Source organism: Sorghum bicolor, chromosome 1 (assembly GCF_000003195.3).
Source record: "Sorghum bicolor cultivar BTx623 chromosome 1, Sorghum_bicolor_NCBIv3, whole genome shotgun sequence".
Classification (NCBI taxonomy): domain Eukaryota; kingdom Viridiplantae; phylum Streptophyta; class Magnoliopsida; order Poales; family Poaceae; genus Sorghum; species Sorghum bicolor.
In genome coordinates, this window is record NC_012870.2 from 19428531 (window position 1) to 19500619 (window position 72089).

Sequence of the window (72089 nt, forward strand, 5' to 3'; positions counted from 1 at the left end):
GCAAAATAAATATAAGTGGCATAGTGCTGAATGAAATCTCTCTAGTCGACAACTCAACATCATCTAGGCATGTCTCTCATCTCCATTCTAAATGCAGCGGTAGCTTTATTTGATGCACCTTCTTGTGTCCCCAAAGCCACCTTGAAAGGTCCTAATATGGCTAGAGGGGGAGTGAATAGCCTATTTAAAAATTCTACAAACTCACTAGAGCAAGAGGTTAGTAAATAACAAAGCGAAGCTTTTTGCTCTAGCTCTAATGGGGTGTTTGCAAGCCACCTATCCAACAATTCTAGTTGATATAATCACTAGGCACACAAGAGCTATGTCACTACTTACACTAGAAAGCTACCTAAAGTTTCTATACAAGTAAGTAAGCTATTTTAGTTTGCGGGAATGTAGAAGAGATGGTTTGAACTTTATACCGCCGCGTGGAGGGGATGAACCAATCAATAAAATGAAGTCCAATCACCGGGAGAAATCCAATGAACAATCACAATGGAAACACACAATTTTTCTCCCGAGGTTCACGTGCTTGCCAGCACGCTACGTCCCCGTTGTGTCAACCAACACTTGGTGGTTCGGTGGCTAAGAGGTGTAGTACGAACCTCGTCCTCACTAGGACACCACAAGAACCTACCTACAAGTGAGGTAGCTCAATGACACGAGCAATCCACTAATGTTACCTTTGGCACTCCGCCGAGGTAGGCACAAACCTCTCACAATCACCGGGAGATGGCCACGAACAATCACCAACTCGTGCCAATCCTCCTCCGCTGCTCCAAGCCGTCTAGGTGGCGGCAACCCCAAGTGCCACTAGATGTAATCACTCAAGCAAATACACTTGGAATCACTCCCAATCTCACAAAGATGTATAATCTGTAAAGGAGATGAGTGGGAGGTGTTTGCTTAGGCACACAAGGATGTCTAGTAGACAAGAATGCCAAGAGAGTGAGCCCCAAACCGGCCAAACACGTATTTATAGCCCCTCAAACAAATAGAGCCGTTGGCTCTTTCACTGGACAAAACTCGGGGTCACCGGACGCTCTTAAAGGGGCACCAGACGCTCAACACCCGCGTCCGGTGCTCCAACGTCAGCCGCGTGTCAGAAACTAACGGTAACCTGCAGAGCACCGGACGCTGAGCAAGTTGGCACCGGACGCGTCCGGTGCACACCGGACTCATGCGCAGAGAGTTCCGCAAACCTGCGGGTCACCGGACGCTAAGCACCGGTAGCGTCCGGTGCTCACCGGACCCATGCGCAGAGAGGGTCGCAAAACGCCCGCACACTGGACGCGCACCACCGGACGCTCAAGCCAGCGTCCGGTGCCTATCGTCCGGTGCCTTACCGTAGCTGGGCCAGGCACTGTCTGCACCGGACGCTCAGACTCAGCGTCCGGTGCTCCAGAAGCTAGCGTCCGGTGCCTTCTCCAAATTTCCCACCGGCGCAATAGAAAATATGCACTTCATTTTCTCGAAAAGCGCCGAATCGAGAGAGGAACCCATCCTCTCTCTACCCTTCAAACTCCACCTCCTTCTCAAAGTGTGCCAACACCACAACGTGTAAACCAACATGTGCACGTGAGTTAGCATTTTCACAAACATTTTCTTCGAAGGAGTTAAGTTAGCTCACTAGGTTCTAAATGCATGCACATGAACAATGACACCTAGTGGCACTTGATAACCGCTTAGCCAAAGAATTCCCCTCTTTATAGTACGGCTATCTATCCTAAATGTGATCACACCCTCTATGGTGTCTTGATCACCAAAACCAAAACCCTAAGCAATACCTTTGCCTTGATCTCCATAGGGTTTTGTTTTTCTCTTTCCTCTTTTCCAAGTTGAGCACTTGATCATCTTGTGGTCATCACCATCATCACCATGATCATCACTTGCTCCATCACTTGGCATGTACCAACCTCATTAAGTCTACACACACTTAGTATAGAGGTTAGTGCTTAGGGTTTCATCAATTATCCAAAACCAAACTAGGGCTTTCACACCTGCCAGATGTTTCTTCACCCTTTTTATCCCTCCATAAAATGAGGTACCACATAGGGTGCATTCTACCACATCTTTATTTTGAAGGTTTGGCTAGTAGGCATACTTTCATCTTGAATCCTTAAGATTTCCCTTCCAAGCTAGATCAGTCTTCGCACCATAATCACCGGTAATGCAAGATGAACTTGCCATTGTGCTATCTACTGCAAAACAGAGCAAGCAACAACAAGCAGAGTAGAGGCTCAGAGTAGGACAAAGCAAAGGCGCATCTAAGCATATGAAGTAGAGGATAGTAGAACGGAGCAAGCAGAGGAGAGTAGAACAAAGCAAAGGTGCAGGAGAGTAGGAAGGGACATTGAAATAGGAAGAGGACAGGGAGGCACAAATCAGGGATAGCTCCTCATATACTTATGTAATGTGAGCTTGCAGACCAGCGAATGAGGAGGCACGAATCAGGGAGGACTCATTGAAGAAGCGGCAAGATTCGCACATCAGTGGAGTAGAAGGGGAGGGAACGACTGGAAGGGGGAGATGCTCTGCCGGTGGGGACTCTAGGTTCGCGAGGCCTCTCTCTTTTCCCTCCCGCGCCCTTCTTTCCTTCCCACCCGCGGCTCTTTACTTCTCCCTGCGCGAACAGATATACTCTGCTTCGCATGCCACTTTCTCCCGCGCTCATTTCCCCACCACCTGAGCGCTTGTTTACCTCCCATGCGTGCATCATCTCCTCATTTTGCCACCCCCGCATGTGTGCAGCTGCTCTCGTGCGGTGTCTGCTTGCACTCCTAATCGTGCCTATGCGAGGCCATCTGACGCAAGGAGGCAACATACAACCTTCGATTGTGGTGAGCCTATCGCCTAGCTTCAAAAATCACTTGGACACCTAGACTATGCCTTAATAACCATGGTACACTCCATCTCACCTTCTCAATTCATGAAATATCACATCTGAGGCCAGAATAGACATTATAGTGCATCCTTGTGAGGTTTAGACCTTGAACTTGAGAGCTTTGAGAGATTGGGATATTGTTCCCTTTATATTGGTGATCGAGCTAGAGCACTTGGGGTATTCATAACCTTCCAGTGAAGGTGTGGTGGCCTCTAGATGGCAACCCTCTGTTCTCTGTTTAGAGCAACCTCGTATCAATGTGTGGGGGACGAGAAGACATCCTTCATGTAGAAGCCCTTGACATCAAGATGACCAAAAGAACTATATGATGGTGTTGAGGCTTCATGATTCATAGTACTAGCCTTTGGTTAGTAGATGCCTTGTGTTGCAAATCCAACAATATGATCAAGAGCATGCCTCAATGGAGCCCAACATAGATTATGGGTCACGGTTTGGCAATCAATACAACAAGATACATCGTCGCGTCTCAATGCAAAGAGTTGACCTCTATAACTTCAATTATTTGTTATGTTTATTGTTTTCGCTTGTGCTTTGCTTTTGTGGCATTTACCTCTCTAGATCAGATATAGACTTAGTTGATAGGATTGCATCTAGGTTGCTCAAACTTTTTTAGGATGACGATAAGTTAGAGCGCATAAGAAAAAAGTTAAATGATGAGCATGTTATTGGGCTAGGGGTAGTTTATGGTTTTCTAGTCGCTTGTTTAATTTGGGTCCTAGAATTTAAGTTTAAATTAGACATATAACTTAATCATTCATGGAGGCTCACGGGACTTTATTACAACTACTAACACGACAAAAGCAGGGAAAAAGATAAATGGTCGCGATGGCACAATGGCCCTGTTTTGATACTCTAGCTTGGCTGGAGGTTAGAGGTAGTTTCTAGCTCGGGACTAGCTCTGAATTAGCTCTAGCCGAAGACACGTTTAGATGCAAGGGTTAGAATGACAATAAATACGGCGGATCGGTGAGCGGATCGATCGCTAGGGAAGAGGATAAGCTTGATCACGTGCAGCCTGAGTTGGAGAAAAAAAAAGAATTATTATAGGCTCTACTAGAACTAGCCCAAATAATCACCCCTTTGGAGGAATAATTTTTTTAGGTGGGCTAGTTGCAAAAAACTAGCTCTAGCCCTCATGTTTGGTTACTTTGGGGTTAGTTGGGCATAAACTAGCACAAACTAGCTCTAGCCCCTGGATCCAAACAGAGCCAATATATATTAGAGTTTGCCATATTTGTCAATGAAAGCAGTACAGTAATGGACTTATAGTCAAGCTAGTCGGCATTTTACTAATATGGAGGAGAAAAGAGAGGTGAGAGAAGAGAGCTTGACTCTTATTCTAGCATCAAACTGGGTACAAAAGTATAGACATCTATGGACCCAAATAATAGTGTATATATGAGAAGAAATAGGAAAGGAGAAAGTAAGATACACTACTACAGAATTCATTTCTAGGGGCGGCTAGGAACCCTCTGTAAGGGCGGCTGACCCAGCCGCCTCTCCGGCCTCGCACTTACAAATAAAACATTTGTAAGGGCGGGTGTCCCAGCCGCCCTTACAAATAGTATTTCTAAGGGCGGCTGAAACAACATCCGCCCCTAAAGTGATAATTTGTAGGGGCGGTTCAATCTACAGCCGCCCCTACAACCTATTTTTCAGCAAAAAAAAATTTTAAATCTGAATTAAAATATGACTAGAGCACGTAATATATAATTCAAATCTGACCACCACATATATATAATATATATATATATATTCATCCACAACCACACAAGAACAATATAAACCACAAATTACATGTATAATTCATCGCAAAGTCTATTACATAACCATAATTCACAAGTTCAAATATTCCTACAAGTCCATATGCATCTTAGTCTAGATTGTTATCAACGTCCAAGACAGAGCTTGTGTGTCTCACGCAGGTGTTGGTGAAGTGGATTGGAGCCTAAGTCGGACCTTACATCATGGTAAGCGCCTTTAGAATCAACAATCTCGTCAATGATGAAGTTGCAAAGATCGCCGACGAGCCCTAGGAGTTCATCCTCCTTGATTAGGTTCCTTCGCTTGTCTTTATATTCTTTCCACTATAGGAGAACAAGTTTAATATTTCATAACATGAGGGAACTAAATTTCATACTATGAGGGAACAAAGTGTGAAACTAACCAGATTGGGGTGTCTCGTGTAAGCACTAGTGTTACTCATCATACAACATATGTAATATCCACAATGGTTACTTCCAGGCCTCTGCTTGAGACTCTGTGTGTTTTGCATATGAAAATAGTAAGTAATGCTATTTCCTAACGTAATCGAGTATAACGATGTAAGTTACACGTACCGCACAGAGCGTCTTGATCGCCAATTCGCTCTTCAATTTTGGGCAATGCCTTCCTTTATGATATTCGACATAGTGCTTGAATGCCCTATTCAAATGGTTTTATCAATGATAACTTGTTAGTATCAAAAAGCAAAGTTTACATGTATGTATAGCAACATATAAAAGCAAATGAGGATTTGTATTACGTCTTGAGAATCGATATGAAGTCCTTGTATGTCGTTGGAGCATAATCTGCCGAATCATAGACATGTGCCATGCTCAACCCAACATCGACCCCTACAACAATCCAGTGATTCCTGCATGAATTTAATCATTAAAGAAACAAATAAGGTTTTTTGCAACAAACTAAATATATCCAACAATGCTTTATTCAAGTATAGAGTCGAACTTACCCAAAGTGGTATGGTATCCATATCATATCATTATGCTGGAGATTCAGAAGAGCTTTAGAAATCCGTGCCGCAACCATATAGGCCTTTTTGCGAATAGCTTCTTTCCGGATCGCCTCTTTCTCCTCAACGGTTTTTCCAGCAGCTAGTTCTTCACCATCAAGTTTCCAGTGCTTGGGTTCATTAAAAATTGATGAAGAGATCCAAAAAGGATCTATATACCCAGCTCCAAAAATTGATGTGCTCATTTCAGGTAAAATGTCCTCAAAGTGTTCAAAATTGGCATATGATCATCATAGGCAGTGGCAATATGCTCAGTTAACAAATAAAGAAGCATCACAGGCTCAGTTAACAAATAAAGATACATAGATACAGTAGAGAGAAGAGAGTACAGTAGTAGTAGAGATTTTAGTACTAGAAGAGGAGAGGAGAGTTGGACAGTAGTAGGAGAGGAAAGCAGTGGAGAGTATTGGAGAGTTGCTCTATTTCATCATCGGCAAAACAAAGTAAAGGACATGAGAGGGAAGAGTGGGCAAAACAAAGTAGAGGACAGGAGAGTGATGAACTACATAAATAGTGGCCTCAGAAACATGTCTAGATCATCAGCTCATATTCTAAATTAATGTATGCAGTTGGATAATTTCATCATCGGCAAAACAAAGGAGAAAGTAGAGGGGAGACTTGGCAGATATGGTCCAAATAGTGGCCTCAGAAATATGTCAATCATCATTTGATCATAAACTTGGAGCGCCACGACATCATAACAAATAAGAGTCAAGGTAAAGTAGGGGCGGCTGTTGTGATGATGCCAAGTCCCTCACAAGTTATTGATCATCAGCTCATATCCCATATTATCTATGGATTTAGACAAATCCATCATTGGCAAAACAAAGAAGAGGAGAGGATAGGAGAGGAAAGGGAAGAGAAGAGCATGGTAGCAGCTAGTAGTATTAGTAGAGTATGAAATGTAGCAGTGGTAAAAGACATCCTTGCTGTCCTGCAGGCTCAACACAGCAAGGGGCATTGATTCATCCATGCTGCCAAAGAGAAGATAGAATAGGATAACCTACCGGCAACCACAAACAAAAATCATAAACCAAATCGCAGCCAGTTAAGAAACATGTCTCAAGAAAGCTTAAGTTTCAACACCAATAATAATCCTTTTCAACCAGAGTTAGGATGTGGATATTTGCTTCTTAATTAGACCTCCGGGCTCCGGCCTATCTCATATTCATAAAAACCGAGATGCAATTGAGAAATTAACTACAATGGACCACTATCCAGTACTGTATCTGAACTTATTTTGGATTGCAGCAAGTTGCAACGTGCTAGTTATTTTTTTATTGAACAAAACTTTTCTTTTCCTTTTTGCATTTTTGCAGCAACAAGATTCTATGACAGCTAAGAATTAGTGGATGCAAAAACTAATGCATTGATCAGTTTCACAAAAATTAGTGGATGCAAAAACTAATGCACTGATCAGTTTCACAGAAATTAATTCAGTTACTGAAGACTGAAAATAGCACTGCAATTCCCAGCAGTTAAATAAGCAATACAAATTGAAGGAGGGTTAACAATTCCCACAGAAGATTCTCTTTTTTTCATATCTCGGTACGTTATTGAGACTCTTCCTACACCAACAGTAAACCTGGGCAATATCTCAGTATCGTATTAAAAATATAAAAAAGCCGCAAGAACACATCACTTGAAATTGAACCATATGTAAATAGGTATACATTGCATAATATATTGTGTGATGATTATGATTGTGATGAATCATTGCGTGACCTTTAGGAGTCAAGAAAGAATATATGCAGCAGAGACATACCCAGAATCACGTAGACAGCGTGGACGACAATGAAGCCCAAGCAGCACAAATAGACAGCGTCTCAGAACCTCCAGACGACCAAATCTGGAACAAACCTGGGCACGAAGGCACCAATATCAAATCACAGCAAATCAGAACAAAAGAATCCCTCACGGAGGCAGGGGAAATATCTACAGCAGCAACATACCAAGAAGGTGAATAATCCGAAGAAAGACGCGCACAGTGAAGAAGGAGGAGCAGGGGCCCCAGCTGCGGCGGACTTCCAGCGGACGTCGGCCTCCGAGGACGCGACCCTCGGCTCCGGTCCATAGGTGGGCGGAGTGAGCGGCCGGCGTGATGCCTGGTCTGGGCGGGGCGGGACGGCGAGGAGGGGGTGGTGGCGCGACTGCGCTGCGCGGCCGAGGAAGTGCGACCGCCGCCGCAAACAGACGAGGCGCTGCTTCGATTCCTTCGGCGGGAGGGTTTGGGAGGTGCAGGCGTGGCGGATCTCGAAACCCTAGACGCCGTGGGGCGCCGGCACGCGCGAGCACGGGCGCCAGCAGCGGGGAGGAGGGTGGAGGGCCGCCAGTGAGGACGGAGGAGGGAGGAGGGAGGAGGGCCGCCGGGCTGGAGGGAGAGGAGCGCACGGGGTGGCCGGCGGCGGAGTCGGGCAGCCTGCCGGCGTCAACAGAGAGTAATGCGTCCAAGACTTAGCCAAATTTTTTTAGCGAATGTATATATACCCGATTCATTTGTAAGGGCGGCTGGTGAGTGAGCCGCCCTTACAAATACATTTCTAGGGCGGTTCCTGATCAAGACGCCCTTAGGCCAGTCTGAGTGCATGGTGTCATTGCAAAGTTTCCCAAACAAATTTGCTAACAAAGCCTCCATGAAACAAACATTGAAACACCCTCCACAATGCAACAGTTTTATTGTGATGTTTCCCAGACCGATAATTCAGGTCACAACAATGTATAATTGATAAAAAATTGAAACATACATCTAGTAACTTAAAACTTTGCATCTAGTAACTGAAAACTTTGCATCTAGTAATAGAAAACTTTGCATATAGTAACTGAAAACTTTGCATCTAGTAACTGAAAACTTTGCATCTAGTAATAGAAAACTTTGCATCTAGTAACTGAAAACTTTGCATCTAGTAACTGAAAACTTTGCATCTTGTAACTGAAAACTTTGCATCTTGTAACTGAAAACTTTGCATCTTTCACAGTAGAAACTGAAAACTTTGCATGTTTCACAGTAGAAACTGATATAGTGCAGCATTCAAACGAATATACTACGATTCAAACATACTGCACCTTTGAATCAGAACTAACATATGAGACGTATTAGATAGTTAATATCTATAATAATATATAGCTTGGAGACATATTTATTTATAATAAAAATAGAAATTAGTCAAACCTAATCTTACCAAATTTGTACTAATATGTATAATAATATATAGTAGAGCACGGCCAAAATATGAGACGTATATACTAAAAAGCATAGCTTGGAGTAGATAACTTTTCCAGATAGTAAAATGGCCTATGTATGAAATGTATATCTTGATGAGTTATAACAACTTTGTATTCAAAGGTTTTCAGGCTGAGGTCATTAAGTGCCTCGTTTAACCACGTTTGACCAAGTCAAGTCTTTGGTTTTTAGAACATGTGAACATAGTTTACCGAAGCTTTCTCAGATGATGAAATGGTCCATGTATGAAATGTAGGTTTTGATGAGTTCTAACACTCTTATACTCAAAAGTTTTTCATAAGGGGTCATTTAGTGCCTCGTTCGACCACGTTTGACCAAGTCAACTATTGGATTTTAACAAAAAGGCTCTTTGACCGAACCTTAGACGGTCTCAACTTGAAAAATCATAAATACAAAGTTTGTCAATCACATCAAGATCTACATTTCTTGTAGTGGTCAACTTTTCATTTGACTGAGTTTGTATCGCTCGAATCTTGAATTTTGAAATTTTGATAGCAACGTGCGAGTTTCGACACCCTAGATGGCCCCAACATGAAAAGTCATGAATACCAAGTTTGTTCCACTCATCAATATCTACATTTGATATATAGACCATTTTTCCATTGGAGAAAGTTTTATGAATGTGTAGTTCGAAATCCACAAGTCTCGCGTATTGTTTCATGAAGTCTATGTGAGATTCAAGATTTTGTGCATATAGTCTACCAAAACTTTTCCGGATGGTAGAATGAGTATATCTTGATGAGTTATAACAACTTTGTATTCAAAGGTTTTCCGGCTGAGGTCATTAAGTGCCTCGTTTGACCACGTTTGACCAAGTCAAGTCTTGGGTTTTGAGAACATGTTAACATAGTTTACCGAAGCTTTTTCAAATGATGAAATGGTCCATGTATGAAATATAGGTTTTGATGAGTTCTAACACTCTTGTATTCAAAAGTTTTTCATATGGGGTCATTTAGTGCCTCGTTCAACCACGTTTGACCAAGTCAACTATAGGATTTTAACAGAAAGGCTCGTTGACCGAACCCTAGACGGTCTCAACTAGAAAAATCATAAATACAAAGTTTGTCAATTACATCAAGATCTACATTTCTTGTAATGGTCAACTTTTCATTTGACTAAGTTTGGACCGCTCGAATCTTGAATTTCAAAATTTTGATAGCAACGTGCGAGTTTCGACACCCTAGACGGCCCCAACATGAAAAGTCTTGAATACCAAGTTTGTTCCACTCATCAATATCTACATTTGATATATAGACCATTTTTCCATTGGAGAAAGTTTTATGAATGTGTAGTTCGAAATCCACAAGTCTCGCGTATTGTTTCATGAAGTCTATGTGAGATTCAAGATTTTGTGGATATAGTCTACCAAAACTTTTCCGGATGGTAAAATGGCCTATGTATGAAACGTATATCTTGATGAGTTATAACAACTTTGTATTCGAAGTTTTTTCGGCTGAGGTCATTAAGTGCCTCGTTTGACCATGTTTGACCAAGTCAAGTCTTGGATTTTGAGAACATGTGAACATAGTTTACCGAAGCACCCTAGACGGCCCCAACATGAAAAGTAGTCTCACAAACATACATAAATATATAGTCCGACTCACAAGCATACACAACAGGTAGTTTTACAGATACAGACACACACACACACTTATTCGAACTAGCTAGGACCCACTGTAACAAATTTTGCCTTGCCACCTTTTCTTTCCCATGGCATTACGTTTTTTGGTAGGTTTCTTTCCACAACACTGATTTTCCTACTAAAGTCAGAAAACAAATGCATCTCTTCATAGTTATTGTGAGCTTCAACATCATCCACTCCATCAACTCCGATAAGGTGTTGTTTCCCAGGGACAACCACATGCATTATCTTCTTCCTCGGGGGGCGGATACTTAGCGGGTCTGGCAAATAGAAAACTTGTGCGACACTTGAAGCGAGCACCCAAGGGTCATCTTGGTATCCTATGTTCTGTAGGTCTAGGACTGTCAACCCAATCTCATTTACATTATGTTGCTTGATCCAGCGACATCGAAATAGGGCCATCTTTAGATCCCTTCCATACTCAAGCTCCCATATATCTTCAATTATGCCAAAGTAAGGGACCTTTCTCCCGTGCCCGTCGACCGCCTCACATCGAACACCACTGTTCTGGTTCACACTTTTACTATCCTTTGTGTGGGTGTAGTATGTGTACCCATTGATTTCATAAGCATTCCAAGACATCACTTGTCTCGATGGCCCCCTTGCCAACTTACTAATGACAATCGAATTTGCACTTTCTCCAGGTGGTATGTTCTGGTCCTTCAGCCATGAAGTTAGGCGTTGCTTGTGCTGTTTCATGACCCAATCATCTGAACGGCCATTCCTCTCCTCCATAATGATAGCCAAGTGTTCGTCAACGTATGGTTGCATCAGTTTTGTGCTCTGCAAGACACAGTAATGCGCTCGACTGACCTCTGTAAAATCATTGTCGATGAATGTTTTTCCACCACATGTGCCCTTCCCAGCCACCCTACCCTTGTGACGAGAATTAGGATTGCCAATCCCTATCTGTACTTTTAGAAACTCTTGACAACACTCGATGACCTCTTCAGTACTATAACCCTCTATCATGGAGCCCTCTGGGTGTGCTCGATTATGCACGTAACGGCTTAGGACCGACATGAACCGCTCATAGGACCACATTTCATGCAAGTAACAAGGTCCCAATGCCTCTATCTGATGAACCATGTGAATCATAAGATGTACCATTATATCAAAAAAAGCAGGAGGTAAACACATCTCTAGTTGGTTCTGGGTCTCCACAACGAAATCATGTAGGTCTCTCAGCTCTTCCCTGTGAATCGTCTTCTGTGAGATCTTTGACCAGAAGTAGCACATGCGGGTGATGGCCATTTTCAAAAACTCTGGCTTTATAGCCCTAATTGCAATTGGTAGGTACACTGTTAGCATCATATGACAATCGTGAGCTTTGCAGTAGTGAAATGATAGGTCCTTCATCGACACTAGCTTCTTTGGGTTTGCTGAAAACCCAGTCGGCACTTTGATCTGCCTCATAAAGTTGCATAAATCTCTCCTCTCTTCTAGGTCTAGGTTATAGGCAGCTGCGGGCAGAGTGTATTTCCCATTATCCTGGCGTACTGGTTGAAGCTCTAGCATCACCTTTAGTTGCTCCATGTCCCTTCGTGCTTTCAGTCCATCCTTTGACTTGGGTGTGTCCATCAATGTAGCAATGAGACTCTCGAAGACATTCTTTTGAACGTGCATAGAATCAATGGCATGGGGGACCTCCAATTGCGGCCAATATGGCAGATACTGAAAGAAGATCGATTGTTTCTTAAAAGGTACCCCTTCGATAGGAGGTGTGCTTCTATCTCTAGTCGTTCCATCCATTTTCTTCTTTCCATAGATGACGCGTATGGTTTTCACCATTTCATACACATATTTTCCATCATGACGTCTCTCTGGAGGTCGTTCTTCGTACTCTGGGATGTTGCCAAAGTACTTTAAGTATAGTTTACTGCGGTACCTGTGACCTTCCTTTAAGAAACGGCGATTCCCGATGTAAACACTCTTCTTGGATCCATCTAGGAACACCCACCTAGTATCATCCAGACAGACCAAGCATCCCATCTTGCCTTTGAACTGTCCAGACAAGGCAAACAACGCTGGGTGATCGTTGATAGTCACAATTATTATTGCCCTTAATGTGAAGGTCTCGTGTCGTAATGCATCATACATCAGCTCCCCAGTCCTCCACAGTTTCTCGAATTCTTGCATCACAGGCTCGAGGAACACGTCCATATCGAAGCCTGGTTGTCGAGGGCCAGAAACTAGAACAGTGAGGAAAAGGTACTTTCTCTTCTGACACAACCATGTTGGGATGTTGTACATGCTCAAGATCACTGGCCAAGTGCTGTGGTCACTGTTCCTCTCATTGAAGGGATTCATTCCATCGGTGCTCAAGGCGAATCGTACATTCCTTGGGTCCGAGCTGAACAACGGGTTGTTCATATCGAAGTCCTGCCACTGACTAGCATCGGCCGGGTGTGCAATGACATCGTCATCGATGTTGCGCTCAATGTCCCACCATGTCATGAGCGCTGCTTCCTTAGGGTTCATGAAGATACGCCTCAAGCGGTCGGTCACTGGCAGGTACCATATTACCAAGGCGGGAATTTTTCTCTTCTTTGCATCGTTGCCTAATGTAGTGTCCTCTAGTGGTTGAGATTCTTGTACCACCTTTTTTGCCCCCTTCTTGTTCCTCTTGTTCCCGGTGGAGGATTCTCCACCACTGTAAAGGTCATTGTTCTTGTACCGGCTGGCCCCACACCGCGGACATTTGTCTAGATCTTTGAACGTATCACCACGAAAAAGGATACAGTGGTTGGGGCATGCATCTATTTTCTCAACACCCATTGATAATGGACTTATAACCTTCTTCGCATGATATGTGTTGGTGGGAACTAAGTTTGGCTGTGGCAACACCCATGATAAGAGACCCAACAGATCATTGAAACTGCAGTCAGACCAGCCGTACTTTGCCTTCAAGATGAGTAGCTCAAGCACAAAACGGAGCAGTGTCCAATGGGTCGGACAACCCTTCTCAACACTGTACACAGTCTCCATCGATGCTTTTTTCACCCTCTCTACATTTTCTACACCTTTATTCCGCAGTAATATTTCTAGTCCAATCGCCCGAATCATGTCCTCTAAATTGTCAAAGTCATCTTCATCCCCCTCGCGTGCTCCTCCATCAGTGCTGACATCACCAGCATCATTAGCACCATCTTGATTGCCAAAGTACTGACCACCTTGTCCATTGCCATAGTCATAGCCCATTTCTTCTTCAAGCTCAGTTGTGTATTGGTGCATATACCTCTCGGCTTCGGCGGCATCTCCTAGATCAAAGTTGCCATCATCAATAACCGTTGTTTCGCCATGATGAGTCCACACTGTGTAGTTCGGAACAAATCCTCGCATAATCAGATGTGATCTAATGGTATTCAGATCTGCAAATGCCATAAGGTTCTTGCAATCTTTGCAGGGACAAATAATTGTATCCTTATAATGTGTCAACGTTAATGCATGCTTCTCTGCGGCTTCAATAAATTTATCCACCTCATCGCGAAAACCTTCATCAATCCTTGACCAACCATACATCCAAGAGTTCCTGTACTCCGTCTTTTAAAACAAAACAAAAATATAAAATACATAAAAAAATAAATTAATGAAGAAAAAATACAAACTAGACATTAATTGTGTATATACTCATAGTAGAGGATAATTATTTAGTTGGTTATTAATAAAACTAAATATTTAGAAAAGAAATAAGCAACAAATATTATTTTACCAATTAGCAACAATTAGCAACAAAATGAAAATACAAAATACATAAAACAAGCATTATTTTATAAAATATTAACTTATATATTAATTAGTTGGCTATTAATGAAACTAAATATTTGGAAAAGAAATTAGAAACAAGTTTTATTTTACCAATTAGCCACAATTAGCAACAAAACGGAAATACAAAATACATAAAACAAGTATTATTTTAGAAAATATTAACTTATATATTAATTAGTTGGGTATTAATGAAACTATATTTAGAAAAGAAATTAGAAACAAGTATTATTTTACCAATCAACAATAATTAGCAACAATTATTAAATTATAATTATATAAATAAACTTATATATAGTTCCATTGTCAACAATTAGAAACAATTATTATTTTACCAACAATTTTTCATATCCAAACCATTCTAATTTCATGAACCATAAATAAAAAAATTAAAAAGCAAATCCTAGATCTAGAACTAGATGAACATACATGATAGAGTGAAATATATCACCACTAAAATCAAGCAAGAACGACCAATAAAGAGGGCAAGCTCATATCTCTAACTAATTCCAACTAATAGCTTAAGAACAAGGGTCTAATTTGCTCCATACAAAGCTCAAGCACCATGGAAGAGAGAGAAAAGCAAAACTCAAATTACTCACTAACCAACCACTAAAACTTTAATTAAAGTGTTGGAATAGCATTTTCTTACCTTTTCTAAGCTCCCCATGATAGTTTTTGAGACCAAAACCTCCTCCCCTCACTAGAGCAATTTTTAGGAGGTGCCCAAGGCCTCCCAACCTTATCTCCTCGGGTTGGAGTGAGTGACCCGAGGAGGAAGAAGGCTGCAGCCATATATATAGTCGTGATTTGTAAGGGCGGCTGAATCACCAACCGCCCTTAGAAATAAGTTTGTAAGGGCGGCTGGATCACGAACCGCCCTTACAAATCCCACAGTAAGGGCGGCTGGATCAACAACAGCCCTTACAAATGCAATCATTTGTAAGGGCGGCTCGTGTTACCAGCCGCTCTTACTGTGCTATTTGTAAGGGCGGCTCGTGATTAACTAGCCTAGTGCTGATGGAAAATGCACTATCAGGGCGGTTGCATCACCAGCCGCCCTTACAGTGAAAACCCCTTGGCTGTAGTGATATGCTACGGTACTATATAATAATAAAAAACTTTTTTATAGATAAATAGGAGATAATTATTGTATAACTTAGCTAATTTATAGCCAAATACTTGGCTTTTATTATTGACGTTGCTCTTAGTCCAGTTTATACGGACAGATCGAGCTAAGCTAGGTTATCCCGTGTCAAGTGTCAACGATGACAACCTTTAAATGGTACGCTCGAGGTAAGAAAATACGTTAGTGTGGACTCGCTCAATTTATATATGGTGGTGAATGTGAATAATGTACTTTTATTCAGTACATATATGAAGTACTATTTGAGTACTCCCTAGTACTGTATATCTCATGTGAAGTTGATGTGTTTGTCTCTAGTGTCGACCAACTGATCGAGTCGACAAGTGGGCCGGAGCTCAACACGGCCCGCCTCTTCTTGATTATCGGCCGGTTTCACTGGTTGTCGACTACTCAATGGTTGGCATCGTAAACAGATCCAGATTCTCATGTGAGCACAACAATGCGTCAGGAACACACGCCACTCACAAAACAAACCGACGTTTCCAATCGTCTGGGACTACAGACAGCAACAGCGTAATGAAGTTGCAATGCAAGTACCGCTTGCAATATACTCCCTCAGTCCCAAATTATAAGTTATTCCATGAATCTTGGAGAGTCAAAGTTTTTCAAGTTTGACCAAATTTATATAGCAAAATAATAACATTTTTGGTATCAACCAAGTATCATTAGATTCTTTGTTAGTTATATTTTCATAATGTACCTATTTTATGATATAAATCTTTATATTTTTCACTATATTTTTTGTCAAACTTGAAAATGCTTTGACTCTCCAAGATTCTTGAAATGACTTATAATTTGAAATAGAGGGAGTATATAGTTTTATTCTGCCACGACGAAGTCTGCCTCGAGAGTGGCTACGGACACACATCAACGACAACACACCGTTCCGTCCCCATCAATCGGCCGGGAACACAACAGTCGACCACAAGACTTTACTTAAGTCGTCATCCGCACAGCAAGGAGCCCAGGTTGCGTGACACACTCAACACAGACACGGACACATCAGCAAATTCCCGGGGCACGCACGCGTGGCACACATCTATATCCTTGCCCGGCTTTTGCCGGCCGACGACGATGGCCATGCATGCGCATTCGATTAGGCGTCGGACCAGGTGACGGGAACCTCGCCGATGTTGGAGTCGAGCCCGAGCGCGTCCCAGACGGCCTGGGACGTGTCGACGATGTTGTTCTTGCAGCCGTGGTGGGAGTCGCACTCGTCCACGACCGTTGCCTCCACGGTGCGCCCGGTCTGCGTGCTCGTGATGCGGATCGGCTTGAAGCACCTCTTCCCTCCCGCGTACCACCTCGTGGACAGCGCCGTGATCAGGTCCTCGTCGCTGTGGTAGTGCCCGTCGCACTCCGACGGGCCTCCGCCGTCGCCGCCCCTCTCGAAGCTGTTCACCGTCATCACCGCGGGCGTACCACCCTGGGCCGACACCTGCGGGTACCACGACGGCGCCTGCAGAAGCAGGACGGCGACGGCGGCCACGAACGCAAGCTTTGTGATCGCCATATTTGCTGCTGTGTGCCCCGGCTTTTGGTTGGCTTATTATTACTAGGTTTAGCTAGCCGTGCACTTGTTGCTTCAGCTATGAGCATTGAGTGGTTTAAATAGGTGCGCGTGCGTGCGGCAGGGACGATCGATATAGTATGCACAAGTGTCAAATCGCACCCCTTGTTTGAGGACTACTGCGATACGAATCCTTTTTCTTACTTAGAGAAGTACGATACTCTTCCGGTACTATCGATAGCCGATATATACCAGGACCAGTGCGCTGTAAAAACGATGCTTTTGGATTTGATGGTGTCGCTAATGTGTTACACCGGTAATACCTAAGGAGTAGAAAGTGTGAGAAGGTCGAGGCGTCGACCGTGAGTCCGTGACACCTAATCTGAGCGAAAGGGCTCCCATGGAAATGACGCACATGTGTGTTCGTTCATCATCGTCGAGAGAAATATAATACGGGGTATCCTGCTTCATCATTCTAGAACCCAGTTATGACATGGAGCACGTTCACTTCGCTAAAAAGTTAGTACAGGTTTGCTGCTACTTATAAGTTCTAAAGTTTCCTTACTTTTCCAGCATGCCCTCTACTGAATTTAGCACGGATGATAGTGAATTGTGTACGTTCAAAATTTTGATTTAACTTGAGGAAATTACGATATATGCGCCTCACGAGCCAGATTTTGTAGTAAGATCTTGTTTAGTTTCCAAAAAAAATTACAAAACATATTCCTCGTCACATTAAATCTTGCGGCACATGCATAAAGCATTAAATATAGATACAAATAAAAATAATAACTAATTGCATGGTTTGTTTATAATGTGCGAGACGAATATTTTGAGCCTAATTAGTCCATGATGAGACAATATTTGTCAAATACAAACGAAAGTGCTATAATATCCATTTTGTAAAAAAAATTGGAACTAAACAAGACCTAATTAAGACAACAAACTCATAACTGGACCGTTCGCTCATTCACTATGCTATATCTTAACTAAGTATATAAATAAAATAACAACACTTATGATACCAAATAGGTGTGTACTCGTTCAAATTACGTGGCAGTAAATATGAAAATTTGACCAAATTTATATAATACAATAATAACATTATGATACCAAATAGCAAACGTGTACTTGTTCAACTTACATGACAGTAAATGTGAATAATTTACTTCTTTTCAGTACTTATGAAAATACAATTTTTTATAACATCTACTTTTATAACCATATGAAATACTATTGAGTACTCACTCCATACTCAAAATTAAAGTGAACCAGTGAGGGATTGAACCTGGGACTCCTATTCCAGGGCTTCACACTGCTAACCAATCGAGCAAATATTATTTATCTGAGATCGTATTTAATAAAGGTAAACAGGGGATACACTCTAATTAGTCACCCTTGGTTTCCTAAGTCATGTCAAAAACGACTTAAATTTTGAGTATGGAGGACACGGAGCCACTCCTCCCCTGCCCACGAGCCCAGCGCTGGCCAACGCCAACTACCGTAGGAGATCAACACGACGACCCGACGATCATGGCAGCGATGGTCAATGTCAACCACACTCCTTCACCTCAAACGACCTTGGTCAGAAGACGCCTCAAGCACTTCACTGAACGAATTACAAAGAGGAAGCCGCTGCCACTCCTGCCGAGATGATACAACCATCGGTGGACATGCACCACCCCCACTTCCCAAGCGAAGCAGACGGATAGCGGCAAGGTGAGTACTTGTCAATTGTCATAATTAAACCATGTGGGAAAATAAATACTGTAACGCTTTCGTTTGTATTTGACAAATATTGTTTAATTATAGACTAATAACTAGGCTTAAAAAAATTTGTCTTGTAAAATTATAGATAAACTGTATAATTAGTTATTTTTTTATCTATATTTAATCATCTATGCATATACCGCAAGATTCAATGAGATGGAAAGAATCTAAAAAAAATTTGTAAATTTTTTTGCCAACTAAGGCCTTGTTTAGAACCAAAAACTTTTTGGATTTTGACACTGTAGCAGCTTTCGCTTTTATTTGATAAATATTATCTAATCATGGAGCAACTAGGCTTAAAAGATTCGTCTCGTGATTTACAAATAAACTGTGCAATTAGTTATTTTTTTATCTATATTTAATGTTCCATACATGTGCCGCAAGATTCGATATGATGAGGAATCTTGTAAAGTTTTGAGTTTTTGGGTGTATCTAATCAAGGCCCAAACAAACCAAAGTTTTTAACCCGGGACTACAGACAGCAATAACGGAATGAAGGCTTGTTTAGTTCGTAAAAAATTTTAAGATTCCCCGTCACATCGAATTTTTGGTCGCATGCATGAAGCATTAAATATAGACGAAAATAAAAACTAATTACACAGTTTAGCTGTAATTTATGAGATGAATCTTTTGAGCCTAGTTACTCTATGATTGGACAATGTTTGTCAAATAAAAACGAAAATGCTACGGTAGCCAAAACCTAAAAATTTTGCAAACTAAATAAGGCCTGAAGTAGCAACTTTGCAAGTACCGCATGCAAGGCTTTGAGTTAAGTTGTCATCCGCACAGCATGATGCCAGGGTGCGTGAGACACACTCAACATAAAACACAAACACAAACATAGCAGCAAATTCCCAGAGCGCGCACGCGTGGCACAGACATCCTTGCTGGGCTTTGCCGGCCGACGACGGCGATGCATTCGATTTGGCGTCGGACAAGGTGACAGGAACCACGCTGATGTTGGAGTCGAGCCCGAGCGCGTCCCAGATGGCCTGGGACGTGCCAACGATGTTGTTCTTGCAAGTTGCAACCTTGGTGGAAGTCGCACTCGTCCATGACCGTTACTGTGGTAGTGCCCGTCGCACTCCGACGAGCCTTCGCGCCATCCCCACCCCTCTCGAACGAGTTCACCGTCATCACCGCGGGTGTACCACCTTAGGGCGACACCTCTGGGTGGTGGTGGTGCCTGGCCCGGGCCACGGCGCACCACGACGACTGCAGAAGCAGGACCGCGACGGCGGCCATGAACGCAAGCTTGGTGCTCGCCATTGTTGCTGTGCGTCCCTGCGCTGCTTTTGGCTGGCTTACTAGATCTAGCTAGCCGTGCTGTGCACTTGTTGCTTCAGCTATGAGCATTGAGGGGTTTAAATAAGGGTCTATTTAGATGCACTCAAACCTAAAAATTTATAAAATTTTTCGTCATATCAAATATTACGGCACATACATATAACATTAAATATAGATAAAAAATAAGTAATTACATAATTTACCTATAAATCACGAGACGAATCTTTTAAACCTATTTAGTTCATGATTAGACAATGTTTATTAAATATAAATAAAAGTGCTGCGGTGTTAAAATAAAAAAAATAAATTTAAACAAAACCTAAGTACTAGGCGCGTGCGTGCGGCCGGGATGGTATGCAAGTGTCAAATCGCACCTCTTGTTTGAGGACTGCGATACGAATCCTTTTCTCACTTAGGCTTTGCTTAGTTCCGAAAAGTGAAAAGTTTTCGGTACTGTAGCACTTTCGTTTATTTGTGACAAATATTATCTAATCATAGACTAACTAGGATCAAATGATTCGTCTCGTGATTTACAGCTAAACTGTGTAATTAGTTTTCGTTTTCATCTATATTTAATGTTTCATGCATGTGCCACAAGATTCGATGTGACGAGGAATCTTGAAAACTTTTTGGTTTTCAGGGTGAACTAAACAAGGCTGAGAGAAGTAAATACACTCTTGATATAGCCGATATATACAGGACAGATGCGCTGTAAAAACGATGCTTTTGGATTGGATGATGTCATCGCTAATGTGTTACATCGGTAATACAGGCCTTGTTTAGTTCCCTATAAATTTTGCAAAATTTTTCAGATTCCCCGTCACATCGAATCTTTAGACGTATGCATAAAGTATTAAATATAGATGAAAATAAAAACTAATTACACAGTTTGATCGAAATTGACGAGACGAATCTTTTGAGCCTAGTTAATCCATGATTGGACAATATTTATCAAAAACAAACGAAATTGGTACTGTTCACATTTTGCAAAATTTTTTGGAACTAAACAAGGCCAGGAAGGAATAGAAAGTGTGAGAAGGTCGAGGCGTCGACCGTGAGACCGTGACACGTAGGCCTTGTGTAGATGCAAAATGGATACAGTAGTATTTTCATTTGAATTTGACAAATATTGTTCAATTATAGATTAATTAGGCTTAAAAGAATCATCTCGCAAATTACAGGTAAACTGTACAATTAATTATGTTTTATCTGTATTTAATGCACTATGCATGTACCGCAAGATTCAATGTGAAGGGAAATCTTAAAAAATTTTACAAAATTTTTGTGAAGTAAACAAGGTCGTAATCTAAACAGAAGGGCTCCGATGGAAATATATATACACTAGATAGCGTGCCCGTGCATTGCTACGAGATCTAACATTTTGTATTTAAAACACATGGATCACACGATAAAATAATAATATTGTAAAACTTAAATATTAACTTTAAAGTGACACTATCTTAAAAAACAAAATTTGTAAAATCAAACACAATCACGGAGAGCACAACGTCGCAGGTTGATAAACTCTACTTTATAGACCTTTCCAAGCTACGCTAAGATAATGTTTGATACTGGCAGAAAGAAATCTATGATATCCATTTCTTTTGTGCGTCAATAAATCCACAAATAGACCGTACCTCCTTTGTCGCTTTTTCAAACCCACCTAGGCCTTCAGCAGCTTAACATATGCATCTATGATATGTATGCATTGAACCATTAGAGAGAAAAGGACATTGAAGTCGCGAAAGTTTGATTGATTATTATGACTTGCATCTGTTACCTCGTTGGACAAGTATTCATGTGGCTGAAAAAGATATTCCATGAGGTTTCTCGACATCGGAACATCATCTATAAGCACAAGCTCCTCCTTTCTAGGTGAAGATGGAAATTTTTTTTGACAGATTCAATTATGGCTCTATCGGTTTCGGTACAAACATAATCTGAAAAAGACACCATACTTATATATGATTAAGCATATAAAAAATAATTAGTTTGTTTAAGTTAATCCATCAAAGAAAATATTAATACCTTGTGGGCAAATCAATGAGGACATAGATTTTTTGTGTTTATTTTGTAATATTTTGATTTCTAGAAGTTCTTTTTCTCCCGTCGAATCTACAAGAGAAGTTGGTAGGTCTTTTTCTTCTTGGGTTGTATCAATGCTTAAGCCCTAGTCATCTGGTAGAACTACGTGCGTAACTTCTGTACTCATGTTTTCTTGCAACCATTCATAATCATCCACGGGCTTACTGTAATTTTCTATTTGTAAATATCTTCTGAAACCTTCGGATTTATCTATGATAAATATATTATTTTTTGGAAATAATTAAGGTAGATCAAACATAGATTTCATTAATTCAGAATTGAAATGATATATAGGTATATAAAATTGTATTGTCTTTGTTCTATTGTAAAAATGTATTATATATTCTTAGTTTAGTTTTTAAACACTAATAATGAGATCATTTAGATTTATTCTGTTCAAATAAATAACCAAACAAAAATAGCAATAAATATATAGCTGATTTAATGAAACCCAAATGATAAATCAGCCAATAAGTAATTTTGTATTTGTACATGTAATTATATACATAATAATATATGTGTAATATATATTGCATGTGGTGCTGATTGCCTTCTGGTGATTGAGGATTTTCTTTGGAAAGGGAAATAGAGGGAGGAGTAGGATCACATGTGTGTACACATACTGCTGGGTAGACGCGGGTCACAAGACCAATCGTCCTGTCAAGTAGATGCTACTTTTAATTCCTTCCTTTTAAATCCTATACGTGAGAATTCCTTCCTTTTAAATCCGCCGTGAGAATTCTTATCTATTCAAACGACACATGGAGAGGGTGCGACTTATTCCATTGTTTGCATATTTACATCAGGAATCTTTTATTTTTCTTTATTTTATTTCGCACCCTTCCACGTCTCTGATTATATATTATTCTCTATTGTAAATTTGTATCAGGAATCCTTTCTTATTCTTTATTTTAATTTCCATCCTTCCACCTCCTATGATGTTTGTTTCGCACGGAGGGGAGACACAAGCAACTCAAAAAATATCACACCATTTGGTGGTCTTATTTTTAATCTTTTTAGTTATAGGAAATATGTGCATGCAACCCGTAGCCCGATGGCATGTACGAGGCCCGATTCTTTAGCTTGACCTAAGCCCGGCCCAACCTGGTGGTCAGCCTCCTGTCTCGGAGGACCAGACCGTGCTTGGGCCACTCCTCACCCCGACAGGTGGCACGTCTCGGCTCTCAAAGTAGAGGAAGGACAGAGAGCAGACCGCCCTAGTCCTACATGGAAGTGGGCGAGCGGGGGATGCAAACCCCCTCCCCTCCGGCCTTCCCCATCCCCAACTCAAATTTCCACGTACCCCCACCCTACGCTGCATGCACGGCTGCGCCTCAACCGACAGCCAACGACCAAGAGCTAGAGGCCCAGACGACCGATGCCACCTCCACATCTCCAATGACGACTACCTCACTATGCCAAAAAAGCTAATTAGTGACTCCTCAATAGTGACTCAAAACTAAAACGCGTCACTAATAACACCATTAGTGACGCGGGTAAACAACACGCGTCGCTACTAAATTGTTGCCCATGACCTAAGAACAAGACGCGTCACTACTAGCATGTATCAGTGACTCTTCTCAAGAAAACGCGTCACTAGTAATTGAAGTGACGCGTTTTGACTGTACACGTCACTTATATGTAGCTATATTAGTGACTCTTCTCAACAAAATGTGTCACTTATAATATAAGTGACGCGTTATTACAGGACGCGTCACAGATAGAGAGGCATAGCAGTGACTCTTCTCAGCTGAACGTGTCACGATTAATATAAGTGACATGTTTTGTGTGGACGCGTCACTCATATATTCATCTTGCTGGACGCATCTAGCGGCACCAATCTTAATGCTTTTTAAGGCCTGACGAAAATTAAAAAAATCCCCAAAAAAAATCCCCATCTACGACCGTACGGACGCCGATCCCGGCCGCCGGTCGCCGCCGCCATCGATCCCCCACCTCCAGCCAGCATCGCTGATCTGCACCTGCGGTCCCGGCCGGTGTCAGCCCCGTCTTGTGGCAGCCCCCACCTCGACCACCAGCGGACGTCCCAGCACCTCCCACACCTCCGGTAGTCGCCGCCACCGACCTCGGCACCTCCAGCTCCCGGTACTACGAAGCCATGGGCGATTACGAAGCTTTCCCCCAATCTGCACCTACGTACGTTGTTTATGCAGGTACTACTTTGTTTGAACATGCTCCTATTGCTATCCAGAACATCCCATGATTGATAGAAGTCCCAGACCCAATAGCAGTCCTATGATTGAGAAATTGACATTACCTACGAGTGCAAGCTAGCTAGTAGCAGCATGTGTTGTATGCTTATGCATGTCATGGTATGGTGTGGGAGAAGAGTTTAGTTTCCAGCTAGCTACAGCAGTGGCAAAAGCTCTGCTATTTAATTCAGATCCATTACAGTATAGCATGTCAGAGTTTCTTTTTGAGTGACATGGAGCCAAAAAACAACTTAAATTTTTGCTTGTGACTTTCCAAACCAGTTCCTAGTTTCAGTTCGGTTTAGAGAAGCCATCTATTTATTTTCAGTTCAGAAGCAATAACCAATCTGCAGTTATGCTATCTCTGTCTCTTAAAATTCTTTTCTACATCTTGCTTGGAACAATTGTGTTATTCTCTGTTCTGTAATTTCATTTTCTCTGGGAACATGATGTCTAAAATTTAGTCCTTTTGGACTATTTTGTTGGGATGGATTGGACATGGTGTCATGGGGCTCTGGTTAAAATTTCAACAGTTTTGGTTTTCAAAATTACCTTGCAGTGCTATAAGAACCTATATCTATAACTCGCTCACAATGCTCTTTTTTTCTTGCAGCACTCAGTGACATGTATAATTTACTGAATTTCTCGCTGAGGTTCAGGGAACAGGCACTCCAGAACTAATATATTGGCGCACTTGAGTTTGGTGACTATCTCGGTAAGTTCATTACCCAAAGCATAAGCACTTCCATTGCCCATATACAGCCCTTTCCTTCGTTCTGACTCTTGTATGTCTTAAAGTTCATTTCATTTATTTTCATACTTTTGTAGATATGGAGGATCGGAGCTGGATGTCTCTTCGCAATCGTTTATGTACTGAGTACTTGGATGGTCTGAAATCATTCATGAGAGCTGCAGAAGAGGATATGTTGAATGAGCACAAGAAGGATATGTTGTGTCCATGCATTGATTGTAAGAATGAAAAGCTGCACTCAAAATCATTAACAGTCTATGACCACCTGATCAGGCGAGGATTCATGGATGAGTACAGATGTTGGAACAAGCATGGAGAAGGAGTTAACAACGGAGACTTTCAAGCTGGTTATATGGACCAGGGATTCTCTGTACGTCAGGATGATGGGACTCATGCTGCTAGTCAGGACAACGAGGAAGGACCCTTTTGCAGTGCGGATCTCAGTGATGATAAGATAGCAGATATTAGTGCCAATTATGTCCAAATGGCAGAGAATGTCGAGGAGATGGTGCGTGATGCCATGGGGTTTGATGAGTTTACTGAGGAGATGTTGAAGAAGTTGAAAAGGCTGGTGGCAGATATGGAGATGCCGCTCTATCTAGATTGCAAGAAGAACTATACAAAGCTATTTGCTACTCTCAAGCTTCTCCAGCTGAAGGCGAAACATCATTGGACTGACCGGAGCTTCGATGAGTTGCTAGATCTATTGGGGGACATGCTGCCTAAGAGGAATGAGTTACCTAAGACCACATATGAGGCCAAGCTGATTCTTTGCCCTATGGGGTTGGAGGTCGAGAAAATCCATGCTTGTAAGTATGACTGCATCCTATACCGTGGTGAACACGCTGAACTAACTGAATGTCCCGAGTGTGGAACCTCTCGATACAAACGAAGAAAGGACGGGGGTGATGACAAGATGAAACATGGAGCTCCTCGGAAGGTGGCATGGTACTTTCCTATCATTCCCCGCCTGAAGCGTTTGTTTGCAAGTGCCAAGGACGCACAGTTGTTGAGTTGGCACAAGGAGGGACGCAAGGTTGATGGTTACCTACGGCATCCTGCAGATGCTATTCAGTGGCGCGTCATTGATGCCAAGTATCGAGATTTTAAAGATGAGCCAAGGAACATTCGCTTTGCACTGAGCACGGATGGCATGAACCCATACGGGAACATGAGTAGCTCACATAGTGTTTGGCCGGTGTTGTTGTCTATCTACAACATTCCACCGTGGCTGTGTAACAAGAGGAAATTCATGATGATGCCACTTTTGATCTCAGGTCCACTTCAGCCCGGAAATGACATCGACGTGTACCTAAGGCCAGTTGTGGATGACCTCAAGAAGCTTTGGTCAGACGGTGTCAAGGTATATGATGGGTTCAAGAAGGAGTCATTTGACCTGCATGCCATGGTGTTAACCACCATCACTGATATTCCGGGACATCGTTCGTTATCTGGTCAGTCTAAAGGAGAGAAAGATTGCTTTCAATGCTTAGATGACACCGAGTCTCTTTGGCTGAACAATTCAAAGAAGAGGGTGTACATAAGGCATCGTCGTTTCCTTCCCGGATCCCATCCTTACCGGAGCATGAAATGCCAGTTTGATGGCACGATTGAGACTGGTTCTGCCCCGAGGCATTTCACCGGGCGTGATGTTTATGACCAGGTAAAGGATGTCAATGTTACATTTGGGAAGAACACAAAGAGTGCCCTTGGAAAGAGAAAGCACAAGGAAGAAGTTGCCGATAAGAGGTGGAAGAAGATGTCAATTCTATGGGAACTACCCTATTGGAAAGACTTAGCAGTTCGCCACAGCATCGATGTCATGCATGTGAAGAAGAATGTTTGTGGGAGCTTGCTCGGAACACTCTTGAATAGCAAGGGGAAAAGCAAGGACCATGCAAATGCACGAGCAGATATGGGAGAAATGGATATAAGGCCCGAGTTGCGTCCCGATGGCGCTAGTGGCCAACTACCATTATCTGCCATAAATCTAACTAGGGAAGAGAAGCAGGAGCTATGCAGCTTCTTTCGTAGTGTGAAAGTTCCCTCTGGATACTCAGCAGACATCAGGAAACTTGTGGCGGCAAAAGAGAACAAGATGCTCCCCATGAAGGCCCATGACTGCGATGTCATGCTCACAACAATGCTTGCGGTCGGGATCAGGAACATTTTGCCAGAAAAAGCCCGAATGGCAATCATGAGCCTATGCTTCTTCTTCAACGCAATATCGCAGAAGGTTATTGATGAGAAGTCATTGGACAAACTTGAGAAGAACATTTTTGAGACGATGTGTCTTCTAGAGGCATATTTCCCACCGACATTCTTTGATGTATCCATTCACCTCATTGCTCATCTGGTCAAGGAAATAAGGTACCTTGGTCCCGTGTTCCTCCATCATATGTATCCTTATGAGAGGTTCATGAGTACTTTGAACAGATATACAAAGAGTCGAGTTCATCCTGAGGGAAGCATGGTCCAGGGTTACTCTGCTGAGGAGGTAGTTGATTGGTGCCTTGGTTACATCGATCCTAGAAATCCAATTGGCATATATAAGTCCCGCCATGAGGGAAGGCTAGCGGGGATAGGGACTCTTGGGAAGAAGACACTCAATCTAGATCGAGAGGACTTTCGACGAGCTCACTTTCTCGTATTGGAACACACAACAGAAGTCAGTCCTTACATCGATGAGCATAAGGAGCAGTTGCGTCAAGCGAATCCAAAGCGGAGCGAAGCTTGGATAGCGAGGGAACATATGAAGGGATTCAACTTTTGGTTCAAAAAACGGATCCACAATTTGAGCTCTTGCACGGATGAAGGGCTTCGAAACCTAGCAGAAGGCCCTTTGTTCACAGTCACAAGTTACCAAGGATATGACATAAATGGCTACACATTTTACACCTTGGCTCAAGACCAGAAAAGCATTTACCAAAATAGTGGTGTTCGTATAGATGCTCTTGACAACAATCATATGCAGAAGGATGCATACTATGGTCAAATAGAGGAGATTTGGGAGCTCACTTATCCTGGACTCGAGGAGCATAGCTTCAAGATCCCCATTTTCCGGTGCCGTTGGGTTAAGGGCAAAAGGGGCGTCACGAAAGATGAATATGGATACACCACGGTTGACTTTGACCATGTTGGCTACAAGGATGAACCATTCGTACTTGCATCTCAGGTTTCCCAAGTCTTTTATGTGCTTGACACGAGAAATAAGAAACGCCTCGTAGTTCTCCCCGGTAAAAAACGGGTTGTCGGAGTTGAAAATGTTGTGAATGAGGAAGAGTACAATCAATTTGATGAAGTCCCTCCTTTTGGTGATTGGGTCCTTCCTGTGATCCTGGAGAGTGAGGAAACTCCATACTTACGACAAGGTCATGTAGAAGAAGCCACCATGGTAAAAGGCCGCAGAAAACAACAAGTACGCAAAAACTGATGCTATTTTATTAGAATTGATGCTCTCAACAGTTTGATGGTAAGTATGCAGAGCAGAGGCAACTGGGTCGATTATTTGATGGTAAGTATGCCCTTTCCAATTCTTTTTAATAGTCACTTTGGATGTGGTTCATATATTCCACTTGTGCTGCATTTCAGTCGTAACAGATGGAGTACAGTTTAACTAATGGGTTACTTCCTCTTTCAGAGATTGTGCTTACTATTTTGAGGATTGCTGCTCAGGGCCATCTATTTTGTCATGGAGCTCTGTGAAGGTGGTGAGCTATATGACCGGATTAAGAAAGAAACAGTGAGCAGAAGGCTGCAGATCTTATCAGAATTATTGTTGGCATCATAGAGAACTTTCATTCACTTGGTGTGATGCACCGGGATCTCAAGCCAGAAAACTTCCTCTTACAGGATAAAGACAATGATTTGTCAATAAAAGTATGAACAGCTGATCAAACAGAATAAAAACATATTTTATTTATCAAGCAGAATAAAAACATATTTTATTTAGTGCCAATGAATTCCATATTCTGAGTAGGCATATTTCCCATGTAACTAGATAGCATGAAAAAATGAAAATATGTGTATGCAAGTAAAATACTGTAACATATTCTAGCTGACCACTGGGCTTTGATTTCTGTGGTTGAACTAAGTTGTCTGACCAATCTTGCAACCAGAATAAATTTAGCTGATCACTGAACTTTCTTCTCTGTGTGACTGATGACTGAAAAATCTTCTCTGATCAATCTTTATGTCTGATCATAGCCTGAACATGTTTGCACTCGGGCACATCCTTTGCACTAGCTGTTTGCTTTGTTATTCTTGATTGATTTTCTGTCTAGAGAAAGAGAACTTGTTGGCTGACCGACCATGTTGGATCGACTGCCAGAAGCTGTCGCAGGACGCGTCGAGCCACGCAGCGCAGAACGACCGGCTGCCGATCCAGATGGTGGTGCGCGTGCTCTACTTCGAGCAACTATACAGGAAGCAACTATACAGAAGCAAAAAATACAAAAAAAGTACCAGCTAAGCAGAGAAATGAGAGCATTTCTGAACCTGTAACATTTCTGAACAGAGCTGAATCTGTAGCATGGCATGTGATCAGCTTTGATCTTCAACTCTGTATTTTTTTCTCCAATAGTCCAGCTCCATACTTGTTCTGCACACTGTAGTAGTGTGGGACACATGACTACCTGAGTGCATACTGAAACAACTCAGCAGTTGGTGCATACTGAAACACAATGCACTGAGTGCATATTGCCATCACGACCAAGAACTGGAAACAAACTAGTGAATCAGGGCATGCTTATCCTGTCTCTGCTCTGCGTACTCTGAACCTGGGTGTACTCCATCCATTTCTCACAGTCCTCTTTATTCCTAGTAATTGTACAATAAATCACCACCACAGATAGCTATTTGCTTGTACAACTAAGTCCATTTTCATATCTCTAAATTTCTGCACATATTCAGCAAAAAGAATACATCAAAAATCAGTGGAAAGAATAATAAATGACTCATGCACATATTCAAATCACTCATTTCCAAGATCACCAAGACTGAAGTGACAGTTGTGCTTATAACAAATAATGGACACACCAGCAGAGCGTATTATACAGAGCTTTTTTGTTTGGGCCGGAAACCTACAGGCCCATTAACTCCCTCTTCCCTCTCCTGCATCCCACTCCCATATCCCAGCCGCCTCTCTCTCCCACATCCCGCTCGTGCTCTCTCCCGCAGCCGCCTCTGTCTCTCCTGCAGCCCTATCGCATACGCCGCCGTCTCTCCTGCAGCAGCCATTCACGAGCAGGACGACGCAGCCCAAGTTAAGAGATGCTCCTTGCACTGATTCGTTTTGTTTCTCATGGCGCTGATTTGGTGGTCAGGAGCTGATTTGTTTCTCATGGGATTTGGTTAGGTCAGGAGGTGAAGATGGTGTAGACGACACAGGAGCAGGCGGAGGGCAGCCGCTGCGCGGCTTCGTCGGTGGCTGGCCGAGTTTGGACCCCGGCTGGAGATCCAATTAACTGATCCAATTAACAGCTGCTCCAATTGCAGCTGTGAAATTCAATCCCTGAAAGGTGCGCCAAAGCCTCCCATCTTTGTCTGCCCCTATTTGCAACATGAGTACCATCCTTATTCAGATGTTATACCTTGTACAAATGCTTGAGTTGAAATGGTTTTGCATATTCTAAATTTGTTGTTACTCTGTGCCAATCGAAACATTGGTCTTGTGAGCGAGCCGCAAGAGCCCCTGTAGTTTGTTGCGTTGCTCTGTTATTCACGAGTAGTTTCTCTATGCTAGCAACAACAGTAGTTGTTATTGGTTGTTGTGTGTGGTTGATTTAATCCCATGAATAGGCTGTCTTTAGTTATCCAGCAGCAACACCATATTGGAGAATTTTCAGTGCTTCCAGATAGAACTGAGGACATGGACTGGGTTTGTGAGAGGAGAGCCTGATCGGATTGTATGCCATTTGTTGTGTTTCCTAGGTTGTTTATGATGTAGAAAACACATTTATATGGAGAGTATGTTCTCTCCATATATACATGGACCTCACCAGCACTATTTAAATGAAATGTTGAGCTATAGAATAATTAGGTTTGTGACCAAGGAAGTTACAGTTAAGGTTTTGATGCAACTTTTGACATTGAGATGATGTTAGCTTGACTGACAGTCCACTAATTTCCTCCCAACTTTAGTCACTGGCTGGAGTAGATTATTTTTTCTTGGACTCAAACTCTGAAGTAATTATGTCATGCAATCTTTTGTGTGGAGGTGACACTGCATAGCAATAATTTCTTGAATATTACCTTACTGATCCACAGAAAATGATTTAAGTCTATCAAGTATTCTCAGAAGATTGCAGGTGCACTTGTATGACTTTTTTTCATTCTTTTGCTGTGTTATTAAGTCTGTTAGTTGAGAACAAGAATCTTGTAAAGTTTAGTTTTAGTCTAACAGATAGACTCAATTTTTTTAGGAATTGCCTACCTGTTCTGGATTTACCTGCTGGGCTTATTAGAGTTAAATTGCCTGCATATGTTATCCTTTCATATCAACTTTTCATAGTAAACTCTTAAGGAATTCTCAGAACATGGTAATACATCTGTGGTAATTTTTTTGGGATGCCCTGATGGATTTTGCCATTGCCAGATTACATAATTAGTCATTCCTTTTTATTTTCCCTAATGGAGTTTTTATATAATAATGTTGTCATGTGTTGCAGTTGAACTGCTACATCTGCACTTCCATTTTCTTTATTCTAATGTGATCTTTTACCACTTTGATAGGTTCTGCTGCTGTTGGCTGCACTCCAGAATTTGATTCCCCTCTCTGGCCTGACCAGTACGTGCAAGGTGCTAATCAAAATGGTAAGCTATCACTGCCCACAATCATTTTAAGTGTTTAGCAGATTTCTAGTATCTAAATTAGTCTTGTGCAATATGTTGAACCACATCTATCTTGAGTGTGTTTGATAGGTGTCTTCCGTGGAATCTTCATCAAGTGGTGACGACGAAGCGGGGGGAGAAGCTGTTTCTGAGGAAGTAGAATCACCTATTGATGACGAGCAGCAGCACCCTGTGCCTGTGCCTGGTCCAATGCGTCGAGCTCGAAAACCAAGGACACCATCTAAGTGGCCGACTGACAAGATTGCTGTCACCGAGATTAGTCCAGATGGGATGCCAACCGAGGTGAAAGCTAAACGAAGATTGCGGTTGCTTGCTGGTTTGATTGCTAGGCAGAAGCTATCGTTAGTTATGCCATCATTCAATGACCTTACTGATAAGGACAAATGGAACTTGTTTGAGAAATATGTCATGGACTATTTGGTGTTCCCAGATGCAATGAAGCCTATGGGGTTTAGTGCTGCAATGAAGATGATATCTAAGAGTTGGAGAAACCACAAAAATAGGCTAGTAACCAATTTTGTCGATAAAGACCTCTGTCCCTTAAAGCATTATCCGTACATTGAACGTGAAGATTGGGAGGAATTTGTGGCATTGAAGCAGTCTGCAGCAGCAGTAGCGGCAAGTGAAAGATACAAAGTGATTCGGCAAAAGAATGTGCACAACCATCGTCTGGGCACTGCAGGGTACGAGGGAAAATTGAAATAGTGGGAGGCAGAGGATGCAGATTTATCCAGTAAAGGCATCTCTAACCCATGGGATGAATACCCTGAAGGCCGCCATAAGTGTTGGCTGCGAGCAAGGAGTAAGCTTGTTGTGTCAAAAGATAAAGCTGATATCATTTGGTCACAGGAAGCAACAGAAAAAATCTCTGAACAGATTAAAGAGAAGCAATCAGCCGCAGAATCCTCGGGCATCACTTGGGTCAGGGAGAAGGATGTGCTAACTGCATGTTTGGGTCCTGAACAGCCAGGTCGTGTGCGCGGTGTTTCAAGTTACACTGGCTGGAAGCATGCATGGCCTGAATGTTCTAGCATGTACAGAAAGAGAAAGAGGACTGATGTGGATGTGGAAGCGATAGCAGCTCAAGTTAGAGAAGATGTTACAGCTCAAGTGAGAGAAGATGTTACAGCTCAAGTCACAAAAGAAGTGACAACCAAGGTCACCAAAGAGGTTAGCGCCAAGGTCACACAGGATATCATGGCCTATCTTGCAGATCAAGGGTTTCAGGTAAAACCACCACCTTCTAGGACCCCTAGCCCTGCTTGCGGACGGAGGAGCAGTTGTTGCTCAGCCACCAATGATTTGGACTTGGAGAACATTTCAATTGATCCGGATACCATTGATCTTCTTCAAGAGCCAACCCAGTGTTCCCTTATTGCGAACCTTAGAGGCTATCAAGCTGTGGTTGCAGAGGGTCGGGTGTTCCCAAAGGAAACTGAATTGCAGTCAGTCCAAATAGACCACGAGCATGCAGTAGTCCAAGTGGAATATGTACATCCAGGTTATGAGAATCATGTGCTGCAGCCACCCCCAGATGATGATACAAATACACTTGGAGAAGCTCTACTAAAGAGAATACAGTGGAGGAGGCTGCACATTCTAGTCAACAGTACACAACCATCCTTATCTCAGCCAAATGAGATCACAAAGAGTTCGAAGAGTGCTTCAAAGGGCACTAGTGCTATTATTTCTACAAAGCTACTTGCGGGGGCCAAGTCAACTTCAAATCATCAATCTCCTGCCACATCTGATGCAACAAATAGTGTGCCAAAGGACCATACTGCCAATCCTACAAAAAATCCAAAGAGCTCAGAGATGGGGGGTGTTGCCAACACTATGCTGCCCACACACCCAAAAGTGGGTATTGGATCTCTTGGAGGGAGTGGAAAGCCACCCATGCAACATAAAGGGGCTAGTAAGGCTGCTGGAGAGAGTGTAAATCCACCCATACAGCAAAAAGTGTCTGTTAAGGCTGCTGGAGCGATTACAAAACCACAACAGCAGCAAAAATGGTCTTCTAAGTACAAATGTGGTCAGCCATTTCTCCCATCATTGGACCTCAAGCGGGTAGGACCTGCATGCGCTGCTCTTCACGCTCATTACATGAAAGACTGTGTCGACACTGAGAAGAATGGCATATTGGTTAGGTTCAAGGGTATTTATATGTTGAATTCATCTGACTTTGAGGTTGGGCTTGTGAGATACAATCATCTACATGACCTCTTCAACTTTAGCGCATTGGATGGCTCCCTTCTTCGATGCTTGACACTGTAAGTTACAAATGATCATAACTAATTGTTTACCACTAAACTTCAGTGTAGTGAACCTCATTTTAGTTGCAGAACCCCATTTTACTATATAGATTATCTTTATCACCAAACTTTTGGCTTCTTGTCATCTCTTAGTGTTAATTACTACTTGTTCTGGTGCTAGTAACTTAGTCTATAAATGTGTGAAATCTTAGAGGATATGGTTAACCTTTAAACTCTGATATTACACATGTTTTATTGATACTGATACTAGCTAAAGCACTATGAGCAAAATTATGGTTTATATTTGAGTTGAGGCCCGCATGTTTTTTTGGTAGCGGATTTCAAATTTACATATTACATGTTCTTTCTTGTTTTTAGATCCCTGGTTGTAGAAGCTAAGGCTAAGGACATTCCTGTGGGCTTTCTTGATCCACAACTGATGTCACTGGACAACATAAAGTATGATAGAGTGGCTGTTCTTCGCTATGTGCAAAAGGCCTTCACTAAATATACCAGTAAAGAGTATATAATGTTTGCCTACAATTCTGCTAACCATTGGATTGTTGTGATATTAATTCAAAAGTGGGATAAGGTCATATACCTTGATTCCAACAGATCTGGAAACCATGATTTTAGCATGTTAAAATTGTTGATTGACGAGTGAGTTCTTTGCTAACCTACTTGACTTGTTTCATAAATGCCAATGTTATTGAACGAACATAATGAGGCATATATGTGTGATGAACTCTTCGATGTAGGGCTTTTGCAGCACACACCAGCAAGATGAAAGATAAGCCAAATCCACTGACACACGCTCTTAAATATGCCGTAAGTGCTTCCAAATAAAATTCAGTATTGTGCCTCTAGTGTATTCAGATTGTGTTCAACTTCCATTTTCAATTAATTGTGTGTATTCACATCTAATTCAGTAAGTGTATTATGTACTATATATATTTGTTGCAGTGCCATCAGCAATCTAATTCCGGCAAGGGATCCGCCTTCTTTGCTGCACACCACCTGACTATAGTCATGGACAAGACAAACTTGGAATGCCCAGAGGTATTCACATCTAATCCTGCTGAGACATTTATGTAATGTATTTTATGCTAGTTATATTAGTACGAATGGAGTTGCCCAAAATGAACAATTTAGAATTTTGATGCATGACAGGTTATATGCAAGTGGTTCTCGTGTTAACATATATGTGTGCTCCTCCATTTGCTACCAGCTTTTGTATCTTAAATATTTTCTGGAGCTGTTACGTGACTACAGTTCTACCTTGACACAGGAGTTTGAAGTGTTGACGAGGCCATTCGATGGGTACAGCATCAGAGAAAGGTTGGCAACGTTCTTAGTGGAAAAAGTCATCAACAATAAAGGAGAGTTCCATCAGCCTAGCTAGTTAACCACTAGTGATGTGTAATTGCCATTATTATGGTAAGGTGATGTAATGTGTGTGACTGAACATATAAGTTAATAAGTAGATTTCGAACAAGTTATGAACTGGTTGTGAATCTGTCAATGAATTTAATATAAATGTGAATCGGTTCAATGCAATGTGTTTGAAGAGTTGATGTGATTGTGTATTGATATTGATAACTTTCATATGTGTGCTGTCAACATTCCATAGTCTGATGAACAAAATGAGTGACACTTGAACTACACACGTCACTTGTAACATGCCAGCTGTGACACGTTTGGTTGGTACGCGTCACTAGTATCGACTTATCAGTGACTCGTAATTTCAACGCACGTCGCTCCTACCACATTTATCAGTGACGCGTATTCTCAATGCCCGTCACTCATACATGTGTACCAGGAATGTTAGCAGTGACGCGTGTCCTCAGTGCGAGTCACTAAAATGACCTTACCAGTGACTCAGTTTCTATTAACGCGTCACTACTATATAAAGTTTAGTGACGCGTATAGCCAATACGCGTCGCTGGTATGTTAAAGACGTGTCACTGAAAATTTATATCAGTGACTCGTGTAGTGAAGACGAGTCACTGGTAATTTATAGCAGTTACTGATATATTTACATCAGAGACGTGATAAAGGTGACGCGTGCTTTCCGCGTCACTAAAGATCATCTAGACGCGTCACTAATTAGCTTTTTTGGCATAGTGCCTCCTCCATGTCCCCTCGAGAAGGCCTGTCACCTCATCCACACCCTCGAGCGTCCACACAAAGAGGAGCCCAGGAGTCGCGTATGTCTTCCCTGAGCCCTTGTTGTTCGTCTTTTCCAGGATGGAATCAGTAGATCTATCTCCCGCACCACAAGCCTGAGACCGCCTGATCCTCCGCCATCCTCATGAGGGTTTGAGCGCACCAGCCTCAAGCGGCGGTGGCCGCCTTCTCTCCATCCATCTCCTCCGAGCTTACATAGATCCAGCCAGACCACCACGGATCCGGCGTAGACCATCGTGGATCCAACCTCCACTGAGATAAGGAGATGAGTTGATCTTGAATTTTCGACTTCGGTTCAACTCCTTAAGTTCAGTTTAAACATGGAAGATATCTACATTACTGATCATAAACAAGTGCCCAATCTTTGGCTACAAAAGACCTGATACAAAAAGGAATACTGTCCACCACGGGATCAGTACCCTGACTCAAACTTGCCCCAAGGGAAACTAAATTATGGTCTACCAAATTACAAGAACGATGATTATGAATTACATCAAAGGCAGCAAAGTTAGTAGATAAAAGGTTCTTTAATTCCCATATGAGACCATGCGCTGAAGATCGATCAATTTCTAGAAAGGTAACAGCCTGTACCACCATAGAAGCATCTGTTGCCAGAATTACCTTTTGAATCCCCAGATCAGGTGCCCTCCGTACGGCGTGCAAACAAGCAAAAAGTTCAGCATGGAAAGCCTCTCCAACGTTCGACAGTACGCTGTACCCTGAGCTAATGACACCTCCATCAGCACCTCTTATCATAAAACCCCATTCTCTTGATTTGTCGCTTAGGCCTTGTTTAGTTCCAAAAATTTATGGAAAAATGATACTGTAGCACTTTCGTTTTTATTTGACAAACATTGTCTAATCATGGAGTAATTAGGATTAAAAGATTCGTCTCGCGATTTACAGATAAACTATATAATTAGTTTTTATTTTTATCTATATTTAATGTTCCATGCATGTGCCGCAAGATTCGATGTGCAGGGAAATGTTGAAAAATTTTGGGTTTTTGGGTTAAACAAGGCCTTAGCTTATATGCTCCATCCCAATTCAGTTTCGAGCCTATTCATCACTTGGCAGAAAAAACTATGACTGTATTCGCTGATTTATTGTAAGAGAAAAACATTGTTGAATGATTTTCCACTAATATTTCAAAGTTGGCTGTAATCCTTTTTCACAGCGCCCAATAGAGGGCCATTCTAGCGCTCAAATCACCATAAATATATAAATGTCATTCTCACTTCTCGATAAGGTAAATATTTTTTTATTTGATCTATACATAAAATCATTAATATTTATGGTGCATAATATAATTAGATTAAATAAATAAATAAATAAGAAACCTATTCGCAAATAAAAACATCACTAATATTTTTATAAATCGGCCCTGTTTCCCCTTGCTAAATTTTAGCTAACTAAATTTTAGTTATTTTAGTAGCTAACGTTCCAAACACATTGACTAAAAAGAGCTAAAAGACTTTAGTTTCATTAGTCACCTAAGAGTAGCTAAAATAATTTTAGCTAGCTAAAATTTAACAAGGGGAACCAAACAGACCCCTAGTCAAATTTATTTTTTATGAAGCCCAAAATAGCACTTATTTTGGAATGGAGGGAGTATGTCTCAAAATATGTATAAGACTATGTTAAATAAGATAATTTTAATATAGTAGTTTTCGCAGAAAGCTGGGAGAAGTGCACTTGCCTAATACAAGACCCAAACTCCAAATCTGGTGGCTACAGAACTGGGTTATCCCTAAGCCATGATGTTTGTGTAAGGAAGAATAAATCCAATGCTCCGAATGCCAATCACAAACATAAGTCTATCTAGATTAACCCCAAGTCAAACTTTTGTAACTTTTATCTATTTACCAGCAATATGCCAGTATCTATCAAATATGCTATCCTGATATAAACACAAAAGATATATATTAAGAAAATGTAATTTTGTAAAAATAAATATATATTATGAAAGTATTTATAATAAATATATTAAAGTCAACCTTGTTTTGTGAACGTACATATAATTTTAGCTATGTGGGTAGTCAAAGTTAGGCCTTGTTTTGTTCACCCCAAAACCCTAAAATTTTTTAAGATTCTCCGTCACATCGAATCTTGCGGCACATGCATGAAATATTAAATATAGTCAAAAACAAAAACTAATTACACAGTTTGCATGTAAATCGTGAGATGAATCTTTTGAGTCTAATTAGTCCATAATTGAATAATATTTACCGCAAACAAACGAAAATGCTACAATGTCCCGAACCAAAAATTTTTGAAAACTAAACAAGGCCTTAGAAAATTTTAATTGGTATTCAGATTGGAGGAAGTATCTAATGACTAATACTATAATTGATTCCACTTTGAACGTTTAAATATGGAAGCCAAGCTCGTGGGCGAATATGTTTTTCTTTGAGAGTTGATCAAATCTGTTTTTAGGAATGACATCGTTTAACTGTTCCAAAGATAAATACTCCCTCCGTCCAAGTACGACCTCCGAGCAGCACGTGCATCCGCAAGCAAAGCTCCCCTCCCGCGCGAGCCCTTCCTCCGGCGGGTCCCGCCCGCGCGCCCGCCTCCAACCCAGCCCGCCCCGCCCCGGCTAAAACCCTCCCCTGTTCCCATGTTCCTCCTCAGAGCCACCAGCAGCAGCACCACCACGGCCACCTCCTCGCTCCTCCTCCGATGCCGTCCGCTCCCCTCGCCTAAAACCCTAGCACTCGCCCCGCCTCCTACTATCCTCCCCTTCTGCTTCCGCTCCCGCCTCTCCGCCTCCGCATCCTCCGCCTCTCGCCGCCGCCGTGCGACCGCGGCAGCCGCTGCAGGCAAATCCGGGGAGAAGAAGCCGCCGACCGCGAGGGCCAAGCAGGCCGACGCAGGGCCTGCAGCGGCGGCGGCGGCCGGAATGTCGGCCTCCGGTGGCGGATCCTCGGGGAAGCGCACGGTGGCGGACGTGCTGATGGGGAACGCACGGGCCGCTGCCAGCAAGGCGAAGAAGGCAGCGCCGTCGCCGAAGAAGCCCCGGGCGAAGGCTGACGGCGCGGAGGCCGAACTGGAGGCTGCGGCGGTAGCGGAGAAACCGCCTTCGCCGGTGAGGTCCAAGCGGGCGTCGTCCCCAGCGAAGTCCCCCAAATTGCTGGCTGATGGGTCTACATCGCCGGCTAAGTCCAAGGGTCCAGCCGCGGCCGCTCAATTGGATGCGGCGAAGGAGAATTCCCCGTCGCCAAAGAGGTCCAAAACCCTAGCCGCTAAATCCGACACCCAGCCTTCTGGTGAAGGTGTTGTCTCGCACACCGATGGGAAGAAGGGGTCACCCGCGCCCACCAAGGCTAAAGGCCAGGCTTCGCAACAAGAGGAGAAGAAGCGGGCCACTTCACCCAAGAAGGCTAAAACCACAGATTCCGATTCGGCAAAGACAGAGGAGAAGAACACCACCCGGGCCACTTCACCCAAGAAGGCTAAAACCACAGATTCCCGAAAGGCAGAGGAGAAGAACACCACCCTAGAGCTAAAGAAGAAAGGCAGTGAGTTTGACCCGATGGCTGCTGCCTATTGGAAGCCTGGTGAGCCCGTGCCATTCCTGTTTCTGGCTCGGGCACTTGATCTCATCTCCAACGAGAGTGGCCGCATTGTTATTACAGAAATCCTATCAAACGTGTTTCGCACAGTGATGGCAACAACACCGGATGATCTCCTCGCAACTGTGTACCTCTCAGCCAACCGGATTGCGCCACCTCATGAGGGGATTGAGCTTGGGATTGGGGATGCATCAGTCATCCGTGCACTTGCAGAGGCATATGGACGCAAAGAGGAGCACGTTAAGAAGGACCTTAAGGTTGTTAAGTTGGTTACATGTTTGTTCATCACTTCAACTTCTATGGAATTGGAGGCTTAAATTGATTTGCTGTTTCTTTTGGCGATTGTAGGAATTGGGTGATTTGGGGCTTGTGGCAAAAGCAAGCAGGTCATCGCAGAAGATGATGTTTAAGCCAAAACCACTGACAATAGCTCGGGTGCTTAGCACTTTTCGGGCAATTGCAAAGGTTCTATATCACTTCTCGCATTTCTAATGCTGAATATTTCCCCAGCAACCTTTATTCTGACTTGATATCTCAACATGGAATTGAACTGCTTTCATTGGGATTTGGGACAATGATTGATGTCGAAATATGCACTATTAGAAGTAAAATCACAATATGTAGTGAGGCTGGGATTTGAGTCCCAGAGTGGATAACTTCCATAATGCACTATTACACAGTTTCACTTAAGAAATCGTTTAACAAGTATATATTCTTTTATCAAGGAATCGGGCAAAGACAGTCAAGATAAAAAAAGAAACCATATGAAGGGACTTCTTGTTGCTGCTACTGACTGTGAACCCCAGTACATCACACGCCTTCTTCAGGTAAATCATGGAATGTTCACTTAGTGCACTTCCTTTGTGTCCTGTCTATTCATTGCTTGCCTGAATTGTTACTTGCCACAGTCAAAGATGAGGATTGGGCTGGCAGAGAAAACTGTCCAAATGGCTCTTGGGCAAGCTGCTGTATATTCTGATAAAAATTCTTCGCCACCAAAAGTTCAATCACCTTTCGAAGAGGTTACACTCTGTTTTATGCTTTTATTTACACTCTTATATTTGTTTTGACAGGATCATTGAAATTCTTTTATTGCCTGCACATTATATTTTTGTTAGTATCTTTAATCGGCTCTTCAGCCATGGTAGCATGCAACTATGCAATACATGACTCACAAGGTTCTATTCTATGTGTTTCTTCAATATCCTTAATTCTAATTTATTGATGACTTTTTGTGCTGTTAGAAATCGTGCTTTGCAAACGTGAGAATAAACAATGTAATAATAATGTACTGTTGCCACAATGTTCCATGGAAATGGTCATGAAGAAAGTTATTGTGACCCACGGGTTTTATCCTCTTATATAGGGGCCTCAATCAAATAGTTAATACTGTGCATATTAATATACCTATATGGCTATATCTCATTCTTATCTGAGTTTCTCTTGCTTATATGTGGAAGATTGATTTGATATGCATGGTGAACACCTTTTATTCCTAACATTGCCGCTGCAATTGGTCATTTACTGATTTTATTGTATTTACTCATGAAGGCTGCAAAAATAATTAAACAAGCATATTCAGTTCTTCCAATATATGATAAAATTGTCCCAGCGATACTTGAAGTAGGAGTTTGGAAGCTTCCAGAGACATGCAAATTTTCCATAGGTGTCCCTGTTGGCCCTATGTTAGCAAAAGCAACAAAATCTGTCTCAGAGATCATTGACAAGTTTCAGGGTCTTGAATACACTTGTGAGTACAAGTATGATGGTGAAAGGGCTCAGGTATCATCAATCCTCATGGCGTTTATTGCTTCTAATATGATACTTTGACCCATGTTCATCTAAGCTAACACTTCATAATTTGGAATTTAGATACATTGCATGGAGGATGGTTCAGTAGAGATTTATAGTCGGAATGCTGAAAGAAACACTGGAAAGTATCCAGATGTTGTTGATGCAGTTTCTAGGTATACTTCATTTTATAATCTCGCCTACCAATACATTTCTGAATCTCCAACTGAAGAAGCACTGGAAGTAGTTAATACTAGTAGCCTTGAGTATCCTGTGATTTGTGCCATGCAGATCGGAGTTATCATGGTCTAAATTTTCTATCAGTTTGGTTTTAAAACTGTTCTGTGAATTTGCATATGGTGTAATGGTTTTCTAAGTTCCCACATGGTAAAATGTTAAATTTTTGAGGTCTGATTTTGATTCCTTTTCTCACCTTTCAAATGTAAGACACCTCAGATTTGCTTTCTCCATCTTTGTTCTTGTCTTCTTTAGAGGTAGAATTCTATAGCCTATGACACTTTCCCCCTGGCACTGCCAGTTCTGAATTCCTTATATCTTAGTGATATGAGTTGTTTTTGGATGTATTCATTAAGGGCTCGTTCGGTTGGGTGAACCAGGAACCCTTCCAACTGATAAAAAACTAGTAATAAATTAGTGAAGCAATGTTTTCAGGTCGTCCGATTAATCGCGATTAATCGTCCTGGTCGGTCAGGAGTGCTTGATTAGGAGGTGCGACGCGACCAGGTCGACCAGAAACCTGGTCGTCCGATTAGTCGTCCACTTATTGCGATTAATCGTCCAATTAGGACATGGATGACCAGGTTTTGTGCCCTGTTTTTGGGCTTTTTTGACTGGGCAGATATGTGGGGGGTATGGAGATGCTGTTGGTTGTCCTAGTTCTCCAGAAATAGTTAAGAAGGAGATGTTGGTTTACATCAAAAAGAGTTCAAGGACTGTTCTAGAGGCGCCAGTACAAGTTGAAGATGAAGAGGAATGTTGGTTTACACTAATGCAGTCTTGATGCTTCCTTTATTGTGTATAATATAGTGTATATATAGAGGTATATATATATATATAGGTCGACCAGCTGATATGCCTGGACGACCAGGGACGACCAGGGTCGATTAATCGACCTGGTCGCCGATTGATCGCGATTAATCGCCTGGTCGGTCCCAGGTCGACCAGGATCGACCTGCCGACCAGAAAACATTGTAGTGAAGTATTCTGGTAGGAATGGATCCAGTGTTGGTTCCCTGCCAAACGAACAGGACCTAAAGCTGAAGCCATCTCGTTCTGTTTTTGTCATGTGTGCCCACATATACCAGCTTTGTCAAGCTAATTTGGTTACTGGCTCAATAATTATCTACCCAAATTTGTGTTCTCTCATGCACTTTTAATTACCGATGATCTTACGTTTAGCATGCCATTGCAGATTTAGGAAGCCTACAGTCAAATCATTTGTCTTGGACTGTGAAATTGTTGCCTATGATCGTGAAAAACAGAAAATTTTGCCTTTTCAGGTTTGTATTTTAATTATATCTTAATTTCCAGTTAGGTTACATTCAAAGTGGCCATCCTATAAATATCTGAGCATGCAAAAGGTGCTGTACACTAGAGCTATTTGATGTTCTAAACTATCCCTTTTAATTTTGCGACCTTGTCCTGTTTACATTTGTGTATTTTCTGTTGCTAGTTGTGACTTGTAAGGAAGTAAGGACCAGTGATCGTTCTCCATCTCTGCAGATACTTAGCACAAGGGCTCGCAAGGGTGTTACCATAAATGACATCAAAGTTTCAGTCTGTACTTTTGGCTTTGATATTCTTTACATAAACGGGAAACCTCTTCTCCAGGAACAACTCAAAATTCGTCGAGAGGTACTGTACATCTGCACTGTAGATTCTTAACGTACAATATCATTTCATTCTGCTACTGAAAACATTATCTGTGCTATCCTTTGCATTCAATACATGGCAGCATCTTTACAACTCCTTCGAAGAAGTGCCAGGTGTTTTTCAATTGGCTACTGCAATTACATCAAATGACCTGGAGGAGATACAGAAATTTCTTGACACAGCTGTCAACTCCAGGTAACTGAAATTTCTAAAGCATACATTGGCCAGCTTTTTTAAATGTCTTCTACTAGTTCAATAGTTTCAAGGTCTCATTTGTGCTCAATAAATTTGGTTTAGGCACAAGATAAATAAAACACTGGATTGCAGCATTTGATTTGAAGTTTTGGGGATATGAATTATGATATAGGATCAGTTCAGTTTTGGATGAAAGTAAATGCATTACAATAAATTTTGAAGAATAATAGTTCTAAAGAAGAAGAAAAAAATCCATGCCTTTAAAGTCAGTCCCTTGGAAATGAAGTAATTATAAAGGTCATGCTTCAAACATTTATACGTTGTGATTGATGAAACATGACATTGTAGATGATTGCACATTTGCTTCCTGAATGATTCAGACGCAACAGTTTGAAGTCTTCTCCAATTTTTATCATGTCTAACCTAGACCCTCTGGCTGATTCTAGGCATATCCAACAACAAAGATTTTCTTACCATCCAACTTATTTACAGCAAATGCTATAGGGCTTTTCCTTGACTATCGCATAGACCATTCTAATTATATTGTTCTGAGAGGAAAACTTATAGATCTGTATTCAACTTGGATTGTGAAAAGAATATGCTAATTAAACTATGTTAGCTGTAGCATGTGTACATCATCACTCCTTGAAGCAATTTTTCTGTTCAGAGGAGTTTCACATGAAACTGCCAGTATAGCAATGTTAGGAAACATATGTATTATTTTAAACTTTCCTGTTGTTTTATTAACAAAATTAATTGATATATGAATTCTGAGTGAAGGATTGTGGAATGGTGATTTTTTTCTCCTATTTTTTACCAAGATCCTTTTCTGTGCACTAAGTTTTCATCTACTGAAGTTGTGAAGGGTTGATTATCAAGACATTGGATAAAGACGCTACATATGAGCCAGCGAAGCGATCAAACAATTGGTTGAAACTGAAGAAGGATTACATGGATAGGTAGTACATTGCAAGAATACTGATTTAACTCTCTTGCAGAACATGCAAATCTAGAAAATCATAGTGGCTGGCTATGCATATTCTATTTATCTCTTATGCTATGGTCAAAGATTCAAAATCTCCAAACATCATTTAGATTGATCTGTCTTGACTTTCTGTTACATCTGGGTCCATGTGCTGTATTTTAGTAGAAATTTATAAATAAAGCATCAATACTTGTGTTTCTAAAGTTATGTATCCTTGTTTCTTTTTGGCAGCATTGGTGACTCTTTGGACTTAGTACCTATTGCTGCCTTCTATGGTAGAGGAAAACGAACAGGTGGATGGTTCTTTTCCATCATGCTTATACTGATAAAAATAAAAATGAACTAAATTTAAGTGTTTCTTTCCCTCCTTGATATAACTGCCTCTTCTTCAAGTAATTTTTGCAGAGCTCAATTGCTTTAGTTTGTTTCTTTCATGCTAATGCATTTTTCTTCTGCCCTTGTTTTGCTTACTAGGTGTCTTTGGATCATTCCTCCTGGCATGCTATGATGAGCAGAATGAAGAGTATCAAACAATATGCAACATAGGTAGTTGCTTCTTCTTTTGAAAAAGCCCAAGCTTCTTAGATGAGTCCTTCATGCTTTAATCTTGATGCATTTAGGTACTGGATTTTCTGAGCAACAGCTTGAAGAACGTTCTGCGAGCCTTCGAAGTAAAGTGATAGAAAAACCAAAGGTGATACTTGAGCCTCTTGTTCAATGACTGGTTCTTATTGACAATTTGTTATTATTTTTGACGTCCTTCACATTAATGCTCTTGTTTGCACAGGCATACTATAGATTTGCTGACACAATGGACCCTGATGTGTGGTTTGAGCCATCAGAGGTAATGTGCATATTAAACCTCGATAACATACTATCATTTCACAATAATATATATACTTTGGTGTCTTTGAAAACTTTGTGTATGCTTGCAGATCTAAATCCATATGATTCTACCTATTTAAAACCACTCATTAAATTGTTTGGTTGCTGTTACATGTATTTGATGCATTTCATGTTTGCCCTGAAGATTGCTTGGGGTTAAGCCTGTTGTAGTTTAATTAACTTCATTTTCTCGTTTTTCTCAGGTGTGGGAGGTCAAAGCTGCAGATCTGAGCATAAGCCCTGTACATCGTGCTGCTAATGGTATAGTCGATCCCAATAAGGTTGGTAGTTTTATTTCCCATTGCCATTCCTCCCCATCTAGATTGTATACTTTTGATATATGATGGGAAGGCTAATGCTGAAATTGAATCAGGGTATCTCCCTAAGATTCCCTCGTCTGTTGAGATTACGTGACGATAAAAGCCCAGAACAAGCCACCACGTCTGACCAAGTTCGTTCACTGCCTCTTTGCTATTTTCAATTGTTTGATGTTTTGCATGTCTCAATTCGGATTGTGTCCAAATTTTGCAGGTCGCTGACATGTACCGGTCTCAAAAGATCAACCATGGTTATAACCAGGAGGATGAGGACGATGACTGATGCTGACTCATTTCTTGGGGCTGGATGGGATGGTCCACTGAGGTAAACACTAGTATTTACAGTTTCCAGCTTATTCTCAATCGTAATATTTTTATGATGATCATTGAACAGGTATTGACCAGAGCATGCGTTTCCAGTTTGTTCCGGCCTGATTCGAATGGCTTAGGGTATATTTAGATTTGTGCATTCCTCGTGATACTGTATCCTGCTTTAGTTTCTTTCTTTTTATTGTTTAACATGTGGATTCTGTGAGCTGACCAAGGCTCAATCAAACTGTACCGGTGGAAGTTGAGCTGTATTGACACTATTATTAGCACTAATATGCGTCACTCTTTTTCCCCCTCTTTTTAAAATGTGTCACTCTTTGTAGTTTTGAGATTTTTCATTTGAGATCGTTAAAATGCTCAAAACAAATTAATTGCATATTTAACATGAGGGTATTTTTGATTTCTTATACTAATACCGTTAGAGTCAAATCTAATGGAAGTGGCATAAAGAGCAAGAGTTCAAAGCTGTGACATCTATGAGAACTCAATTTTTTTAATAGCTTATAGTAATTACCAACTTTTATATAATATGTAAAAGCCTCAAATTAGAGTCGGTTTTGGATATAGTATAAGAATATATAAGAAGACAAATACACCGTTTCAACAGTTTTAATATTATTTATAGATTTTTATCATGTCAAAAAGGAGGAAATAAACGGTTTTCCCAAGGGTATCTGCACAAAGTTGAAGTCAGCAACAAGTTCACAGGACTGGAGAGTTCGTCTTAGTTCAGTAACTAGATGCTCCAAAAGTCAGAGAGTGACACATGAGATGGAATATGGGACCTCCTCACATCAAATACAAAACAACCACAAGTTACCTTAGGTCAAAGGAAGCAGTAACATAACGTGCCAAATGTCAAAATCTTGCTTCTCTTTTCAGTGACAAGAAGTGAATTTAGCTATGCAATCACGAGGAATGTAGCCAATCAGAAATCACAATCACGCATGCCAAATTTCACAGTGCAGTAAAACACAGTTTTTAGATGACCATTGATCGATGATGATTTTTGCGAAAACATAGAATCCAAACAACACTCATGCATCAAAGTCACCTACCTCTATATGATCCCAATGCTACTGCATTGTAAATGTTCGGATCCTGACAGAAGCAATCAAAGGAAACGGTTCTTCCAAAGAGTTCATGCACACAGTTAAATTCAGTAAGTTCATAGGAATGAAGACTTTCCTTACCGTACTCAATCTGTAATATCTGCAGTTCTTCAGTAACTGCAATTCTTCAGACTCGACGTTCCAAGGGTCGAGGAAAACTACTCGACGAGGCTTATCGAGGCTTATCAATTTGATTCGTTCAGGGAATCGAGATTCACATGCAAACATACATTCCTCTGTGATCATTCCTCCTCTGTGATCATTCCTGCTTCATATAGCTTGTCTGCTGTATGTTTTTGTTAATTTTGCGACAAGCCTGCTGATTATTTGTATCCATCTAATGTGCTTACACTAACTCGTTTGATGTAATTCAATGCTATGCTATGCAGGGAACCCTGCTTACTCAGTGGTTGTTGTTTTCAGTTTTGCCCTAAGTTCTAGAACAACTGTTCTGTAGCTACTGCTCTGCATCTTCAATTTCCTAAGGAGTATAACAGCAGAACTGCTTGGGTTCAGTGCAGAGGAGCAGCAAGTTGCTTGAGTCATTTGTAGTTTTGTCAGGCTAGAAGGATCCTGTTCAGTTCAGCCGAATCCTTTCAATACTATTGACTGCTTTGATCTGCAATTGTGTTTTCCTCCAAGAATTATTTTCTTTAGCTCGTGTTCCTGTCTTTTTCTTTTTCTCTTAGTTTGCCAGAACAGTAGTATCGGTTCAGTGTTTTAGAAGCAACAGCTGTTCGGCAATGTAGAACCCATCTTACTATTCAGGACTGCATTGTGCAGTTATTTTCAAAGCAATAGCTTGAAAAATGAAGTCTTCTTTTAATTTCGAGGCCACCAGCATTATTCAGTACATACTACATACAATCTTTACTTATGGTTTAGTTGGTAAAGTTGAAGCAAACTAATTGGCAAGATGACTCAACGACATTGGCTGTTAATTTGTTTCGTGTTCCCATTGTGTGGACCTTATATGAATCTAATTCTATTTCGTTGTCTTAAATGATAGTATTGACATAGTTTATTTTCTTACTATAAAGCCTATAAGGATTTTGTTAATTATTTTTCTTATCACAGGGATAGCTTTTACACAACATCCCTTTTGAAGTCCTGAAGAAAGAAAAGGCATTAATTTTTTTGAGATATTTTTAAGCAGTACTCATTGCTTGGAATTGGATGTGATTATCTCTTTGAGTAGCCCTCAGGTTAGAACTGGGTGTGATTAAAAGCAAAGTATGAGTCTAATCCTGAATCTTTCTCTCTAATGTTTCTTTCAGCGTCCTAACACCTTGTGTTAGGAAGAACGTGCGAAGGAATTCCCAAGGGAACCATCTTGAGATTGCTTACGTGTATGTACTACGTTACTTTGATAGTGTTTGGTTGGTCCTAGACTGTACAATTCCTTTGCTATTCTTCCAATTTTGAGTTTGGAACCGTAAAACATTCCTTAACATTACACTATTTGTCCTATTCATGATGCTTTGCGTAGATGTGTGGCTCACCTTCAACATTTTTATAAACTCATAATAAATACAAACTATAGTCACCAATTTAAATTGATTTAATCTCTTGTCAAATTTCATACGAGATTATATTTATTTTATTTAAGATTGGGCCAAACTTATTTAAGATTTACAAAAAGTGTATAATTATTGAATAATAAATTGTACACCCCGTTGCAACGCACGAGCATGTTTTGCTAGTATATACAAATTATAAAACTAATTGTAGAAGCAGTAGCTAATTAGCGAGACGAATTTATTAAACCTAATTAATCTATCATTAGCACATGTTTACTGTAACTTCATATTGTCAAATCATGGACTAATTAGGCTTAATAGACGAATTTACTATTTTTTTCTTTTGCACCAGATTTATTATTATTTATTTATGTTATCTATTTGTTATATATATATATATATATATATATTATAATAACAATTTCATGAATCTAAAACAGGATATTATTTTTTAACCTCGAACATCATCTCTATTTAATAATAAAAGAAAATATTGTGTCTTTATAGAATAAATATTTATTAATAAAATTTTATCTAAATATATTTATGTGGGGTCTTGTTTTGAAGAATTTTTTTAAAAACATCACAGTGCAATCGGAATTTCATTTGATACTCGGTTTAATAGTATAACTTTTTTTAGTGACAGAAAACAACATGCAACTTTGTGCACGTAAATCAACGAAGAAAAAAACAAATAAACAAACCCACCTCCGTGTTTCTTCTGCACACAGACTTCCCAGACTTCCCAAGTGGGCTGGATGAGGACGAGCGGAAAAGGGGAGGCAGGAAATGATCAGACCGTACTTTTAATCTGAACAGCCGACCCCTTAGATTGGAGATGAAAATTTTTTAGGTGTCACATCGGATATGTCGGAAGGATGTCGGGAGGGGTTTTTAGAAACTAATAAAAAAACAAATTACATAGCTCATCAGGAAACTACAAGACAAATCTATTAAGCATAATTAATCTATCATTAGCACATATAAGTTACTGTAGCACTTAAGACTAACCATGGAGTAACTAAGCTTAAAAGATTCGTCTCACGTTTTTCAATCAAACTGTGTAATTAGTTTATTTTTTTATGTACATTTAATGTTCTATGCATGTGTCCAAAGATTCGATGGGATGGACGAAAAAATTTTGGGTGGGGAACTAAATAGGGCCTTAGAATACCCTATATCCGTTACTTTGATAGTGTCAGGGGGTGTTTGGAACTGCTCTGCTTCACGTTTTTCAGCTCCGCTCTATGTTTTTAGCCAAACAGTTTTAGCTCCACGCACTTAGTTTAAGAAAAATGGTGGAATTGTGAGAGCATCTAAAGAGGTATTCCACAAACTTTAGTTTTTTGTGGAGCTGCTCTATGAGGGCACTCACAATGCAGACTCTACCATAGAGTCTAAAGTTATTTATTACCTCGAATAATGTGGACTTGGAGTCTAAATAGGACTTGAAGTCTTATTTTTTCTACCTCTTTCTTCAATAAATATGCTGCCACATCAGCAAAATACTATAAATAATATGTAATTAAGTGTCTTGGACTCTGTGATAGAGTCTTGCATTGTGAGTGCCCTGATGGAGTTTGTGGAGCAGTCTCAAACACCCCTTTAATAGTGATGGAGCCTTCCATGTTCCTATTGGATGGTTCCATATGCAATTCTTGTCAAAAAATTGAAACTGATCTTGGTTGTCAGTTGATCTGGCTAGCATCTTAAAACTAATGTTGGATCTGGTTAGGACTGCAAGGGGCACTCTCATTACCCTTCTTTTCATTCTTTGATGGAAATCGGATTAATTTTGGTTGACATATACTTCCAACGGGTTATCATAAACTCAGTTGAAGAGTGCTGGTCGGGATACACTTTCGATCTAGGCTCCGTTTGGTTTCGCTTACTAAATTTTAGCTAATTAAATTTTAGTCACTTTAGTAGCTAAACTTCTAAACACATTGATTAAAAATGAGCTAAAATAGTTTAGTCCCACTAGTGACCCTAAGAGTAGCTAAAATAGAGGAACCAAACAAGACCCTGGTGCATGCAAGGACAGTGCAATCTCACGTGTTATTCAAATCAAAATCAGTAAAACAATGTATTCAAAATAAAATTACAATATGTGGTGGTTTTCAAATGTCTTGTCTTGGTAATAAATAAATAAATTAAACCACAGGCCACTGTCCTCGCTAATTAAGTAGCGTAATTCTTTTCAGCCATCTAATACGATCAATCAACGCGAGCAAGCTTGGAAATTAAGTCTTTTAAAAGAGCAGGGCAGCTCTGAACAAGATGCTGAAAGCCCTCGGTTGCCATGACCGCGTTCAGTGCGTGGGGACACCTGAGGAAGTCAACACAGGCCTCCCTGAGCCTGTGGCACCGGTGCTGCTGCGCGAACATCAGCATGGTCGCAGCTGTGTTGATCTCTACCTGCCAGCACAATTTCTCCTCACAAATCAGCTTCAGCCTCTGCATGTCGTACCTGTCCGCCGCTTCCAACAGGTGGTACGCCATGGATCCATCGTCTTCGTCGTCTTGCCACCCAGTCATCATCACCTCTGCAGGCAGCGAATCAGTGTAGACGAAATGCAGAAAGGCCTCAAACACCCGAGGCAGCATATCACTGATCCTTATTACGCAGCAGGCCCCCGTGCCCGTCGTCGTCCTCCCAAGGAGCTTTGCCTTGAGCACTCGCGAGCGGGCGGCGAGAATGCTCCGGTGCGCACTGAACGTCTCGGCGGCGACCTGGAACGTGACATCGGCGCCTTCTTTTGACGCGAGGAGGTCACCGAGATGCCGGTGCAGGTCGGACGGCGGCACATGCCCCCTGTTCTCGGTGTAGCACCGCCTCTTAACGGTGACGTCGCATCTGATCATGAAGCAATCGTCGACGAGGTATTCCGACGCCTCCAGGACCTCCCTCCTGATGAAAGTAAGGATGCCGTGCTTGCAGACGAAGACGCCGGCGACGGTACTTCGCAAGTACTTTCTGAAGCCCGTGGACTGGGTGTAAGTCGAGCAGATGGAAGGTGGCTTCCGCGTCGGCGGGCTCTGGGATGTCGTCCTCGAGGACGAGGAAGACGGATATGTAGTCGCTAGGTCCTTCGGGTAAGCCATGAGGGTAGTACCAGATGCACCAGTCACGGCCCCCGATACTGAAAGATGCGGAGATGGACGATGGCTGTCCTCGGTAAACCTCCGCGGCTGAGTAGGCCTCGATGTGCAGCAGGTGGCGGCCGATTGTCGACTTGGCGCTGACGATGGCCGAGGCAGTGTCGAACGTCGGCATGGCGGCGCCCGGCGCCCGGCGGGGGAATTCACGAGATGATTTGGGTTTCTCGAGGACTTTGCCCTGCTGCTAGTTGGTTGGGCTCAACTAATTTTCTTGGATTGGGTTTTATCTTGGGCTCTGTGTGTTTTTTTAATGAATGAAAGCACGTTTCCATGATAAACGGCTCCCGGAACTCGCGGGACCACATCGCTCAGAGTTCCCAAAATTTAGTTTCCAAAATCTTTGTGTTTTTCAAGTTCCAAAAAACGTTCTCGTTCCCACGTTATAAAATAAAATGATACCTCAAATTCCCGTTCCCGTTCTGAAAATGGGGCCGGGAACATGGCTGCTATACTCCGAACCCATTGGTGGGGTGGAGAGACAAAGGGGTAGGAGAACAATGTGGGGATGCAGCAGAGACAATTGGCACTAAGGCTGCATGACTTGTTGAAAGTGAATGACTAGAGACTGTCCCACTAGAGTCAGTGGCGAAGCTAGAACAGACTAGAGGGGGTGCACTTTCCTTGTGGATACATATACATGTATTGTAATGGTGCAAATATGGTGAAATTTTAATCAAATCTACTATTTTAACAATTTTTCTAGGGTTACATTGGCACACCGTAAGAAATAACACAGCCTCGCTCTAGACAAGAGTTGGTGGCGGACGAGTGACGCAGGGCATGACCATCCTCTAGATGCTTGTGGGGGTGCCCATGGTCCAACCTCCAAGTAGACTTGTGCATGGTGCCTCATTGTTGCAACAAAGGCATCTGGAATAGTCTAACAAACTGTTGTGACGTGATCTATCAGAAAGAAGTTGAAGCACTAACCAACCAACTCGGGCGAGAAACCCTAGCATCACGAATATTGTGCACCAGTGTCACCACGCGTGAGCGACACCTATGCGAGGTAACTATGGCCCATGGTCCACCAATATCTTGTGGTGCAATAATGCCCAAAGCCATCAACGGTGGTTTCTTGGTATGGTTGGCATCGGCTGGTGCACAACGGCCATGTAGGAGTCATTGCAAAATTCCCAATCACTACTACACAAAATCTTTTGCACAACATTAGCAAATGAGGCTTTGAGATCCATTATTTTGTGGTAGGTCAGCCGGCCTAGCGCCTGCCTCGGTTAATCATTAACGGAGGTGGACAAATCTTAAGCACCTGTCTCGACTAATATTGATTAACTGAAGCAGTTTTCCTAAGGAAATTGCCTCCTAAAATTTATCAATAGAGGCAGGCCTCTTAAAAAGCCTGCCTCTGTTAATAGGTCATGGCCCAAAGAAATCGTGGCCCATTCCACGTTATCGTGTTCATATATAAACATGACACTAGGGTTTTGTCTTAGAGTCACTCACGTGCCCCTCCCTCTCCTCTACACCACAACACGCACTCAGGGAGCGACGTCTCTTCTCTCTTTGGCCTCTCCCTCTCCCCCATGCTGGCAGTTAGGGAGAAGCGCCCCTTTCTCTCCCTCTCTCCCACGGTGGTGGTGACGACGTGGGTGAGCTCTCGGTGGTGGCGGCGTGGATCTTTCGTGATGGTGGCACGAGCTCTCTCTGGTAGCATCGTGGATATCTCCTATGGTGGGCGAGCTATCCCGAATGGCAGTGAGCTTGGTGGTGGTGGGCCTCTCACGCCCGATGGCCTCTGTCCTCCCTCTAGCGGCACGATGCACCAGATCCAGTGGTAGTGGCACACAAGGAGGCCACCCCAGCAGTGATTGTGCATGGGGGAGTCGGATTCGGTCGTGGCAATGCTTGGGGAGGTCTCCCTCAGCGGCAGCGGCGCTTGGAGAAGCCAAATCTGGCTATGGTAGTGCTTGGAGGAGCCGGATCCAGTGGGGTTGTGCGGTAGCAAGGCTCGGTGGCAGCACAGATCCGGGTAGCGGAGTGTGGATGGGCTCGCTAGGCTTGTCCATTGGTTTCCTTTTTTTTGGTTCTTTTTCTCTTATTTACTAAGGTAGGCATTTGAACTCTCAGAAAAGATCCATTTACTATGACCTTTGGACCGAGGCGGTTGCAATGCCCTTGTCCTACCAACAACCTTGCTGTAACAATGACGATGTGGAGCGGGAGCCACAACATTGCCCTTGTCCTACAAACAACCTTGAGGGAGGGCAAGACACATCCCTCGTCAATTGAGCTCATCGCCAGAACAGTTGTAATGCCAGAAGAGCCATAAGATGACACATCGAACTGCAACTAGTTTGGTTGGGACCCCACAGTAGAAGCCAAGGCATCACTCGAAGCCGCTACCAACGGGGCACCGACAGGGATGAGCGTGGAACCTGATGGCTCTAGGGTTTGTGCAGGTCTTGGCTCTCATCATTGCCGGAGGGTGACCCACGGCGTGAACCCACCATGCAGCCCTAGTGTGGACAAGAGAGAGGGAGCACCACATGACAAACAAAAGGAGGAGTTATTGGAGGAAGGAAAGAGGCGGGCCACCGTTGCCAGCGACCTTGAGGTGGCCGCCGTGCCAGAGTGGCCACTGGCGGAGGAGTGGAGTTTTCCTAGAGTAGCATGAAGGTATGTCAATTTAATTTTACTTTGTTTTTGGTTGTATGTATATTGATATGTTTATAGCATGCGATATGGATATGTTGTCATTGTTACCTTATTGAAATAAATCACATGCATAGGGCACGATGCTTCTTCATTAGTGCAACCAAAAACTCTGAAACATAATCCCTAAATACGCACTAACACTATTTTTTTTCATGACGAAACCTAATTAAAAATAAAACATGTTAATTAGCACCACAACTATCATAATGGATCAATTCATTGGCATTGATCAAAATTAATCCTGTCATCACCATTACTTAGTAATAATATAGCATAATAATAATCTTTAACTTATTTATACTAATGATAAAGATTCGAAAACTTCGACAAGCTTGTTCAACGAATTTGTACACCCGATCTTATAAGCATTATTAAGACGATCACATATTCCTGTGGTGGAGTCGTCCACAAACCAAACGCTGCCTCCATTGACCACCACATATTCCATTCAAGGATATCCACCAAACCAAACATAACCCAATTAGGCCTTGTTCGAATGTAGTCGGATTCATTTTAATCCATGTGTGTTGATGTGGATTGGGCTGAAATTTAGTTCAAGTTCTACTCCAATTCACCTCAACACATGTGGATTGTTGTGAATCCGACTACATCCAAACAAGGTCTTAAGAGATTATGTCTAGCTAGAGGCAATCAAAGCTTCGAACTTCTATTTATGAAGATTGAAACATTTGTTCCGATTTCCACACTACTCATACATCCATTTAAGATTCCAAGTCAAAGGTTATTGCAGGCTGGAGTCCTTCACATAAGGGCAAGGGGTACCGAGTTTGGAAATTAGCTCCCTCAAGAGAGCAGGGAAGCATTTAATGAGATGCTCAAATCCGCTGGTTGCCATGACATGCTGCAAAGAAAATGGAGAAGATTTAAGGAACACAAAGCAAGCCTCCTTAAGCCTGTGACACGAATGCTGTTCAGCCAACACGATCGTGCTTGCAATGGTGTTGACGTCTAAGCAGCGGCATAATATTTCCTCACAGATCAGCTTCAGCCTCTGCATGGCATACCTGTCCGCGGCTTCCAACAAATGCTGAGCCATGAGGACCACTTCTTGCCCTGCTCCCATCTCGGTCGGCAGTGAATCGGTGTATATGAAATGCAGCAAAGGCGTTGAACACCTGGGGTAGCATGTCGCCAATCCGTATGCAAGCCCCTGTGCTGGTGCTCTCTTTCATGGCACCGAAGAGCTCCGCCTTGAAGACCGGCGAGCGTGCTGCCAGGATACACCTGTGCGCCCTGAACGCCTCGCCGGCGACTTGGAACGTGACGTCGGCGCCCTCCCTGGCCGCGAGGAGGTGGGCTGTGCAGGTCGGGAGGCGGCACCATAAACGTCGAAGGTCCTCTCGTCTCCCTCCGGTACCGGATATAAACGGCGACGTCGCACCTGATCTTGAGACAGTCATTCACGACGAGATCCGGCGACGCCGCCTCCACGGCCTCTCTCTCGATGAGAACGATGAACCGGTAGCCGCCATGCGCGTACCAATTCCACTCCACGCGACGGGTGTAGGCCGGCACCTCGTTCCCCGCCTGATCGAGAAAAACAAAAGCTGCTCGCGCGCGCGGAGGATATGGATGATCGATACTGTCCATGAGGACGAGCTTGAGCCATATGTGCTTGCTGTGAATGCCTCCCTGGCCTCTAGGGGAGTACTGGATGCGCCACGTCCGGCCTCCGACGTTGAAGGATTCAGAATGGATGATGCTCTGCTGGTTGGGAAGCTCCTTGGTGCGCGAGTAGCCCTCGACGTGGAGAAGGTGGCTCCCGGTATGGCTACCGCCCTCGATGATGGCCGACGCGGAATCGGACGTCGTCGTCGTCATGGCCGCGCCGGCGGCGTGGAGATTCACCGGATAAGCTGTGGGCTGCTGGACGGGGAAAGGATTTCTTGGTCGTCGAGATCGAGAGCTTTGCTTGGCGACCAGCGTCGGCGACGGCGCTGTTTATTTGACTCTTAACAACCATGGAATCTTGCTAGGGTTGTAGAGGTGTTGCCGGCGGTGGGCTGGGCCGCGAACTAGCTAGTGCACTCGCCAGGTCGAGCGGTCCAGCCAGCACGCACCCCGCCAATACCTACTATCTGCTTCTGCCTTCTGCTAATCCAATCGTGTTCGCGGACAAGGATGGAGCCCATTGGCATTCCCGTATTTTTAGGTCTGATTGAATGCAAAGTTATTTTTAGAGTTTTACTTTAGAAAATTTAATTGTTTTGTGAACTATTTTGTTTTAGAGTGTCAAAGTATTTGGAGGCAACAAAGGTTTTCAAAACTATATAGCATTAATAAAAACTAAAGTCTTCTTCAAGTTTTGTAAACTTCACTTTATATATATTTTTTTCTATACCATGATTTTGCATTTTTTTAAAAAAAAAACTTAATCCACAGGATATTTTGAAAAAAATCTTCTCATGTAGATCGAGAAAACCCTAAACTTCTACCCCGCACCATGGAGTAGTAGATGTGAATGTGGACACGCATGGATGGTGACATGCTGCTGTCTCCGGACGCGGAAGGGCATTCTCGCCAGTGCCCACGACCACAGTCGAAAGATCAACTGGTGACTGTGGTGAGTTTATTTCTTCGATGATTACACTGACGCTTAAACAAACCAAATCCGGCTCTATCTAATCATCCTAACAAACTATCTAAATTTCCTCCCGTTGCCGTCGTTCCCGCACTGTCCATGTCCATAGCCACTTTGCCGCGTCGTCATTCCGGTATCGTCCTTGCATGCACCGGGGAAAATTCGTATTTGTAAACTCGAACTGATTCCTATGAAATTTCTGTATGACTTTCCCTGTATGATTTTCCTATGAAATTTCTAGGTTCCAAACGGATTCCAGTCTTCAAAGAATGCAAAGGGTAATGGAAATACCTACCCTTTGCAATCGTCGCCAGATCCAACATCAATTTCGAGATGGTGCACCAGACGAACTGAGAACCAAGATCGGTTTCAATTTTGGATGCAAATTTGCATATGGAACCATCCAATAGGAACAGACATGGAAGGCTCTCTATCCACTATAACGCTAGCAAAGTAGCAATACCATTTCTGGAACATATATAGGGTATTCCAACGATGCGAATAACTAGAGAAAACGGGACACTAGCAGCCAACCTAAGCAGGGGTGGATTTTGTAACAGTGGAGGCCCATCACCACTTCTAACCAAAAGCCCGCATGATTTTTCACACAGCAGCAGTGCGGTGGCACAGTTTCGCCGCCAAAATTAGAGTCCTCCTGATCCCTCGGCAAAGTGGACGCCACGAGAGGCAGCCTCGACGACAGCCCCTGTCCAGGTGGTGGTGGTGAAGCTGCAAACCGGGCACAGGCGGCTGTCTGCCGAGCACTGGGCGCAGAGGCAGAGGTGCTCGTACGGCTTGAGACCCACCGTCCCGGGCCTTGTCCCGCAGGCCGGGCACCAGCACCACGCGCCTCCACCGTAGGGCTGCGGCTGCTGCGCCGGCAAGCCTGCTGCTGCCGCGGCATGGAGCCGCAGGACCTCGTTCCTCACCTCGGCGCTCAGCTCCTGGCGCAGCAACCCCACCCTGCGATCGAGGTCCCCGCTCACCCTTTTCAGCAAGTCCGCCGCCAAACGACCGTAGTGGACGCTGCACGCGCCGCAGCGCGGCTCTGGCGGCGGGAGATGGACACTGTTGCTGCGGAGCTGCGGCGGCGGCGCCAGCCCAGCCCCAGCAGGCGACGAGCCCGGCGGCGCGTACGTCTGGGACGGCACGCTGGAGCCTCCGGGCCGGGAGAGGAGACTAGTGGGACTCTGCCGGGTCGGCGCGTACCAGAACCGCAGGCGATTCTGCGGCAGCGGCAGCGGCTCCTCTTGGGACCCCGCGCGGAGGCTGAGCGCCAACGATGGCTCCGCCCGGGCATCCGTGGCCGGCACCTTGGCTTCGCCTTTGAACTGCGATAGCAGGTTTCGTTCCACAGTGCCGTCTCTGCGTCCTGCGATAAAAGACAAAAACAGAAATTCAAAAGAACATTATGCGCGCGCGCACAAGTCACCAGATTCAAGCTCGTTGTTATTCTTCTACCGGCCAACCGGCGAACGGTACTTCCAGCCATAACTTTGCAGACAAGCGAACAGAAATTTTCCACACCATTCTCTTCATTTGTTCCCAGTGGGTAAACTCAATACCAACAGCAGAGCCAAGGCTTTTGAAGTTAGATATTCCATTTCCTAAGCATATAGAAGTACAATATAGGACAGTATTGATAAACTAAAATATATAAATTGTTCAAGTAGCTATCCATAAATAAATAAGTTTACATAATATTTAAAGGAAAAAAACTCAATTTAGTGTTTGAAAGTGCATCTAGGTCCTAAGTGGATTTTGGTGAATTGAATGACAACATGATTAATGTATTTCATGACATTTGCAGGCATTTAGTCTTAGGTACTCTTAAGGTGTGATCGGGCTCATATTGTAAAAGCAAATGATATAGCTAAGAAATGAGTCCAAGGTTATTGATAAAATGCATGAACTGGCAAGCGTGTGTGTCAAATGTAAATGAGACATAATCTGTATATGGAATGATCTCACTCTTGAAGCTTGCTTGTTCTTATCATGATGATGAAATGGTTTTTATATTGATGATCAATTGCTATTGCTTGAATGGTTTATGAATAAAGACCATTGAGGAGGAAGCTAGTAGAAATAGTTCAAGCAGAAGGCAACAATATAAATGAGATAATATTCAATGTGTGCATATAGTTGATTCAAAATAAGATGTGACTTGATAGCTTGATAAGATAAAGATAGCAAGGAAAGGGCTTCAACGTACTAACTAAGAGTGAAGGGCAAGCAACAGCTTGGTGGCCGAAGGACCTAGCTAAGGTGAGGAAGAGAATACTTGCATATTGAGTCGAGATACTAATCAAGCTATGCATAGTCATGTTGATGTGGAGGATCAAACCATTGTTGAAGTACTTGAAAGGATTACTTGTGGACGAAAAGTGTAGTCTTGATCATATGGATGAAGATATCCAAGTCATAGTTCAAGGTAATTTAGCTCAAAGTCTTAAAGGTGTTAGAATTTCTCAAATGTTGAAGAATGAAGCAACGACATTATATGAAGAAAGATAAGCTCAAGTAGAATGAATTGAGTATACGGATGTCATACTATTAAGAGGCACACAACAGTAAATGCTAGATGTGACCTAAAAGTTCTCAAAACCAATCCAAGTGACAAATCCGAGTAATTAGCATAGTTGAGAGAATTATTGTTGGTGGGTAGCTTGGGATGGTTTTGTTGCTCTGAGGGCACTCACAATTCAAGACTCTATCACAGAGTCCAAGACAATTAATTACATATTATTTATGGTATTTTGCTGATGTGGCAGCATATTTATTGAAGAAAGAGGTAGAAAAAATAAGACTCCAAGTCTTATTTAGACTCTAAGTTCACATCGTTCGAGGTAATAAATAACTTTAGACTCTATGATAGAGTATACATTGTGAGTGTCCTGAGTGTCCAACGGCTAGCAAGTTAAAAAAGCTGGATAGGCTAGTTTGCCAAACCGGCTAAGTCAGTTTTGGTAGACAAAGTGGCAATGACACCAGCAAAGCCTTGTGAGAGCTCCTAATTCACCATTTTTAGAACTTCAGCGAACTTTGCTATATCCATTAATTGGAGAGCAAGATTTTGTGTCTTGTGAGCTTGTGTGTGAGCAATATAGAGTCGAACAAGTCGAGCACTTTGTGGCAACATCATGTTTCGGTGTGATGTATTTTTTACTCTTGGAGTCTTGCTCCTAGACTGCTGGGTGTCGTCAGCAAGCAACTAAGGTTCTGGTGTGTGTCTGATAGTTTGTGCGGGCTTGATTGTGCCTCTAAAAATGAAACAATAATATCACTTAGTGTAGTGCGAAAAAAGATCATTTAAGACTTGGATAAAGTAAATCTTTGTTGGGTCACTCACTTCTTCAACAAGGAGATGTATGGCATAAGAATCTTACAGGATGTTTGGCTGGAGGTGTTAAAGTTTAACAGGTAGTGTCCAATCATGAACTAAATAGGCTTAAAAGATTCGTCTCGCAAATTACTCTCTAACTATGTTTTTAGTTTTGTAAATAGTTTATATTGAGTACTTAATGCATGTGTCTAAACATTCGATGTGATGAGAGTTAAACTTTAACAATGCAAAGCAATCTTACTTCCTTGCCATCTTGTTCGGAACCACCGTCTAGCTGGCTTGCTTTTGCATTTAGGCCATGTTTTGTTCGGTGAGGGGATAAATCTCATATATATACAAACTAAAAATCTCTCTGGTCTTTATTAATATTGTTAGAAAGAGGATTAACCGAACATGCATGGTCTTGTACAGTTTGGAAGTGCCGCTTCTTTGTCTGGCTATTGCTCCAACCAAAACTGCCAACGACGCCTGATCAAATCATCAGTGAGAGGTGGGGATAAGCAGACAGTGTCACTGCAGACAAGAAACTCATCTTTGGCCAATTGCAGTTGGTGGGGTAGGGGTAGGGGCGGGGACAAGCAGACCCAGTTTGTAAATTGCATTGTCAGCACTATGCCAACTGCAGCTATGCCAAAAGAGCTGGTGGGGCGATCGAACAATAAACAAGGTCTATCAATTACCCGGAGAATGGTGGATACAGATGATCAATGACAAGGGAAAACTCCTAGAGGTGATCCGTAAGACCGTAACGATGTGCGCATGCTTTGTTAGCTAGCGAGTAGTTTCAGTAGCTTTTCGCTAGACGATTAACGATATATATTTTCAGCACTCTGCTCCTTTTAACATATCCTGAAAATATTCAAACTTTGCTTCGGCAGCGCACCTGTCGGTTCTGTTTAAAAAAAGGGTTTGAAAGTGTCATCTAGGATCGACTACTGCAAGAAGTTGTGTGGAATGAATCTAACTCCCAATGCAAGTTTTAAACAATGCGGAAGGATCAAGTCAATCCCTAGAGCGCTGAAGCTAAAGAGAGCTCAAGCCCATAACTGAAACCCTAAAAAAAAAAATCTTATCCACTTATCTTCCAAGATGGATCGAGTCAGATGAGATGGCAAAGAGAACAAATGAAAGGGTTAATAAGTAGGGAAAGACCTATTGACAGATTACTATTGGTTTCCATAAAACCAGAAAAAATAAAAAAACATATCTACCTCCACCGAGCAGAGGTGTGTGGAGGGAACCTTCGCCGCCGCATGCCACCGCCGCCGTCGCCGTCAGTTCTGCATATGGTTGCCACCGAACGGGAAAGTTGGTGGCCTTCCGCTTAGACCTCATCTCTCGGGGCTCCGGAAACAGCGAGCGGACGGACGGAGAGGTAGGCTAGCTAGCTTGCTTGGTACGACTACGAGCAGAGGGAAGTAGTGGGAAGGAGAAGACACAGCGGCAGCGAGCAGGAAGACGCCATATACTAGGACTAGTACTCCCTCTTTAAAATTAAATCGAAAATGGAAATTAAGGTGCACTGTGAGGTGAGGAGTAGTAGTAGTAGATGCCAGCATTGATCACGCTGCAGACCCTGGCGCCCCTCGCTGCTCCCCCGCGCGGCAACACGGGTACATATTTCGGTCAATCTTTCCCACGGAGCCTGATGAACAGTTGCAAGTCTCATGGGTGTGATCTTGTATTGTACAGCGTCTTGTGCCTCCTCCTGGCGGCTGAACTCCCGCGTCAGTGTCACCATTCACCAGCAGCTTCGCTTCGCACTGCCGCCGGTCGGGCGGCCCACCGCTGCGGTGTCGCCGGACTGCCGGAGGGACGTCCCTCCGGCGACACCGCGACAGGCCAGGCTCGAAGGTCGAAGCGGACTGGAGTCTGCGCATTGGCGTTCGCGCTACCAGGAAGAAGCCCCGGTGACTCCGGCGGACCACAATGCTGTGAGAGAGTAGAAGAGGGGTTTGGTTGCGGCGGTAAAGTTTACCACCCGTAACATCAAATGTTTGTATTAAATATAGATTATTTACAAAACTAAAAATATAGTTAGAGAGTAATTTATGAAATTAATTTTTTGAGCTTAATTAGTCTATAGTTTTGTCAAATAAAATAAAATACTATGTTAACTTTAACAACCCTTCACCTAAAACTCAAAAACTTTTTCAAGATTCTCCATCGCATCGAATCTGAAAACAAAAACTAATTGTACAGTTTACCCGTAAATCGTGAGATAAATCTTTTGAGCCTAATTAGTCCATAATTGGATAGCAATTGTCAAATAAAAACGAAAATGCTACGGTACCTAAAACCAAAAGAAATTGAGAACTAAACAAGGCCTTAGAGTCGCTCAGGTATAAGAATCAAGAAAGTTTATGAGAGATAAGTAGACCATATATTGATAGTGATAGCTAACCACTATATAAATATACTGCAAGAAGGCTATAGAAAAATCTTAAAGCCAGCGGCTGACTGTATTATTAGTCTTGCTCTAAGGCCATTTTCAATAGAGTTTGATTATAGACATTAATTATGTTGATATGGTACCATATTAATAAAGAGAGATAATAAGAGTTTTAGATAGCAGAGAGGGTTTTATGGGAATAAAATTCTTCACCATTATTTCTAAAATTTAGATATATTAAAAACTGTAACATGAAATTCCATTAAAACTGATCTAAGTTTATTTATATACTGATGGTAGACGGTAATTGCTCATGAGCAGTCGATACTAGTTGAACTTCCAGGTTCCAGCAGGCATCTGGTTGCACAATTGCCAAAAGCAGACATTATTTATCTAGCAGGTTGTGGGTGCGGACGGACAGTTTGTGAGGGCTTGATCTAAAAATTTTAAAATATCACTTAATAGTGTGTGAAAAGAAATCACTTGAGACTGAAGGCCCGAAATCCAGCCAAACAAACCATTGCGTCTTAATGTCTTGTTTGCCTCACTTCCATATTTACATTGCATATATTTCATATCTTGTGAGCTCACGCTATGGCTATTCAGTCGTACTTGTTTGTGGGTATTCCTAAAATATGCAGGAAGTTCGTCTTAAGTCTTGTTTAATTTGGAGATGAAAAATGTTTGAGTGTCACATCGGTTATGTCGGAAGGATGTCGGGAGAAGTTTTTAGAAAAACTAATAAAAAAAAATTACATAACTCGTCTAGAAACTGCAAGACAAATCTATTAAGCATAATTAATCTGTCATTAGCACATGCGGGTTACTGTAGCACTTAAGGCTAATCATAGACTAACTAGGCTTAAAAGATTTGTCTCGCGATTTTGAACCTAATTGTGTAATTAGTTTATTTTTTATCTACATTTAATGTTCCATGCATGTGTCTAAAAATTCGATGAGATAGATAAAAAAATTTTAGGTGAGGAACTAAACAGGGCCTAAAAGAAAACATAACTTCACTTGGGCCTTGCTTAGTTAACCCAAAAAACCAAAAAAATTTCAAGATTCCTCGTCACATCGAATCTTGGGGCACATGTATGAAGCATTAGATATAGACGAAAACAAAAACTAATTGCATAGTTTAGCTGTAAATCATGATATGAATCTTTTGAGTCTAGTTAGTCCATGATTAGATAATATTTATCAAATAAAAACGAAAATGCTACGATGCCGAAATCCAAAATCTTTTCGAAACTAAACAAGGCCTTGTTCAACCCCACCTTTGATAACTTGATTTTGCTGGAATGTCGCCATTACAAGGGGTGGATCCGCTATGGTGGGCAAGTCTCCTGCCCTTAATGGCCTATGGAGCCTCTTGTTATTTCACAAAGGATAGATAAGGTAGGGAAGAGAGGGTACTAGTTGCATAAGAATCTTAGCCAACGTTCATGTATCTTACTTCCTTGCCATCATGTCCAGAACCACCATCTAGCTTGCATGCTTTTGCATTTAGGCCATGTTTTGCTCGGTGAGGAGATAAATCTCATACAAACTAAAATATCTCTAATCTTATTTAACTGCTTGTGCGTTACGACTGGAGAAAAATATCAAATGGCCATAGAAAGTGATGATATAATATTACATATCTATTTATATTTGTCCTTTTTATAAAATTTAAAGTCCACAATTTATTTTATTGATAACCATGACATCTATGGTATTAGATAGTTAATATTTACAATAATATGTAGCTCGGAGATATATTTATTTAATAATAAAAATAAAAATTAGTTAAACCTTATCTTACTCTAATATTACCTGTTAATATACCTTAGTATTATATTAAAACATGAGAAGTTTGTTGCTAACTTTATTTTTTTATTTGGATTAGGATTCATATGAAATATGATATATCAGTTAAATGTATATAGATTATGAACACATGAGCTTATGAAATGCTCATATGACATAACAACACATCATGCAAAGGTAGTGGAAGCATCCTCAAGCATAAATTTAGGTAAACTAGTAAATCAGTGAGATATGCGGAATGGTGCTAAAACTTTTACCACAAATCAAGCATCGCATTAAATAGGCTACCATAAAATTTTCATAATAATTGGAGCAAGATAACTACAATTTTCATTTTACACTAAAAAGCATAGGCAAGCATCTTCAGCAAAAAATGTACGAAAATTTATGATATTTTTTTTACTACATGGATCTACATATGTGGAGCTGAACAAAATTTATTTTGTAATTTTTAGATTTCTCTATGAATTACTGCGCATTTATCAATTTTGAACTAATCAATTGTACACTAAAAACCATAGGCAAGCATCTCTAATAAAAAATATACTAAAATTTGTGATATTTTTTGTTTACTGCATGGATCTACATATGACATAACAATACATCGTGCAAAGGTAGTGGAAGCATCCTCAAGCATAAATTTAGATAAATTAGTAAATAAGTGAGATATGCAGGAATGATGCTAAAACTTTTATCACAAATCAAACATCACAATAAATAGGCTACCATAAAATTTTCATAGTAATTGAAGCAAGATAACTACAATTTCAATTTTACACTAAAAAACATAGGCAAACATCTTCAGTAAAAAATACTAAAATTTGTGATACTTTTTTATTTACTGCATAGATCTACATATATGGAGCTGAACAAAACTTGTTTTGTTTTTTTAATATTTTTCTATGAATTACTACGTATTTATCAATTTTCAATTGATCAATTTTACACTAAAAAGTATAGACAAGCATCTCCAGCAAAAAAAATACTAAAATTTGTGATATTTTTTGTTTACTGCATGGATCTACATATGTGGAGTTGAACAAAATTTATTTTGTAATTTTTAGATTTTTCTATAAATTACTACATATTTATTAATTTTCAGTTGATTAAAAAAATAAAAGAAAAGTAAACTAATAGGACAAACACTTTGCATCTAGGTCTATGTACTTTTTTTATTGTCAACATGCTCTAACGTGTATAGAAGATTTTGCATTAGAAATTCTAAAAAACTTCCACTACTACAATCAAACGATTTCCCTAGAGTTTTTTGTTTTCCCTAGGAAAACGAAAGAAACCCAAGGGGAATTTTCTTTCCCTAGGATAGTGTTTGAAAACCGTAGAGAAACTTATATTTCCCTAGGACTTCATTGTTTCATCGGGCTGAAAGTGGCAGGGGCCTACCACGTCAGATTGTTTCCCTAGGGAAACTTGAAAACCGTAGGGATATTTGTATGGATGCCAAGATAAAAAATCTGAATCTATCTCTTGTTGTGTATGGTGGGGTCTATTTTAACCTTATCTCTTCAGCTCTCAATCCTCATCTATCTATTTCATCTGCCGCACTCTCATTCAAAATTTTCCCAACCACACCTCTCTCTCTCTCTCTCTCCTATAGATCCAGAGCAACCATGGAGGAGCGGCAGCATGGAACCAACGCTGGATCTAGAGCAACCATGGAGGAGTGGCGGCATGGCACTAACGCCGGTGTCTAGGAAAGGTGGTGTTGCAGTGGACGAGCAGCACATCGGCAACCTCGGTGGTGGAGTGCGACCCTGCTGCTACCATGACGAGGAGGTACATGTTGGAGCCAACGCAGGAGGACGGCCCTTGTGCTACCGCGCGGCGCTTCCCTGCTACCGTCATCCTGCAGCGAGGAGGCTGAGGGGAGATCTAGCAGGAGCTCAGTTCATGGTTAGCATTTTCTTCTCATGGTCTATTTTTTAACCCTTTGTCTCCTTGCTTCATGCTTCATGCTTCATAATCCGATTCTACTTTTTGTGCAGCTGTTGCAGTGATATTGATTTGGATGGCCGCAAACTATTTTGGTGATTTGATGCTGCTGCGTGCTTGGATTGACATAGAGTATCTCAATGTTCTGTAAATAAAGATTTGAAAAATGTAACATATAGATCTCGATGTACAATTGAATATAAAAGATTACTTTTGTTTGTGATTTGTTTGCTTCGTGAATTATAGTACATTTGAGATGTGAATTGTTGCACATTTGAGATTATAATAAAGTCATAACTGATACAATTATATTTGGCACTATAAAATGTAATATTAAATATTTAAATAAAGAACTATGCCGATATTTCCCTACCATTCATGTACCCTAGGGAAACTTGCTTTACACGTTGCATACAACACCACGGGGGCATAGTTCCCTACGGTTGAAATTTCCTAGGGAAAGTTTCTTTTCCTAGGATTTTAATTGAAAACCCTAGGGCACGTTGTCTTTCCCATCAAAATCCTCCCTAGGGGTCTTTCCTTACGAAAAATCCTAAGGAAATCATTTCCCTACTGTTTTTTGAGTGTTTCCCTAGGGTTTCGACACTAGGAAAACTCGTGGATTCTAGTAGTGTTCTTTTTTTCTCTTCCACTAGGTTTCGGACGAACTCTGATTACGGAAGGAAAGGACAGAAATGAGTCGACAGAAAGTTTGATGGACCGAAATTTTTATAATTATATATTAGAAATATATTTGTTAAAAAGAGGATTAACCGATCATGGTCTTGTACAGTTTGGAAGTGCCGCTTCTTTGTCTGGCTGTTGCTCCAATCAAAATTGTCGACGCCTGATCAAATCATGCTCACTCGGTTCTTCGCTGTAAATTGATCTTCAAGAGAGAATTTGCACTAGTTGTGCTACGAGCAAAGGTAGCCTTTCATCCTAGGATTGACTTGTGGCTAGAAGTATTTGTGCAATCTTTCTTATTTTATTTCTGACTTTTTTGATTCATGAGTTCAACTTTGGCCTTGTTTAGATACACCCAAAAACCCAAAACTTTACAAGATTCTCCATCACATCGAATCTTTGAATGCATGAAGCATTAAATATAGATAAAAAGAATAAATAATTACATAGTTTATCTGTAAATCACGAGACAAATCTTTTGAGTCTAGTTAGTCTATGGTTGGACAATGTTTGTCAAATACAAACGAAAATGCTACCGTGTCAAACTTCAAAAAAATTTGCATCTAAACAAGGCCTTTGTACCCTACCTGCTTGCTTTAAAATTCAATAAATTTTCTAGTAGGGGTGGGGATAAGTAGACCCAATTTGTAAATTTGTCACTAAAAGCAAGAAACTCATCTACACATGGTGGCCAATTGCAGCCAAGGATGTAAGTTCAAACTATTTTGGGGGTCATTGGGTCAACCCAAAAAATTGATCAAATGAACTAGATTGGCATTTTCGTAGTTTGAGGAAGGTGGAAGAATGAACTACAATGACATTTGATCGTAATTAGGCCTTGTTTAGATGTGAAAAGATTTTGAATTTCGCTACTGTAGCACTTTCGTTCGTTTGTGGAAAATATTGTCCAATTATGGACTAACTAGGATCAAAAGATTCGTCTCGCGATTTACAGTTAAACTGTGTAATTATTTTTTATTTTCGTCTATATTTAATGCTTTATGCATGTGTCAAAAGATTCGATGTGATTGAAAACTTTTTGGTTTTTGAGGTGAACTAAACAAGACCTTAGTTAGGTGATCCAAGAAGCAACAAATTGGTTACCCAGTTGCATCCCTAATTGCAGCTAATGCCAAAAGACTATGGCGGGGCGATCGAGTGATCGAACAAGGCCTGTTCTCTTTTCTTTTCGTGCGTACTTTTTCTGCCAGCCAGTAATGTTTTTCTCTCACAATAAATTAGCCAACAATAATTTCAGCTTTAACTTTTTAGACCAGCGAGGACATAAAACGGTGGATACAGGATGATGAAAAAACAAAGGGAAAGGACATAAAACTGCTCAGAATTTGGGCCTTGTTTAGTTCTATTTTTTTTTTTTTGCAAAATAGACACCGTAAGAGCATCTCCAAGGGTTTTGCATTTGGACTTTGTATTCTTGTAGTTTGCCAAAAATCGCAAAAAGAGGTATCCAATGGTTTTGCATTTGGAGTTTGCATTTTGGCCAACTTGGCAAATGAGAGACCAAACTTGGCATATATGCCAAGCCACGCACGGCTTGGCAAAAGGCCGATCGTACGCGTCTTCCGGTCCCCCGCGCGATCCGGACTTTCTTCGCGCCATATATGGTCCATCGATCGCGACAGAAACCCCCCGCCGTCCACTGCCGATTATAAGCAACACCATCGCCATGGTCCGCTGTAGAACCTGATATGAATCGTCGCGGCGGCACCTGCAACGGGTGGTGGGGAGCAGGAAGAACTGGCGGTGCGACCTGTGAGGAAAACGCGAGAACAGGCGGCGACTTTACGCGCGTGAAGAAAAGTCGTGCGGGAAGACAATCGCGAGCGCGCGTAAAGGATAAAAATTCGTAGCCGGGTCCGCTTTGGCTAATTGCCAACTTAATTATACAAAACCCTTGAAGATGGTCTATTTTTATACTTTGCATTTTGTTTTGGGAGTTTGTAAACAACAATAAATGCCAACTTAATTATGCAAAACCCTTGGAGATGCTCTAACACTTTTGTTTGTATTTGACAAATATTGTCCAATCATAGATTAATTAGGCTCCAAAGATTCGTCTCGCAAATTACAGATAAACTATGTAATTATTTATTTGTTTTATCTATATTTAATGTTTCATATATATGCCGCAAGTTTCCATGTGACGGGGAATCTGAAAAATTTTGCAATTTTTTTTGAACTAAACAAGGCCCTTGTTTAATTTACCTTAAAAACCAAAAAAATCAAGATTTCTAGTTACATTAAATTTTGCGACACATACATAAAGCACTAAATATAGACCAAAACAAAAACTAATTATACATACCTGTAATACAAACAAAGTGATATAGTATCTATTTTGAAAAAAAATAAAACTAAACAAAGCCTTGAAAAATTAAAATTAAGGTGCACTGTACTGCGACTGCCAGCATTGATCACGCTGAGGAGTCTTCTGCACTCTGCAAGCCCTGACGCCCGTCGCTGCTCCCTCGCCGCCTGCTCCCTCGCGCTGCAGCACGCGTAGAACACGGAGGTTTTCATACAAACAGTTGCATTTGGGCCTTGTTTAGATCAGGCCGAAAACCAAAAAGATTTCGGCCTTGGGCCACTTTTCCGTTTTTCGCATCTAAACGGGCCTGGGCCAAAATTTCAGTTTTCGGACCGCACTGTTCACCCGAAAATACTGTGCTGACCTGCCCATATAAAAGCGTGGACTGGCCCCCTTTCTCATTCTCGCGTCCACCCTGAACCCTAACCCTCCGCCGCAGCTCTCCCACTCGTGTCCCGGCTCAAACCCTATCCCTTATCCCCTCCTCTCGCCGCCGCCGCTCTCCCTATCCCTCTCTTCCCCCGCCGTGGAGCCGCTCCATTAGCGCTTCCTCCAGCAGATCCATCGGGTGTTCGTGCGGATCCGCCGCCTACGCGTCCAGATCCAGGGCTTCATGGACGGCTTCAACGGCGACGGCTTCAACGGCGACGCCTTCAACGCCGACGAGTACTTCGGCCACGACAACACCTACGCCGGCACCTACGTCGAGGACCGCACCGCCCGCGACTTCCTCTCCGAAGCGCCGTCGTTCCGGGCACCTTCCTCCTCGCGCCAGCGCTCCGCCCCAGCGCCAACCTCGACCCCAAGCCACCTTGGGTTCTCCAAACTCGACCTCAACGCCGGCGAAGGGTGGCCCAGCGTGGACGCATATGGCGACACGTTCAGATCCGGCCCTGAAGAAGGCGGAGCCGACATCACCTCCGCTCCTCCGCCCGTTCGCGTGCCGGCCCCGAACACCGGTGCTGCACCTGTCTTCCGCGCGGGACGCGGCGGGACAACGGCAGTTCGAGGGCCCGGACGACGTCGTGTCGGGTCCGTGGATCCAGAGCGCCCTGTTTCTATGGGTCCTCCAAGCGCCCCGCGTTCCCGAGGTGGAAGACAACGTCGCTTCTGGCAGTCGCCTCCGTCCGACACGTTCGACGACAGCGACGACAACCCAAACCCTAGGATCCCGGTAAGTGTCCTTTATCCCTTTGTAAGCTTCTTTACATTCCTTAGATGCATGTCTAGTACACACTTTCGCTGCACTTAGCTCTGCTGTAATGTCTTACATGTACTATGTGTTCTTCCTGTGCGAATGTTTTTTACACATGTCCATTTCAGCACGAAACTAGCAGGGCCAACTGGACTTCTGAAAACACACACACTTTCTGTGATATTTATTGCATGCAATTAGATTTAGGCCAGTGTGTTAGGGGTAGCATGAGCAAATGGGGATGGAAGGATGTTGCTGAACGGTACTATGCAGCAACGGGATTAGTTCATGACAATGACCAATTCAGTAGTAGGGTCAGGGCAGTTGAGGGCCATGTGGCATTTCATTAACGACCTGCGAACCAAATTCATGGGTCTCGGACGTAGAAACGATGGCTCCATTCTTGCACCAGATTCATGGTGGGAGGACAAGTGTGGGGTAAGTGCCTCAGCTCTTCCATTTACCTACAATCCATGCATTACCTAAAATTGCAACACTTATGCTGTTTGGTACAATGCAGAAACATCCTGAGTGGAAGAAGCTCAAGGATGGGTGGCCTACGTACCTCCCACAGCTGGACTGCATGTTCAGTGGCGTAGCAGTCGACGGAACAACATCGTACGCTACGGGACAACGTGGCCGCACAGAGGTTGTCCTCAGCGACGACGATGACGACGAGGAAGACGAGCAGTTCACCCCTGTCAGCCTGAGTAGCAAGAGGAGCAACAGCTCACGCAGCACAGCCACTAGCCCCAACAAGAAGTCCAAGAAGCAAAGCGCTGTACGGGCTATGCAGCGAGACATTAGCAAGGTGAGCACTATCATGCAGTCTAAACATGAAACTATTAAGGGACTGTTGGCTGCCATTGACAAGGATGACAAGGACCAAAACGACAAGATCAAGCTAGTGCAGCAGCTCGCACGAGAAGCTGGCGCATCG

At 42.1% G+C, this 72089-nt stretch overlaps 4 protein-coding genes and 1 pseudogene across 6 annotated transcripts; 2 read left to right on the forward strand and 3 right to left on the reverse strand.

Moving 5' to 3' along the window:
- On the reverse strand, positions 16588-17004 carry LOC8067379 (putative ripening-related protein 6). Its single transcript, XM_002466996.1, has one exon. It carries the CDS (start codon positions 17002-17004, stop codon positions 16588-16590), a length of 417 nt encoding a protein of 138 aa, XP_002467041.1.
- Positions 30229-35768, forward strand: LOC8067380. Of its 3 annotated transcripts, none has more exons than XM_021446320.1 (8): positions 30229-30370; positions 30464-30626; positions 31840-31920; positions 32029-34229; positions 34590-34871; positions 34970-35039; positions 35175-35270; positions 35500-35768. In XM_021446320.1, the coding sequence occupies exons 4-8, from the start codon at positions 32992-32994 to the stop codon at positions 35611-35613; spliced, it is 1800 nt and encodes a 599-aa protein (XP_021301995.1). In that variant the 5' UTR covers positions 30229-30370; positions 30464-30626; positions 31840-31920; positions 32029-32991; the 3' UTR covers positions 35614-35768. The 3 variants fall into 3 exon arrangements, with proteins under 3 accessions (XP_021301995.1, XP_021302041.1, XP_002464454.2); XM_021446366.1 differs by having other exon boundaries at positions 30469-30626; XM_002464409.2 differs by lacking the exon at positions 34590-34871 and having other exon boundaries at positions 30230-30370.
- On the forward strand, positions 39004-46691 carry LOC8067120 (DNA ligase 1). Its single transcript, XM_021451213.1, has 18 exons — positions 39004-40230; positions 40322-40438; positions 40699-40800; positions 40882-40995; positions 41525-41755; positions 41846-41940; positions 43197-43284; positions 43508-43639; positions 43740-43852; positions 44710-44811; positions 45069-45130; positions 45312-45383; positions 45458-45531; positions 45625-45681; positions 45926-46003; positions 46096-46173; positions 46254-46364; positions 46434-46691. Exons 1-17 carry the CDS (start codon positions 39019-39021, stop codon positions 46320-46322), a joined length of 2796 nt encoding a protein of 931 aa, XP_021306888.1. The 5' UTR covers positions 39004-39018; the 3' UTR covers positions 46323-46364; positions 46434-46691.
- Positions 51219-52278, reverse strand: LOC8067121 (BTB/POZ and MATH domain-containing protein 2). Its single transcript, XM_021450009.1, has 2 exons — positions 52186-52278; positions 51219-52091 (listed from the first exon to the last, which is right to left on the reverse strand). Exons 1-2 carry the CDS (start codon positions 52276-52278, stop codon positions 51219-51221), a joined length of 966 nt encoding a protein of 321 aa, XP_021305684.1.
- LOC8067381 lies at positions 55574-56790 on the reverse strand (annotated as a pseudogene).

Coding starts and splice junctions, on each gene's coding strand:
- LOC8067379 (XM_002466996.1), bottom strand. CDS start 17,004: ATGGCGATCACAAAGCTTGCGTTCGTGGCCGCCGTCGCCGTCCTGCTT.
- LOC8067380 (XM_021446320.1), top strand. CDS start 32,992: ATGTACAGAAAGAGAAAGAGGACTGATGTGGATGTGGAAGCGATAGCA. Junction 34,872..34,969: donor TTAAAATTGTTGATTGACGA/GTGAGTTCTTTG, acceptor TCTTCGATGTAG/GGCTTTTGCAGCACACACCA. Junction 35,040..35,174: donor CACACGCTCTTAAATATGCC/GTAAGTGCTTCC, acceptor TATTTGTTGCAG/TGCCATCAGCAATCTAATTC.
- LOC8067120 (XM_021451213.1), top strand. CDS start 39,019: ATGTTCCTCCTCAGAGCCACCAGCAGCAGCACCACCACGGCCACCTCC. Junction 40,996..41,524: donor TTCAATCACCTTTCGAAGAG/GTTACACTCTGT, acceptor TTACTCATGAAG/GCTGCAAAAATAATTAAACA. Junction 45,384..45,457: donor TCAAACAATATGCAACATAG/GTAGTTGCTTCT, acceptor TGATGCATTTAG/GTACTGGATTTTCTGAGCAA.
- LOC8067121 (XM_021450009.1), bottom strand. CDS start 52,278: ATGCCGACGTTCGACACTGCCTCGGCCATCGTCAGCGCCAAGTCGACA. Junction 52,092..52,185: donor AGGCCTACTCAGCCGCGGAG/GTTTACCGAGGA, acceptor GCTTACCCGAAG/GACCTAGCGACTACATATCC.